Source organism: Chenopodium quinoa, unplaced genomic scaffold, assembly GCF_001683475.1.
Source record: "Chenopodium quinoa cultivar QQ74 unplaced genomic scaffold, ASM168347v1, whole genome shotgun sequence".
In the NCBI taxonomy this organism is placed as follows: Eukaryota; Viridiplantae; Streptophyta; class Magnoliopsida; order Caryophyllales; family Amaranthaceae; genus Chenopodium; species Chenopodium quinoa.
Window position 1 is genome coordinate 4,125,284 of NW_018742390.1, and position 72,089 is coordinate 4,197,372.

Here is a 72,089-nt window from a genome sequence, read left to right on the forward strand (position 1 = left end):
CATACCTAGTGTTGTATGACACAACACAATTAACAGTTAATTGTGCACCAAGCAACCAGTAATCCAAAACCTCTCTCTCTCTCTGTACCACACGCCCATCCCCTCCCTTCGTGGTGGTTCGTGATTTGTTTGTTGCTCGTTCTACTCCATAGAAGGTCAATTAAAGTGTTCGATTTCAACTAACTAGCATTAGTGGAGGACTTAATATGTGCCTGTGGACCAAGTAGAGGAATCACACTTGAGGTTCTTTATCTCCCTTGTTCTTGTTCGATCGCACGTGGAATCACGCTTCAAAGGTATTAATTCTAATTCTTTATGCGTTATGCATGATCATGGGATTAGGTGTTATATGAATATGATTCATGTTTTCCGCATTTGTACCTATAAACTCCTATAATAAAAACCCTCGGTCATAGGTTAAACAAAATTGGCAAACACATGTGGGTTAGCAACAAATAAACCACGTAGCATTTAGTCATGATGATGTAAAAAGAGTTCACAACCCAAGGTCAAGATCTATATTCAACTATTGGTCAGGATTTGGATGTCAAAAGGGTACCATGGTTAAGAGTTTGGACGCGTTAGTAAGGCAGCCTCTCTTGAGGGTGTATGCCAATGGGCGACTCCGCGAGTACGTGATGAAATCAAACTCGACTACATTGTTTAGGTGGATTTAATAACTCGGATGAACCCTTATTGCCATGAGCGTTTTTGGGTTGATAGAGCTTAAATCCCCCGGGGCTAAGACGTATGTAGAACACACACGTTTTTTTAGAAAAACCGAAGGAAGTTGAATGTGAGAAGAGAAAATAAGCCATTGGACGGATTTAAGGACTGTCGTGACACGGCAGAGTGTACCGTGTCACAGTTCTGCACACCGCGTGACGGTGTAATGCACCGTGACACGGCAGAATCTACCATGGCGCGGCAGTCAGAAAATCTAACTAGTGCCCTATTTTCCTTCATTCACAATCAAGTTATTCAATTTTCCCTACGGGACAGACCTAAATGCGACGTTAAAACGTCTATGCTTATGTAAAAATGCCAAATTAATCACAGGAATATTTTTCAAGAATCTTTCAAGTCTCATCAACTCATCTTAATTAAATACCGATCCCTTAAATCGATAAATAACCAAGAATCCTCCCCAGTGGAGTCACCAAATTGTAGGCGTCGTTCTAAGTGCGCCTACATTAAAGCATGTTGTGAAAATTCTTGGCACTCTTAGGAAGTGGGAATTAACATAATACGATTAGGGACAAATAAAATAGGGAGCCGCCAACAAGTTTTTAAGGAACTTCTAAACCGTTCATGGATCATAAAAGGCAACCACGATTAAGGGACAACGATTGACCCGTGAAGGTTACACCCCATTCATGATCCATGAGATTACTAACTTCATATGGTTCGGAACCACAAAAGGAGGATCGGGGATGATGGTACGAAGTGAGTCATGGAGTCACATTCGCCCATATTGGCCTTTACTCGATTCTTATTGTGAAAAGTAATTCCTGCGATCTCAAAGGCATGCAAACAAAATATTCAATTTTCTCCAAACTATTATTAAGCTAAATTTGTTGAATATTAATGCAACACATAATTCTAAAATATCTTGATCACTGGATTTAATAACAAGATTAAAAAGGAACCTAAACCGGTCGTCAAATTATCTTATTAGGCGTGATTTTCAATTACATATCCCTTTAACATGCAATATGGGGATCATAATAACAATAGAATAAACATTAATATTAGAAGCAATTTAATAATAAATCCAACAATATAAAATCGTTAGAAAAATAATAGAAATAAAAGGGACATAATTCTTACTTTAATTCTGTTTTCTTGCAACTATAAAATAATAAACGAGTTAGTAACTTCAAGGAAAATTAATAAAAAAATAATTAAATTAAATTAAATAGAGTTGATTTGGGGCCAAACCCTCAAACACTTCTACCTTTCACGCCTTGTGTAGACACCCATTTGTGTCTCCCCAAAACCAAACCCATTAATGAGTAACTTTCACGTCGAATCATAATCGAATGAAGTGAAAGTGTAGAAAGTCTAGTGTTGCGGATAGTTTTAATTTCTTTTCTCTTCTCTCTATTTTTGAAAACTTATTTTAAGAAAACAGCCAATCCAGTTTCGTTGGATCATGATATGGGTCCAATAGTAGTGTAGTTGGATGGGGCTTGACAAGATCTTTCCAACGATATATTATAAGCCCAATTCCGATGAATATTGAGGAATTTATGGCCAATTTACTAAATTGGGCCCTGTTTGAGCCTTATATGCGGCCTAATGATCTAGGGGAGGGCCTAATATAGATTTATCATTCCTAATGCAATTAGGAATGGTTTTAGTCTTCTAGATTCTTCTAGAAGGTTCTTTTCATTCCTAATTCAATTAGCATTGATAAATTGACTTTTGTTGACTTTTCAGAGTTTTAATTAAAATCAAAGAGCATTTTTAAAGGAAAAATACGATTTTATCCTCCTGTACGGCAATTTTATCGGATTTTAAGAAAACGCGTGAATTTCCAGATCAGCGCCAAACGCCAGCTGTAGCGCCTGGCGCTACGCTTGGCGCTAGCATTGGCGCCTGGTGCTAATAGCCAGCGTTGGCGCAAATTCAATTTTATGTGCGCCAGACTCTGTTTTGATATTTTATGTTTTTGGTTGATTTTCTCTATAAATAACGTGCTGAAAATTCCGTTTTCGATAACCAGTTTTCATCAACAACCAATTCTCATCAATTCTTATTCTCTCTTTCACCAACTCTCATCAAGATTCTCTTGATTACTCTCTCTCTTTTCTAAACTAGCTTTTCAAATATAAAAATTTCGCATTCATTAGATCTAGACACACCTAGCCATATTCGAAGTTGCCTTCGCCCTAGACGTGAAAGGTTTAATTTCTGAGGGTTTGGTCCCAAATCTCTCTTTCCATTGTTTAATTTAATTGTTTTAATTATTATTTTCCTTGAAGTTACTAACGCGTGTATTTTGTTATTAGAAAGAGGTACGAGGCATCAAAGTACGGTTTTTATTGATGTTATGATATAGAAATCATGCTTAAGTTGTTATAATGATTCCTAGTATCATGTCTAGGGTAACTTTAATATTAATTATGATTAAAAGTATGATGCATTTTATGTTCTTCCTAATATTTATGGTTGTTAGTATCATGTTAGGATTAAAGCTTTGATTCTTTAATGTTTAGTGACATGCTAGGGCTTGTTATTAATCTTGTTAGTATCATGCCTAGAATCTTGCTATTAATATTATGCTTAAACATGATTATGATTATTTTAAATATTATTATTATGATTATTATAATTATGATTATGATTATAATTATTATTATTGTTAAGATTTATGATTATGATTATGTTTCTTGATGATATTTATTTTTATTGCTTGATCACACCTTTTATGAATGTTTAAAGGGAATTGGTACTTGTAATCACGCTTAATAAGATAATTAATAATCTCGTTTAGGGTTAATTTGATTATAATTCAAGTGATCGCCAATAATAGATTTATTTGTGCATTAATATTCAACCAACATAGATAAACAGGTTTAGGGTTAAACCTATTGATTGCATGTTAGTCAGAAAGCGCACATGAATACGATCAAAATAAAGTAGAGGCCTATTATTAGGGCAGGTTCAATCTCTTTTAGGTTGGATTTGTACCTTCATCCCCGAACTACCCTATTTGGTTCAAGACCTTATGGAGTTGACGATCTCTTGGATCGTTAAGGGGTGTAACCTTCACCTCGTGAACGGTTTACAAGTTCCTAAAAAAACTTGTTGGCGACTCTTTTTCTCTATCTTCTTTCCCTTTGGACGCCACCGTACTTTAGTGTATGACCACAGTGGGGTTCAAGCTAGGGGGATTAACGCTTGAAATATTCCCTACACCTTGGTTTAAGGACAGAACCTCGAGTAAAGTACGGACTCCTTGGAGTGCTTGAAGAGGGAATTTTGAAAGAAGAAGGGTAGGCTAGTGTTTAGGCTAGAGCATAGAAGAGAGAAAAAGAGAGTTAATTGATGCCCCGTACATCAAAAATGAGGGGGTATTTATAGGGAAAATGAGTAGAGGGAACACACGAAACCCTAAAAAGAGAAAAACCCTAAAAAATAATCCCGCGACACGATGTCAGACGGGGGAAAATCCCGTGACACGGGGGGTATATAGTGTGACGCGGGAAATAATTAGGTTACAGGAGATAAAATGCGTGAAGGGTTTAAGGGGAAAGGACACGGAGTTGTCCCGTATCACATCACTAGCACCATGTCACGGGAATGCACACCGTGGCGCGGCATTAAGCCCCGTGACGCGGTGCTAGTTTCCGTGACGCGGGAAACTCTGCGTCCATTTTTCCGTGTAAATACATTTTTGCCCTAATTTTGTTCAGCCTTTTTAAGTGCCGATTGATAATTTCGGGCCATTTCTGTTTTATTATTTATTAATTGAGACAAAATAATAAATAAAATAAAATAAATGAAATAAAAAGGTTTGGGACAAAATAATAAATAAAATAAAAAAGGTTTGGGCCAAAATTAAAATAAACTATGCTTTGACCAAACATCAAGACTGATCCATGGACAATTTAAAAACTGAATTTAATTAAATACGATTTTTTTAAGCGTTCTCGAGACTAAATACTGAACACGACCAATAATGGCGGTGAAAGATTGCTCATCATCGGGTTTGGTTTCGGGGAGACATTTTTAGGTGTCTACACCTTCTCAAATGTTATTCCCTCCTTTTTCTTCAAAACCCATTTACAAGTAACAATCTTTCTCCCTAGAGGCCTTTGAACAAGATCCCAAGTCTTATTCTTGTGAAGTGACTTAATTTCGTCTCCCATTGCAGCAAGCCAATGGGTAGACTTTGTACATGTAAATGCTTCATTATGGGTACATGGCTCGTAGACATCCACTTCTTCGGAAACCAGTAGTGCATAAGCCACCATGTCTTCAAAACCAAACCTATTTGGAGGTTTCCTAAAATTTTCCCTTTCAGAGAGATCCAAAGCTAGACCAAACTTGTTCAAAATTGGTGTTGAAGAACTTGGTGCTTTAGAATTATCGTGTTGAACATCTTCTTCCTTTTCCTCATCACTCTTATCATGAGTGACTTGCTGCTCCACTTGTTTGTCAACATTACCACTATCTGATCCAATTCTAGATTTTACAATAGGGCTAAACATAGAATTTTCATCAAAGACAACATTTCTACTAAGTATAACCCTATTCTTCGATGGGGACCATATTCTATATCCTTTAACCACATCTCCATACCCTACGAATACTCCCCTTTTTGCTCGTGATTCCAACTTACCCTCATTTACATGATAATAAACATTACAACCAAAAGCTTTCAAAATTGAGTAAACTACACGCTTACCAAACCTCACCTCATACGATGTTTTGAGGTTAATTCTAGTACGCGGTCCACGATTGATCAGATAACATGCCGTACTGATTGCTTCTCCCAAGAATCTTCTAGTCAATCCAACATTAGAGAGCATGCACCGAGCCCTCTCCAAAAGTGTCTGATTCATTCGTTCTGCTACACCGTTTTGCTGTGGTGTATCCCTCACTGTATGATGCCTAGAAATCCCTTTGTTTTTGCAAAACTCATCAAAATCAGACCAACAAAATTCCAAACCATTATCAGTTCGTATCTTCTTAATCTTCTTCCCACTTTATTTTCCACAAACGTCTTCCACTATTTGAAATTTTTGAAATTTTCATTAAGATCACCCAAGTCTTTCTTGAAAATTCATCAATGAACGGCACAAAATATCTGTGACCTCCCAACGATTCTACACCTGAAGGGCCCCAACAATCCGAGTGAATATAATCACTAGTGGCCATCGAAATATTTCCCCCATCTACTTTATCGTAGGTAGTAAACCACTCTCTACGTGGACATATATGGTATGATGCTCCAGAATCTATAACCAACATATCAATATCATGTGTGTTCACCTGCAACTAGAGCCATGTCATCCTTAGAATTTGAATTCTCCTATGCTACAGCAGCAGAGCCAGACTTTTCTTGCGTTTTAGCTCTCCTAGGACATTCCCTTTTCTAATACCCCTATTCTTTACAGTAATTACAAACATCAGTTGGTTTAAGACCTTCCTTGAAACTTTCGGGTTTCTTATTTTTCCTTTTCCCGACATTTCCATGCCCCTTACCTCCACTGGCCATTAATCTAGAGGCTTGATTGTGTGTACCTATATTGCCAGATGCCTTATGGCGTAATTACCTAGTATGAAAAGCAAATCTAACTTCTTCTAGGTCACAATATCTCTACCATTAATGAAAGATTGCACAAAATTTTCATATGAAAGTGGTAAAGAGACTAACATGTAATAAAACTGCATCCTCGTCATCAACCTTATTATCATATTACACAATTCTAGAAAAATTGTATTCAATTAATCTAGGTGATCTATGAGAGATGTACCTTCATTCATTCGCAGACAGAACAGACGTTGGTTCAAAAGCAACTTGTTAGTTAAATACTTTGTCATGTACAAACTCTCCAATTTCAACCACAGACCCGATGCGGTTTCCTCCTCCGCGACCTCGGTGATGATATCGTCTGCAAGACACAACATTATTGTTGATTGTGTCTTCTCCTCCAGAATGGTCATCTCGGCGGTTTCCAGACCCACTGACTTCTTTGTCAATGGTGCCCACATCCCTTGTTGCTTCAGCAACGCCCGCATCTTGATCTGCCATAGGATAAAACTATTTCTCCAGACATCTCCCTCACATGCACTCCAGACATCTCCCTCACTAAGATTGAACTTGGCTCTAATACCACTTGTTATGACGGATGTGAGGGAGAAACAAAATAAGAATGTATTAACAAGAACAAACAGATTTACGTGGTTCACCAATTATCAAATCGGCTACCTCCACGGACAGACAAGAGAAAAACCTTTTATTGATATTGAGGAATTTTTCAGATTATATATTACTAAGTGATATTGAATATCCCCATGAATATATCCCATGATTATCCCCATGAGTATCACCATATGAAATACTACTCATGAAATTGAATGAAATGAATATGACTAATCCTAAGGGGTATTTATAGACCTCCTAACCTTGGAGCCCAAGGTAAACAGTACCGAGCTTGATGCCCAAGTATTACCAAGATTGGTGCCTAAATAAAACACTTGGTGCCCAAGGTAGACATATTCATATGACATATAGTCTTATTCAAGGCACAATTTAACAGAACCAATATTCAAACTCATGCACCACAATCTCAAACAATGATGATCAATTGCTTCACAAAAACCAAGAATGGAAATAAGAATGAAACAAAAGGCTCAAAAGCTAAAGATACTTTTAAATTAAATATGGCTTAAATGGTTAGCAAGGAGGCAAATGTAAACCCAAAATAAAGAAATAAAATCTATCCTAGGAAAATTAAATATTACCACCCCAAAAAGATACTTTTGTCATTTCTAAATGGTTCGGTCGCGATCTCGGGAGATAAGAGACAAGTTCTAGATAAAGCATGCAGTAGTCAAGGATCCATGTGCCGCTCATACAAAAAATGTAAAAGGCTAGAAATAAATGAAACATCACATGGTTGTAGCAATAACTCACTATTAGTTTCAAATTCACCAAAGGGAGCAACACCATCTTACCACAAACAAGTAGATTATGGCTTCAAGGTCCTAAAAGTTCTAAACACACTACCTTAGCATACTCTATCCAAAAATCAACTAAGCATACTCTTAAACTGTGCAAACCGTTACCTTTTAAGAAGAAAAGCATTCAACTATGAAATTCTTAAAGTATTATGTCCAAAGAAAGAACAAAACAAAGACACATTGTAAATTTGCCTTGATGGAAACAAAAATTTTTTTGGAGTTTTTCAAAATAAAGAACATGGAAATGCATATACAAATGTTCATGACATATATGAATCAAAATCCCACTAAACATGATAGAATACCCTCCCCCAAGCTTGAATGAGACAACATGCTCAAACATAAATCAAATAATCTATGGGAGGGGAAAAGGAATAAATCAATAAAAACAAACCAACACACGTCCAACAAGTCCTCAACCATTGAAGAAAGAGCAAAGGAAAGATATTACCGGATGTTGGTGGGTGTAAATATCCGCAAATGACCCATTAAACCTTTCAAAGACACTTTCCTTTAGATTTGAATCTTGCTTTCCATATGCTAGCAAGTGTGGAGTCATACTTCCTTGAATCTTGATTCAAACTAATGCACCAAAATATATCAAGTCATGTACCGAGCAAAAGGCACACAAATATTTCCATGAGAGAAAATCTATTCTAAAAAGAAAAGAAAATAAAAGCAATAAAACACAGGTTACTTCCTGAGAAAGGCTTGCTTAAGGTCCAAGCTTGACCGCTGTAGTAAATAATATTGCAATTAATGCAAGAGCTTGTCAAATGTACTACTATACATTTTGTAAGATAGATGATAGGAAAATGATAGGAAGAGGATGTGCAACAAGCTTAGTGCACACCTATGAGGAGAGATATGCCAAGAAAAAGAAGAAAAATTAAAAGAAAACTCAATAAAAGAAGAAGAAGAAGAAGAAGAAGAAGAAGAAGAAGAAGAAGAAGAAGAAGAAGAAGAAGAAGAAGAAGAAGAAGAAGAAGAAGAAGAAGAAGAAGAAGAAGAAGAAGAAGAAGAAGAAGAAGAAGAAGAAGAAGAAGAAGAAGAAGAAGAAGAAGAAGAAGAAGAAGAAGAAGAAGAAGAAGAAGAAGAAGAAGAAGAAGAAGAAGAAGAAGAAGAAGAAGAAGAAGAAGAAGAAGAAGAAGAAGAAGAAGAAGGAGAAGAAGAAGAAGAAGAAGAAGAAGGAGAAGAAGAAGGAGAAGAAGAAGAAGGAGAAGAAGAAGGAGAAGAAGAAGGAGAAGAAGAAGAAGAAGAAGAAGAAGATGTAGACAATAAACTCTCCTCAAAATGTTTTTGGGTGGCAAAATCACCCTTTTCCTCAATAATTGATGAGTGGGGAGTTTGAATATCACAAATAGAAGGAGGGTCCCTAATAGGCTCATTAACAAAGGAAGGGAATGATATATGAGTATAGGAATATGGTTAAATTTTCTTGAAAAAGGGATATGAGAAGAGGGAATAGGGGCAATGGTCTCACAAATGAATTCTTTCTCACCACCATGCCTCAAATCACCAATAAGAGCAGGGAAATCAATCATAAATACCTAAAAAAAGGACACTTATAATTTCCATCTCCCTCAAACATCCAACTTCTAAGAGGAACTACATAATCTCCTCTATAACAACAATGAACAACTCCCTCAACATCCTTAAAGCCCAAAGTCTCAAAATCAGACATGAATGGATGCAAGTTCATTTCAAATTCATTTATCTCCCACGAAGCATCCTCAATGAACTCATTCAAAAGGCTATGGGCTTTCATTTGACTCTCAAAGAACTTATTGGACATAACCTCAAATGAGAGTCCAAATACACATGGATAGAAGAATCACAATCATGCACTTGAGACTCATCACAATCAACGGAAAAGGAGTTTAGATTCACAAAATCATCCTCATCATCATCACTCTCAACTTCCTTTTCTTCATTCCTATGCTCACTAATAGGATCCTCACACACTCTTGGTTGCTCAAAATCATCATCATCCTCAACACACATATTAAAATAAGAACTTTCACATACAAGCATTAAAGATGACAATTGGCTTTCTAGCTCCTCTTTCTTTCTCCTTCTTTCCTCAAAACGCTCCTCATTCTTTTTCATTATCTCTAATTGACTTCTTATAGATTTAAGAATCAACTCCTTACTAGGCCCAAGATCATTATCAAGCTCAATGCGCCTAATTTGAGATCAAAATTATCAACAAAAGATTCAAAAGGTGTACAAGATTGAGGTTCAATAAGAAAAGAAGGATCACAACCAAGATTGGAAGAATCGACATTAAAATCATGAGAATATACATCACATTGGGGAGTGGGGGCACAATCAAACACATGAGATTTTTTAATAAGAGAACGAAATACATCACAAGAAGGCATGGTAAATAAAGGAGAAAATTTAAACACACCATTAGCATCAACTTGAGCATGCACCCCATCATCATGAACAAAAGAGGAAATTGAGTTGAAATCATTTGTCCTAGGTTCAATCATGGGAACATATTACAATTTATGGGAATTCACGCTAATATTAGAAGAATCAAGACATTACACATTAATATTAGAAACATGATTACTCCTATTACAAATATCCCAAGCAAACCAAACATAAAAATCTCAAGCATCATCAATTAACAATGCTCTAAATTTGCCATTATGCATGCATTCAACTTCATCCCTAGTTTGCATATTCAAACCAAAATAACAATCTCACAAGCCACCCAAAGATTACAACAACAATATTTAAGAAATCCCTCAAGTCTATTGAATTATTCACAAAAAGGCTCATTGTTATATTGAGGAAATGAGAGACATGCCATTTATTTCTTCAAACAAGAAAAATATATACAAAGACCTAGACTCAAGCAATAAAAGACACTCAAACATAGACACCGTTCCCCGACAACGGCGCCATTTTGCGGGAGGAAAAACTAGGTCGTTGAGTTCTAAAACTCCCTCAATCAAACCAAATTTATAACCAAACCCAACTCTAAGTTTAGGGGTAAGTCCGGTTTGAACCCAAGAGAGTGAGGTATAAGCTATGGTCTCTAGTTACGCTATCCCGAAATCTTAAGTTAATGGTTTGGTCTAAATAATCAAATTAACACAATCAAAGCTAACAATAAGAATCGGTATCAAAGTACTAGGGATTTGAGATCCACATGCATTAACCATAAACATGCTAATTTGTCGGGAAATTAATCAATCAAACAATGCGAGGGAAAACGGTATTTGCAATCAAAATCACTTGAAGAGCTATTTCCTAGGGTCAAGCTAGTGGTCTCTACAATGAAAATCAAAGGAAAATCGCAAAACAAGATTAATCGATAATAATAGCTTTCAAATCAATGTGTCGTATCAATGAAAACTACTATACAATCTAGCTTGATAATCAAGGTTAGCTACTCATCATCAAATCAATCACATGCACAAATTCCATCAACAAATTTAATCACAATATCCAATCAATCAAAACCCTCAAATTAGCAATAGTTATCATTCAACATGCTTCACCACATCCCAAGCAAAGGAACTACTCACTACACATTGTAAAATTGAAAAGTATAACTAAACTAATCATCATTTACATCATCAATATTGAAATCCAAATATCAAAAATCAATCAAATAATCTATATAAATTCAACAATGTATCAAAAATCAAACACTAAAATTGCATTAAAGAGAAAGGAATTCTTACAAAACATTGATCAATATCAAAAGGAATGAAGATCAAAAGGAATGAATCATCAATTACCAAGTTTCTCTCTCTAAAATCTAATAACAATGTTTCCAAAAATTTTGAGCTTCTCTCTCTAAAACTAGTCTAATTCTCATACAATTCCAATCATATTCTTAATGTTCTCTCTCTAAAAGGAAGAAAAATCTATATATAGTAAAACAAACAAAGGAGATGTTAGTTAGACATCCAAAAAGAACACCAATAGGTACGCCCTCTCCTTAATATGTGTGGCCGCAAAGAAATGGGTACGGAACGGGGAGGTAGAATTGCGCGGCCACACCTCACACATGCGTGGCTGCTCCCCTACTCTACGCGCCCGTGCCTGGGAGCAGGGGAGCTCCTCTCGTGCGAATGTCAATGCTTCTGTGCGCTCCACTTGATGAATGTTGGGGGTGGCAATTTCCAAAGGCCTCCATGATGGGTTCAACACCATTTTTAATGCCCACGCAACTTGAGAGCACAACCTAGAAGACTTGGACTTTGCATCCCTTATCATTTTGAGCTTCAAAGGGAGAGACAGACTTGCATCTTGAGCCTTACAAATCTCGAGAAAAAACCATTGAGCTCGTTGAACATCACCAATCTCCTAGAATCAAAGAAAAGAAAACAAATAAAGGAGAAAAGGAAAATAAACTGAGAAACTCAAGAAAAACGAGAAAACAGCTAAGGAAAACACAAACTAGAGAAATAACAGGTAAAACTAAAGAAAAAGAGATAAAAGAGCTATAAAAGCGATTAAAATTCATCCTAAAAGAGGCTAAATGAGTGTCACTCATCAGGAAACTTGATTACTTGAGAATCCTAAATAAGAAAGGTAAATTTGTTGTTAGTGTCAATTCCTAAGCCATCGACTTTGACACTTTGACATACACTTTAGAAGAAGTTAGTGATAAAAACTATGATCAAGAAGAAAGATGTACTATTTAATTAGGGAATGAGGCGAGGAGAGAAAAAGACAAAAGGAAAGGCAAAATTAAGGATTTACACTATATTAGCTTCTAATACCAATCATTGCAGTAAAGACAAAAAAAGTGTATAAGAAACTATGGGATGAATAGTTTAGGAGTAGTTACTATTAATTAGTATAAAAAGTTAATGAGTTCTAATAAATATACTAGTACTTTTTAGAGTTCTATGGTATTTTTGTTATGTTTTCAAGTATTTTTATTGTTATTTATTTATTTAATTTTATTTTTAGTTAAATAAGAAACTAGCTAGTAAAACAAGTAAAAGAAGACCAACAAGCATTAGCCAACTCAGGTGCCCTTGAAACTTGCTCATGTCCTACCTTGTATATAACACAAAACCTAAAGAGATTGCCCTTGTTAATAATTTCCCTAATCTTCCAAAACATCTTTTAGGGAATTTTTTTCTCACCCTATTGTGGGTCATGTTTTTAAGCATGGCGGCGCTCCAAGGAAAAGAAGCTAGAGAAAAAGAGTCTCCAACAATATTAGGAATTTGTAAACTGTTCACAGTTGTGAAGGTTACACCCCATTCATAGTCACAGAGATTGCTAACTCCATAGGGGTGTTCGGATCCATGACTGATGTTCGCGGAATTTAACCTTAAGGCCTTGCCTGGATTGAGAGGAGCTGTTAGGGGGAAATAATTAGGAGGGAAATTATTAGGATGAACTAATTTAAGGAAATAACAACTAAGAGGAACTAATTGAAGCAAGTTTGGTAAAAGATAACTTATTACAGGGTATAAGTAAGTATTCTTACGTTTACTATTGCTATGCTTCCATTCTAACAATCAATTTTATTTATTTATTTATTTACTTTTTATTTAACAAATCAAACTTGTCAAATATCATATACATCAAGCATGAAATAAATTCCCAAAATAATGAAGCAATTCACTTACAACATGAAAAAAATCTTTAAATCATGAAATTGTTTCTAAAATAAAATAAAATAAATTCATGAAGTAATGTTTTACCCCTTTCCATCTCTCATAACAAACGTCTTGCATTTTTTTCACCATTTTTATTCATCAACAACTAAACAATAACTAAACAACTTAATTTTTTAAAAATGAATCGCAATAATCGTATAATGCAGCATATACTACCATGATTTACTAGCAATTGAATAATATAGGTACAACAAAGTTCTGAAAAACAATTATAAAAAAAAATAAAAAAAAAACTGCAAAACAAAAATCTAAAAACTAAATAAATTAAGCACTAAAATTTGCTATGAGTTGATAAACATTAATTATTACCCAGTCTACTAATAGAATCAGCAAATATTGCATGCACACTTCATGAATGGATGAATTCCATAGATCTGCAATTATAAGAGGAGAGAGGATAAAATATGGGTAAGTTTACCCCGGGAATCATTACTCTATGGGGGGGGGGAGTGTAATACATTACCCTCTATTTGTGGGGGAAAAAATCGGGCCTAATTTTTAAGCCCAATCCAGGCATACGAATTTAGCCCATAAAATCTACCCTTTGAATTAATCCATCCCATTACACTCAATCCAGGTGGGCCCTTAAATGTTAAACCTGCCCTAAATAGGCATCTATTTAATTCTTATGATATTCATACACGCTTTTCGATCAACATGCATACATCAAATTAATCTTAAACTTGTTTAATCTACGTTGGTTGATTATTAATGCACAATCAAATCTAATATTGGTGAGCACTTTAAATAAAATCAATAAGCCTAAATTCGATTATTATTTTTTTATTACGCGTGATTTCAAGTGCAAATTCCCTTTTAAACCTGTCAAAAGGTGCGTGATCAAGAAATAGCAATAAATCATCGATAACCAAGGAGCATATGATCAATATAACAATCATCATCAACACATCGTTAGTAGTAAGATTCTAGGCATGATACTAAACAAAATAATAACAAATCCTAGCATGTCACTAATAACAAAATCAAAGCGTTATCCTAAACATGATACTAGAAATCGAAACATCATGCGAAACATGATTTCTATTCAAAATCAAAAGAATAAATAACCGACTTACTTTGATGTCTCGACCTTCTTGCTATTAAAATAATACACTCGTTAGTAAATTTCAAGAAAGCGAAATCAATAAAGTAAATAGTAAACTAAATTATTAATTAAGAATTGAAATATAGATTTGGGACCAAACCTTCAGAAATATCAACCTTTCACGTTGAGGTCGAAGACAATATCGAGTTTGGCTTGGAGTATTCGAATTTCGCAAAGGAACTATGGTGAATGATTTGGGATGTATCAAATATGTAGTTAGGTCAAGGATAAGAACGTGAGTGTATGATGATGATTGTAGAGAGGGGACTATTGATGATCATCAATGATGATTGTTGATGATAATTGTTGATAGTTGTTGATGATTTGAAAACGAGGAAAACGACCTCTATTTATAGAGAAACAAGAGAGTCAAAACGATCAGAAAAAGATCAAAAGTTCTGGACGAAATCGAACTTCTCCATCACGGGGCGACGGGATTGTCAGGACGTGTTGGCCGTTGTTGCGGCACGACAGGCTGACGTGTCGCGTTGGTCTTGTCGTCATGCGATGATTTCTGAAGAAAACAAAGTTTTACAGAGTTTGATTTCTAATGGAATTATGTTTCCAAAAGATGTCCGAACATCTTTGGATTTAAACGGGATAAGGATTGTCACATTAGAAGTTTTATTCGACCTCTTTGATATGTTCTCTATCTTTTCGCAAAGGATAGATTAGAACCTTCTAGAGGATTCTACAAATTCCTAACTTATTTAGGATTAGGAATATGATCATATAGGACGTAAATAATGTATTTTGACTACATATAATCATTGAATCGTACTAGAGATGCACCTAGGCTCAGTTTAGGCTCGATTTAGTATTTTGGTCATAACTTATTCGTTTTGAGTCTTTTATTTGGGCTTATAATATATCGTTGGAAAACTCTTTTCAAGCCCATTCAACTAAACAAAATTTGACTAGGAACATGGAACAAAATAATCAGGTTTGGATAGGTACCATACGGGAAAGGTTTGAATGGGAATCACCAAAGAAGATATTGGAGATGGAGTTACTAAAGGAAAGGGAAGAAGATTTCTTGTTCTGGGATTACCACCCTTCGGGTGAGTATACAGTTAAGTCTAGATATGCTTTATTATTGGATACTTGCTCTACAGATCAGAGACTATTGAGGGAGCAACACTGCCAACAATGGTTATGGTGACAACTGACAAACCACCATTTACCAATGACTTGCCCTGTGTAACTGCTGCCCATCTTACCACAACACCAAAATAGAGGAAAAAATAACATTGGAATTCTTTTAAGTCGATTATACCAGCATAATTCAATTATTCAGTAATTGTATTGCAAATATATTTTTCCACTTATATGACATTACAGAATTCGAGATATATTGTTCCACTTATATAATATTACAAATTCTGAGTTATGTGTTTCCATTTGTATCACATTACAGAATCTGAGGAAAAAAAAAATTTGCATTATCTCTTGGCCGAGTAAAGCTGCAACAAATGGTTTTACTTCCCGAAACAACACAGGAAAGGAGGTATTGGGACTTTACAGTTTAGACTAGGTATTCTCTTTTTCCAAGTGCTATTTAGACAAAAGGTTAAGATAGCACTATAGCAGCAATCACCTGAATCGATGCACCAAATTATCTGCACAAGTGGATATCCATTTCAGAAATAGTACCTGGCTTGATTAGAAAAAGTAAGCACCTCAACTGCCTGGTCTCTAGTACTTGACTTGCCATGTCATTTTTCTCCAACTATTGGCTGTTTTGTCAAGCAGCTGTCTTCAAAATCAAAGCAAGTAGAGTGAACTTGTGAGTTACTGAGGAATAGAGGTCTGGTGTTATGGCAAACCAATATTTGCTCTCAAATTATGTAGAAATAGATTAGTATCAGCCCCAACTTCTTAGCATTTAACAAACCTATGGCTTAAGCTGAAAGCTAACATGTTGACCAGACTATGACTGAGGAATGGAGGCCTGGTGTTATGGCAAACCAAAAAGACAATAGTAGCAGCAAACCAGCCAGATAGCAGCATCTTCCTGGATATTTATACCTTGATTTAAAACACATGACCTAAGGAACAGGTGCCAGCAGAAGGAATCTAAACACAACACCAACCAATGCTGAAGTGTCAGATACTCAGATAACATGCACATAACAGCCATAAGGGTACCTTTCATCACATAACATGTAATGTATCTGGTTATCTACGACGTCCAGTCACAAACCGTGGAATATCAGCAAAATCTGAAATTATGTTCACGTCACAGAAGCTATTTCGTGTTGCATTTTTCAGGTAGTCTGTGAGTATCCTGCATTGCTTTTCACCATTTGTCTGTTTCATACAATTGAAGGTAAAGCATTAGGCACAACCAACTCAGTGCATTATTGAATACTGAAATAAAATCTTAGTGATTTCTTGCTTAAGCTGGAAATTGCTCCTCAGCAAAAACTCCAAAAGATTTCACAGTTCTCTTAATATATGCAACTTACAAAGTGGACAAGGATTTCACAGTTCTCTTGATATAAAAAAGGCTTCTGAAAAGTGGATAAGGATTTTCATGTAAAGAAAATTTTGTTTGAAGCTACCTGATAAGAATAACTGTATTTCAGGCCATAAGCCCATGATGGTACATCTTTATTCAGTGGTCATGCTATAAGCCCATGACAGCTAGGAAACCAAACTAGCTATTGTAAACCAAACTAGCCCATGATGGTACATCTTTATTCAGTGGTACATCTCGCAAGCTGGATGCACAGAATTGACATAAAAATTTAGAAAGGTGGAGCCAAGTACTTCTGCAATATATTGACTGAACTGACAATTAGAGAAATCAATATTAAAGCAACAACTGTTTAGAGAAACACATCAAAACTGTGTTCCTCACCCGTAAACTATACCCAACCATGGGGAGCACAAATACAGTTGAGAGCCAATTCAGGAGAGGAGATTGATGGAGGATTGGAGCCTATTACAGGTGAGGAGTTGCAACTGCCTTGACTTAATAAAAAAATTGGAACCCTTTCATGGTGATAGTAAAAAATTAGAACGGAAGAAATTGTGAAGTGAGTATCACTAGTTTCCGAGAGATAAGTCGAGATTTAGTTGAAAAAAAAGGGTACTTCGTCCCTATATTAATGGAGATAAGACAAGTAGAGGAACTGAAAAACATAAAGAGTGGACCCAGATAGTGCAATGAACCCTCACCCTCCACCCGTGACATTGGTGTATCACAGAAGACACACACAGAGGCAACAACCTACCAACAGCAAAAGCACAACAGAAGCAGAGCAGGGGAGGGGAGAGAACCGTTGAGGAGCAGCAGAGGAGACAAGCAGCTTTAGGCCTTTTGTTGTATTAGACTAAAATAGTAAAATGCCAAACAAAGAGTACTTGCTTTAATTAAGGCTTGATTGCCATTTTTATGTGTGTGGTAGTAATATAAATAGTAGAAGCATAGCAAGTAAAGGGTATCCAGAAAATTGTAATAGTTAACTTGGAGAGTAATGGCCTAAAGCCATTGGCGTTCGCAAGCTTTTAGCTTAAGTACTAATACAATCAGCCTTTTGTCCTTTTATTTGTGTGCGAACCCCGAGTCCGTTGCATTTGGTATCAGAGCCGACATGCCGCCGACGCCGTTGACTGTGACGCCGGAGCGGGTGGCGGTGCTTGATGAAAGGGTGGAAGAAATCGTTGAGAAACTCGGGGATGGCGAAAATTCCTTGCAGCAAGCGTTGTTGAAGAAACAGGAGGAGTCCATTGATAAGGTGAGACAATCAATGGAGGGTAAAATGGATCGCTTCCGGCAAGACATCACCCAGCAACTCACCGAAGAAATCGTTGAGAAACTTTGGGATGGCGAAAATTCCTTGCAGCAAGCGTTGTTGAAGAAACAGGAGGAGTCCATTGATAAGGTGAGACAATCAATGGAGGGTAAAATGGATCGCTTCCGGCAAGACATCACCCAGCAACTCACCATGACGACGAGCCGACATGACAAAGCCTTAGACGAGATTCGTAGCGCTCTCAAGGCGTTGGGGAAGCAACCCACCCAACCCTTCGCGGGAAACGAAGAAGTGGAGCAGCCCGTGAACCGCAGTGGTTTCCACGACTCACCACCCCTGAACCGTGGCTTCAACGAGCCACCCATTGGAGCAGGGGGTTTCAACGGCCTTCGACTGGGGAGTTGGGATCCAGGAGCAGGCGGTCAGTACCGCCACCACGAAGGGAACCAGGACAGCCGGGGAAATTGGAAATTTCGAAAACTCGATATGCCGATCTTCAATGGGTCCGATCCGGACGGATGGATACTGCGAAGCGAGCAATATTTTCAGTTCTACCATCTCACGGAGGTGGAAAAGATACAGGCCGCGGTGGTGGCTATGGACGGAGATGCCCTGAGGTGGTACCAATGGGAAAGCCGACGCCGACCACTTGGTGGCTGGGACGATTTGAAGGGGCGCGTGTTGATTCAATTCAGGCCAGTGAACGCCGGAGCGCTGCACGAGCAATGGTTGGCGGTGCATCAAACCACCACCGTCGTCGAATACAGGAGAGTGTTCATCGAGAAGGCCTCACCATTAATGGATGTGCCTGAAAGCTTAATGAAAGGCCAGTTTATAAATGGGCTGAAGGAAGATATAAGGGTGGAGATCCGATTACTTAACCCGTTAACCCTCGAAGACGCAATGGATCTAGCGATCCGGGTTGAAGAAAGAAACCGGGTCAACAGCTCCAGGAAGGCGGGTAGGGCTTTTACCAAACCCAGACCGTATTCGTTTTTTAACCGAAGCCCTGCTTCAGGGGGAGCTGGCGAGTCCAACCAAACACAACAAATGTACAAACCCATAATCCAGCCCAAATTCCCTCCAACCCAATCCGTACCCACACTCAAAACAGCCCAACCCACCTAATCCAAACTCCACAATCGTCAGTAGCCTCAACAAGCAGCGCAGCCCGATCCTTTCAGACCCGAAACACCTCCACCACCACAACCAGGTTTAATGGTGACGTGCGACGACTGACAGAGAGAGAAATCGCCGATAAGAAGGCGCGGGGGTTGTGTTTCCGGTGCGACGGGCGGTGGACCGGCCCCACCCATGTCTGCTCAGCTAAGGGGTTAAGCGTCTTGTTGGTTGAGGATGAAGACTCCGACGAGGCAGGGGAGCTGGTGACGTTGGAAGCGCCGAAGGAGGAGGAGGAGGAAATTCCGACCTCGGTTTCCATGAATTCGATTGTGGGTCTCACCAATCCGAAGACTATGAAGTTGACAGGGACGATCAAGGGAACTCTGGTGGTCGTCATGATTGACCCCGGAGCTACACATAACTTCATCTCCGCGGGAACGGTGGAGAAATTGGAGATTCCGGTCACCGAAACCAATTCTTTTGGCGTGTCGTTAGGGAATGGCGCAGCGGTTAAAGGACGGGGGACTTGCTATGGGGTTCGAGTAAAGCTTAAGGATGGTTTCGAAGTGGTGGAGGACTTCCTACCCCTTCAATTGGGAAACTCTGACTTGATCATGGGAGTACAGTGGCTAGAAAAGTTAGGAGAGGTTGTGACCAATTGGAAACTCCAACGAATGAGTTTTAAGGTCGGCGGAAAAGAGGTGGTCATCCATGGGGACCCAAGTCTAGCGCGCACGGGAATTACTTTAAAAGCAATGATGAGGACATTGAAGAAGGAAAATGGGGGATTGCTAGTGGAGATGAACAACACAGAGGAAGTAGGAAGGGGTCAGTGTGATGAGCAAGCGCCAGAATTTTTGAGAACAGTGTTGAATGAGTATCAAGGGGTTTTTGCTGAGCCCAATGGGCTGCCCCCAAGCGGTGGACATGGGCACTAAATCATTCTCAAGGAAGGAAGTGATCCCGTAAGTGTTCGACCGTATCGATATCCTCAATTTCAAAAGAATGAAATTGAAAAGCTCATAGGTGAAATGCTGGCGGTGGGAATCATTAGGCCTTCAGCTAGTCCCTTCTCGAGTCCCGTACTTTTGGTCAAAAAGAAAGACGGGTCATGGAGATTTTGTGTAGATTACCGGGCTTTGAACAAAGAAACCGTGCCCGATAAATACCCGATACCGGTGATCGATGAGTTACTCGATGAATTACATGGAGCTCGAATTTTTTCGAAGTTGGATCTCAAGGACGGCTATCATCAAATCCTTGTGAGACCAAAAGACACCCATAAGACCGCTTTTCGCACTCATGAGGGGCACTACGAGTTCCTCGTCATGCCATTCGGCCTTACCAACGCACCGGCCACTTTTCAATCCTTGATGAACGATGTTTTCCGGCCTTTTCTACGTAAGTTTGTACTAGTCTTTTTTTATGATATATTAGTTTATAGTAGTAATGACCAAGATCATGCGATGCATTTACAATTAGTGCTTGCTACTCTTAAGAAACACGTCTTATTTGCTAACTATAAAAAATGTGTGTTTGGCAAAAAGGTGGCTTATTTGGGCCACATTATATCAAGTGAGGGGGTAGCAGTTGACCAAGAGAAGGTGGGCTCAATGGTTAAGTGGCCCATTCCTAAATCCTTGAGGGATTTAAGAGGTTTCTTGGGACTCACAGGGTACTACAGAAAGTTCATTAGACAATATGCTCATCTTGCACGGCCACTCACGGATTAGCTCAGAAAGGACAGTTTTGGGTGGTCGGAGGAGGCGAGTGTATCATTCCGGGCTCTCAAGGAAGCTATGGTCACGGCCCCAGTTCTCACGATGCCGGATTTCTCTAAAACATTCATCGTGGAGTCCGACGCGTCGGGGTATGGCCTGGGAGCAGTGTTAATGCAAGAAGGGAAACTCGTGGCGTTCTTTAGCAAGGTTTTGGGGCCTAGGGGACAAGGCAAGTCGATCTACGAGAAGGAGCTCATGGCCGTTTGCTTGGCGGTGGAAAAGTGGAAGCATTATTTATTGGGGAGGCATTTTGTGATTAGGAGTGACCAACAAAGCCTCAAGTACATCACTCAACAACGGGAAATCGGCATGGAGTATCAAAAATGGGTTCGAAAATTAATTGGGTTCGATTTCGAATTACAATACAAACCCGAGGTGGCCAATAGGGTGGCGGACGCCTTGTCGCGGCGGGGTAAGGATGAGGAAGATGAGGAATTAGGAGCTTTGATCACCACGCAAGGGGTTGACTGGGATGTGTTAAGGGCTAAGATCGCAGGGGATAAGGAAATACAAGGGCTGAACACAGAGGTAGAAAAAGGAAGCGGAGCCCGAGGTTATACCGTAGAGAATGACCGACTTCTGTACAAGGGCCGTGTGGTGCTGCCGCGGAATTCTAGCCTAAAGCAAGCTCTGTTTCAGATTTATCACGACTCTCCCGAAGGTGGTCACACGGGTGAAACCAAGACTTATTTAAAAATTGGGGCCGATTGGTTTTGGGCCGGATTGAGGAAGGAAGTAGCTGCCTATGTGAGGTGCTGTGCAATCTGCCAGAGAAACAAGCATTCATAGCAAACGCCGGCGGGGTTGCTCCAACCCTTACCGATTCCGGAGAGGATTTGGGAGGATATAAGCATGGATTTCATTGAGGGCTTGCCCAAGTCAAAGGGAATTGATACTATCCTAGTGGTAGTGGACAGGCTATCGAAGTATGCTCATTTTATCGGGCTCAAACACCCATTTACAGCATACAAGGTGGCGGAAATTTTTGTAAAGGAAATAGTGAGACTACACGGAGTTCCCGCAAGCATTGTTTCAGACCGGGATCGGATTTTCCTTAGTATATTTTGGCGAAAGTTGTTTCGTATGCAGGGTACTAAGCTGAAGAAGAGCACTTCATACCATCCCCAAACGGATGGGCAGTCCGAGGTGGTGAACAAGAGATTGGAAACCTATCTTCATTGTTTCGCGGGTGATCAACCTAAATCGTGGGCTTCATGGTTGCCTTGGGCCGAATATTCTTACAACACTACTCCCCAATCTTCAACACAATTTACTCCTTTCATGGCGGTTTATGGCAGAACCCCTCCTAAATTGCTCAAGGCAGGAGCAGTAGGGACCGTGGATGAGTTATTGCGGGAAAGGGATGTTGTGCGACAGCGGAAGCAAAGGTCGTAAACAAACAAGAAAACAATAAAGAAATTCAATGCAAACAATAAGAACAACACCAAGAATTTACGTGGTTCACTATCGATGTGATAGCTACGTCCACGGGCACCGAGATCGAATGATTTCACTATAAACTGCAAAGATTACAAAGATGATTCTTGTATTTCTCAAGAACGGCTCTCACTCTGTCTCTCTTTTTTTTTAACCCTAATACTGATATTAGGGAGGTTTTATATTAATCCCTAAAATAAAAGATACTTGGGCAAAAAGATAACATAAAAGATAACTTTAAATCGTAAAATCCGCGTCTCCGCATTTTTCCTTCTCCGCCCGGTCAGACCGGGCAAGGTCTGCCCGATCGGGCGCGAGAAGAAAACTCCATACGAATGCTTCAACGTATCCAACCCCCACCGCCCGGTCAGACCGGGCAAGGTCTGCCCGATCGGGCGAAGGCTCGCCCGGTCGGGCGAAGGCTCGCCCGGTCGGGCGCGAGAGCAGCTTCTTCAACGAATTTGCCAGGCACCTCTTCTTCTTCCGCCCGGTCAGACCGGGCAATGTCCGCCCGATCGGGCGGACAAAGCTACGAAGTACGAGTCACCTAATATACTTATCAACAATCTCCACCTTGACGAGAACTCGTAGTCAGCAAACGACCCCATCAAGACATAGTGAAAAAACATCTCAAGCCAAACCCGATGCAGGACTCATGCATAAGCCATACATCCCGATAAGTCTTCAACCAAGACCCATCACATACTCGTCTCCAAGTATAACAACTCATAATGCTCCACCTGCATCACAAGCCCCGGGCAAGCTCCACCTTAATGCCAACACACCTACACCAGGAGCTCCCCAACTTCGCCCCTCAGGGCCTACTACATCACGTAGTAATCAATATTTAGCAAGTCTAAGCAATGTTTAAACTTGCTAAACGGAACAGGCTTAGTGAAGAAATCAGCCGGGTTGTCAGCAGTCCCAATCTTCTTCACCTTAATCCTCTTGTCAGTACGCAAGAAATGATACCTGACATCAATGTGCTTCGTCCGATCATGGTGTACTTGATCTTTAGCTAAGCAAATCGCACTTAGACTATCACAATACACTGTAGCAAAATCCTGTGCAATACCCAGTTCACCTACTAGGCCTTTGAGCCAAATAGACTCCTTAGCTGCAGAAGTTAAAGCCATATACTCAGCTTCAGTAGTTGACAACGTAACTGATGACTGCAATGTAGACTTCCAACTAACCACAGAACCACCCAAAGTGAACACATAACCAGTCACAGACCTCCTGGTATCCACATCAGCTGCATAATCAGAATCACTGTACCCAGTGACCAAGCATTCCTTACCATTCCCGTACACAAGACCAATATCAGCTGTCCCTCTCAGGTAGCGAAAAATCCTTTTCACCCCTTGCCAGTGTTCCCTCCCAGGTCGAGCCATAAACCTGCTTACAACACTAACAGCATGCGCAATATCCGGCCTAGTACAGACCATAGCATACATCAAACAACCAACCGCGTTTGCATATGGAACTCTAGACATATAAGACAACTCCTCCTCTGATTGAGGTGACATAGACAAAGACAACTTACAACTAACAGTAGTTGGCGTACTTATAGGCTTCGATTTTTCCATCCCAAAACGAGACAAAATCTTTTCAATGTAGCTTTTCTGAGTCAAGAAAAGCTTACCTCTAGCCCGATCCCTGTAGATCTCCATACCCAAAATCTTCCTAGCTGCACCCAAGTCTTTCATGTCAAACTCCGAGTTAAGCATCTCCTTTAATCTAGCAATATCAGATTTATTCTTTGTGGCAACCAACATGTCATCAACATATAACAAAAGATAAATCATGGAACCATTATCCAGCTTACTATGATACACACAGCAATCATATGAATTCCTGTCAAAACCTTGTGAAACCATAAAAGAATCAAACCTTTTGTACCACTGTCGGGGGGATTGCTTAAGTCCATACAATGACTTTAGCAATCTGCAGGCATAGTGTTCCTTTCCAGGAGCTTCGAATCCTTCGGGCTGCTTCATCAGAATCTCCTCCTCCAAATCGCCATGAAGGAAGGCCGTTTTAACATCCAACTGCTCCAGCTCAAGATCAAAATGTGCTACAATTGACAATAACACACGGATAGAAGTATGTCGAACCACAGGTGAGAATATCTCAACAAAGTCAACCCCTTCTACCTGACTGAACCCCTTAGCAACTAGCCTAGCCTTAAAACGTATTTGCTCAGTTTCCGACAACCCTTCTTTCTTCTTGTAAATCCATTTACAACCCACAAGCTTCCTCCCTTCCGGTACCTTTACCAGTTCCCACACTCTGTTCTTGTAAAGGGACTGCATCTCTTCACCCATTGCGGCAAGCCATTGCGCAGACTCACTACAACTAATTGCTTGTTTATATGTGGCAGGTTCAAATGACTCTACATCATCAGCTACACTCAATGCATAACCTGTCATCGCATCAACACAGCAATTTCTTCCCTCCATCTCTTCAATCAATCTAACAGGCTTCTTGATAACTCGTTTAGGCATCTCAAGAATGGTGTCAGGTTGACTAGATGACCCCTGATTAGATTGCTCCACCTCATCCCCAGAGTTAGAATGAGTAGGAGTAATCTCAGGTTCAGGAGTACCCGGCACTGGAACATCAGCATCATCATCAATATATTGTACCCGAGGTAAATCAGCAATGGTAGACTGATGTACCTCAAGTACCCCATCTGTCTGTAATAAATTGTCTCCTTCCCTTCTCAAATCTGAAATCTCTGCATTTTTAATTGAATACATGGTGTTTTCATCGAAAGTAACATCCCTACTAAGAATGACCCGACCCTCCGAAGGTGAAAAAATTCTAAACCCCTTCACACCATCCCCGTACCCAACAAAACACCCCTTCTTGGCTCGTGGATCCAGCTTACCCTCAATAACATGATAATAAGCAACACAACCAAAAATCTTCAAATTCGAAAAATTAGGCAACTTACCACTCCAGATCTCAAACGGAATCTTGGAATCAATTCCAGAATGAGGACCCCTATTAATGACATAACAAGCTGTTAACACAGCTTCACTCCAGTACCTCCTCCCAAGCCCTGCATTGGAGAGCATGCATCGGACTCTCTCTAGCAGTGTCTGATTAACCCGTTCTGCTACACCGTTCTGCTGTGGTGTCTTCCTGACAGTATGATGCCGACCTATACCCTCATCTGCACAGAACTGATTAAACTCGTCTTTGCAAAACTCTAGCCCATTGTCCGTTCGTAGCTTCTTGATCTTCCTTCCTTGTCGATTTTCCACCAAAGCTTTCCATTGCTTGAAAACTTTGAAGGCCTCATCCTTTGACTTAAGCAACCTAAGCCATGTGTATCGGGACTTGTCATCAACAAATGACACAAAATAGTGGTAACCTCCCATACCTTCAACTCTAGATGGACCCCAGCAATCTGAATGGATGTAATCGAGCACTGCATCAGTAATGTGAGCACCCTTGCTGAACTTTGACCTGTGTTTCTTACCAAACACACAATGCTCACAAAATTCAAGGTTGGCAACCTTGACCCCGGATAGAAGACCCCTCTTGGACAATAGCTGCATCCCCTTCTCCCCCATATGACCAAGCCTCATGTGCCAAATCTTAGTCATCTCCTGGTGAGATACAGATGCGCAAACCGCAGAACTAGGCAGTGTAACACCCTCAAAAACATAGAGGGTGTTCCTTTTGATACCCTTAAGTACCAACTCAGAACCTCTGAAAATACACAACTCCCCATCTGAAAACACACCATTGTACCCCAATTCATCCAGGGTACCCAATGAAATCAGATTCTTTCCTAAAGCAGGAACATGCCGTACATTAGTCAAAGTTAACCTCCGCCCATCAACAGTCCTCAACCTCATGGAACCAATACCTGTGACCTTACATGGAGCATTGTTACCGACTATAACCATACCCCCATTGCGAGGTTCATATGTATCAAACCAATCTCGACGTGGACACATATGGAACGAACACCCCGAATCTAGAACCCAGTTATCAGATAAATCATCAGACCTAGCAGAACTGACTAATGCTAAATCTTCCTCTGAATTATAGCTCTCATTCGGTTTCTCTTCAACTACAGCAGCCTGGGACTTGTTTTTCCTCACCGGACAATTATTCCTAAAGTGACCCGGTTCTTTACAGTAATAACATGTTTTAGTAGTAGTTTTACTAGATCCATCCTTGCCGTTTCCAGCACCCGACCCAGCATTGTTCCCCTTGTTAAACCCCTTATTCTTTTTAGACTTTCCGGACTTAACAAATAACCCACTACCATTATCCCCATTATCACTCGTAGCTTTCATTCTGAGTTCCCTAGTATGAAGTGCTGCCTTCACTTCTTCTAAGGTTATAGAATCCTTACCAACAACAAAAGACTCTACAAAATTCTCAAAGCTAGACGGTAGAGATACAAGTAAAATCAACGCAGCATCCTCATCATCAATTTTAACATCTAAATTACGTAAATCAAGCAAAATAGAGTTAAGTTTTTCTAGATGTTCCCGTAAGGAAGTACCTGACTGCATCCGGAGGCTAAACAACCGCTGTTTCAGTAATAATTTGTTGGTCAACGACTTAGTCATATACAATGACTCCAGCTTCAGCCACAATCCAGCCGCCGTTTCCTGATCAGCAACCTCCGTGATGATTTGATCATCAAGACTAAGTAATATGGTAGAGTGTGCCTTCTCTTCCATAACTTCTAACTGCGAGTCAGTCGGTCCGTCTCCTGACTCCGAAGTAGTACTCTTTGGAGCCAACGGACGCCATATCTGCTGTTGTTTTAACAGAGCCTTCATCTTAATTTGCCATAGCCCGAAACTATTTTTCCCGGTAAACTTCTCAATTCTTATTGTTGAATCTCCTGCCATTGTTATCTTCAAGAAACTCTCCAAGGATTGAACCTGAGCTCTTGATACCAATTGTTGTGCGACAGCGGAAGCAAAGGTCGTAAACAAACAAGAAAACAATAAAGAAATTCAATGCAAACAATAAGAACAACACCAAGAATTTACGTGGTTCACTATCGATGTGATAGCTACGTCCACGGGCACCGAGATCGAATGATTTCACTATAAACTGCAAAGATTACAAAGATGATTCTTGTATTTCTCAAGAACGGCTCTCACTCTGTCTCTCTTTTTTTTTAACCCTAATACTGATATTAGGGAGGTTTTATATTAATCCCTAAAATAAAAGATACTTGGGCAAAAAGATAACATAAAAGATAACTTTAAATCGTAAAATCCGCGTCTCCGCATTTTTCCTTCTCCGCCCGGTCAGACCGGGCAAGGTCTGCCCGATCGGGCGCGAGAAGAAAACTCCATACGAATGCTTCAACGTATCCAACCCCCACCGCCCGGTCAGACCGGGCAAGGTCTGCCCGATCGGGCGAAGGCTCGCCCGGTCGGGCGAAGGCTCGCCCGGTCGGGCGCGAGAGCAGCTTCTTCAACGAATTTGCCAGGCACCTCTTCTTCTTCCGCCCGGTCAGACCGGGCAATGTCCGCCCGATCGGGCGGACAAAGCTACGAAGTACGAGTCACCTAATATACTTATCAACAAGGGACTTGATGCTCGATGAACTAAAGAATAATGTGTTACAGGCACAGCACATCATGAAAAGGAATGCGGATTTGAAGCGAAGGGATGAAGAATTTCAAGTCGGGGATTTTGTGTTCCTAAAGTTGCAACCCTATCGCCAGAAATCATTGGCCAGGACACTGTTCGAAAAGCTGGCAGCGCGTTTTTATGGGCCCTATGAGGTGGTGCAACGCCTGGCAGAGTGGCCTATAAACTTAACTTACCTCATCATTGTCGCATCCACCCGGTTTTCCACGTTTCTCAACTGAAACGCGCCATTGGGGATGTTCCCAATTCTCCCACCATACCCCAACAGATCACACCGGAGTTAGAGCTTGTAGTGGAGGCGGCAGAAAAAGGGGGGCAGTGGTGGGCTGGAAGTGTTGATCAAATGGCTAGGGGTTCCGAGTTTTGAATCTACTTGGGAGGATGCCGAGACAATCAAGGAGCGATTTCCTGCCTTCCACCTTGAGGACAAGGTGGCGCTTTTGGGGGGCGGTATTGCAATGAACCCTCACCCTCCACCCGTGACATTGGTGTATCACAGAAGACACACACAGAGGCAACAACCTACCAACAGCAAAAGCACAACAGAAGCACAGCAGGGGAGGGGAGAGAACCGTTGAGGAGCAGCAGAGGAGACAAGCAGCTTTAGGCCTTTTGTTGTATTAGACTAAAATAGTAAAATGCCAAACAAATAGTACTTGCTTTAATTAAGGCTTGATTGCCATTTTTATGTGTGTGGTAGTAATATAAATAGTAGAGCATAGCAAGTAAAGGGTATCCAGAAAATTGTAATAGTTAACTTGGAGAGTAATGGCCAAAAGCCATTGGCGTTTGCAAGCTTTTAGCTTAAGTACTAATACAATCAGCCTTTTGTCCTTTTATTTGTGTGCGAACCACGAGTCCGTTGCAGATAGGCTCCACATAACTTCGCTTGCGAAGGAAAATAGTATTGAGTAGTGGTAATAAAAAAAAAGAAAAGGTTTTTTATAAGGTAGTTCTTCGCAAAGATAAGTAATTATGTAAATTAAGTGTTGAGCGAATGAGAATGAGGGGACTCAAATAGAGCACCTTAAGGAGAAGGGAGTAGAAGAGGAGGTTGGATTTTCTAGGGAGGGGAAGGATCAGGAAGTCCAGCCTAGGAAGAATGACCAACAAGGAGAGATTACCTCGATACTTAATTCTGAAGGGGAAGGCATTACTGAGAAGGAGACTGAAGTAGTGGGGGCAGGAGGAGAAAAGAATGTGAGTGGGACAGAAGTACAGAATTTTGACTCACAAAATTTTGTGTTTGGGGCTCATAAAAAACAGGGGACTAATAAGACGTGGAAGAGGAAAGAGCGAGTGTTATCAGGAGAGGGGATGGAGGTGGATGATGATAATGTAAGTGGGGAGTTCAAAGGCAAGAAAAGAAGTGTTGCTGATTTTGTGTTGGGAAAAGGGACAGAGTTAGAGGATGAAAGAAAGAGAAGCAAGACAAGTCTTAGAGCTCTTGGGGCCCAAATTTCATCGACGGAGGTTGGTGGAGACCAACCCCGTCAAGCATTATGAGTCTTTTGTGTTGGAACTGTCAGGGATTGGGCAACACCGAGACAGTTCGTAGACTCCGGAAGTGGAGTAACCTTATTGCCCCTGATCTAGTTTTTGTCTCGAAAACTATGATCGGTAAGGAAGCGGCGGAAAATATAAAAGACAGAGTTAATTTCTCGAATGCTTTTGGAGTGGCAAGCCGAGGTAAATCTGGTGGGTTGTGTGTGTTTTGGAATCATGAAATCATTGACTTCTCTCTTGTCTCGTACTCTCAAAACCATATTTGTGGTGATGTAAGGAAGGGGATGTGGTGTGGAGGTTTGTGGGAATGTACGGTTGGCCTGAGGCAGCTAATAAGCATCGTACTTGGAAGCTTATTGAACATTTATGTGGTGAGGCTACGGGTCCGATTATTTTTGGTGGAGATTTTAATGAGCTACTGTCACATGAAGAAATTGAAGGAGGCTCTGACCGAGAAAGGGGCGAAATAGCCAAATTTAGAGGAACTCTTGATGTCTGTGAGTTGAGGGATTTAGGCTTTGAAGGAAGATGGTGGACGTGGGAGCGTGGGAACACAATTCAAACCCGAGTTCGAGAAAGGCTAGACAGATTTTTAGCCTCCCCTAGTTGGATGCAACTTTACCCTCAAGCAAGTGTGGAGCACCTGTTGAAATACACCTCCGACCACTCTCCTATTGTGGTCCGTTTGCAACCTGGTGAGAGGAAGAAGAATAAAAATCGAAAGATTTTCAAGTTCGAAACAGCTTGGATGTTAGACGGGTCCTGTGAAGAGGTGATTAAGAACTCTTGGGTAAAAGCAGACTCTTTTGATATGGTGGGCAAGTTGAGTGCGTTAGGGAGGGACTTGATGAAGTAGAGTAAAAAGAAGTTCGACGATCTCGGGCAACAAATTGAGAAGACGGAGAGCAGCTTAAGGGAGGTCCAGCAACAACCTATAACTCTGTCTACTTGCGAGCAATGTTCAGAGTTGGAGCGCACCCTTGACGATCTTCATTCAAAGCATGAAGCATATTGGTATTTGCGATCTCGGGTTCTGGAAGTGAGGGACGGAGATCGTAACACATCTTACTTCCATCATAAGGCTTTGCAAAGAAAGAAGAAAAACAGAATTAAAGGGCTATATGATGAGGGTGGGGTGTGGCGTGAAGAGGAGAAGGAGATTGAAAATATAGTTTCGAACTACTACTCAAACCTCTTCACTACTGCTGAACCTGACGAGACTAATATTCAAGAAGTACTGCAAAATGTGAAGTCTGTGATTTCGGATGAGAATAATATGGAGTTAGCTCGCCCCTACACCAAAGATAAAATCTTCTCGGCTCTCCAACACATGCACCCATGCAAAGCTCCGGGCGGCCCGGATGGTATGCATGCTATCTTTTACCAGAAATTTTGGCATATAGTAGGTGATGATGTTTTTTCTTTTGTTAGTAGTATTTTACATGGCATGATTTCCTCGAGCCCTGTAAACAATACTAATATTGCCCTGATCCCAAAAGTTAACTCTCCCTCAATTATGTCTGAGTTTCGGCCTATTAGCTTATGTAATGTTTTGTATAAGTTAGTATCAAAGGCTATTGTGTTACGCTTGAAGCATATTCTTCCGGAGGTTGTTTCTGAAAGTCAGAGTGCATTTGTGCCGGGAAGGTTAATAACAGATAACGCCCTCATTGCACTGGAAATCTTCCATACTATGAAACAGAGGAGTCGGAGTAGGAGAGGTACTATTGCGCTAAAACTTGATATGAGCAAGACATATGATCGGGTGGAGTGGGGTTTTTTGCGGAAACTTCTCCTTACTATGGGTTTTGATGGTAGATGGGTGAATTTGGTTATGGACTGTGTGACGACTGTTTCTTACTCTTTTATTATTAATGGAAGAGTTTGTGGTTCGGTGAGCCCTACCCGGGGGCTGCGTCGGGGGGATCCTCTTTCTCCCTATCTGTTGGTATTTTCTCACATGCTTACTAATAAGGTAATTGAGAAGGAGATACATGGTGCTCGTGCTAGCAAAAGTGGGCCTGTTATTTCTCATCTTTTGTTTGTAGATGATAGCCTTTTATTTGCTAGAGCCAACCGACGAGAATGCGAAGTTATAGTTGATATTCTCAACAAATATGAAGTAGCATCAGGGCAAAAAATTAATTATGAAAAATCGAAGGTTTCTTTTAGCAAAGGTGTCAGTATCGAGCAAAAGGGGGTTCTAATGGGGGTTTTGAACATGAGACAAGTGGACAGGCATGAGAAGTATTTAGGGATTCCAACGGTTGCCGGAAGATCGAAAAAAGCCATTTTTACAGCTCTAACGGACATAATCTGGAAGAAGTTTCAGGGTTGGAAGGAAAAGTTGCTTTCAAGAGCCGGGAAAGAAGTACTCCTTAAGTCAGTAATACAAGCCAACCCGACTTATCTTATGGGAGTATATAAATTTCCCAAATCTGTGATTCACAGCATCCGATCAGTGATGGCTCGATTTTTTTGGGGGCAAAAAGGAGCCCAACGAAAGGTGAATTGGAAGTCGTGGGATTCTCTTTGTACTCCGAAATGCTTGGGTGGTATGGGGTTCAAGGACCTTGAGATTTTCAACGACGCACTCTTAGGAAAGCAAGCTTGGAGACTAGTTCACAACGAAGACTCGCTCTTGAGCAAAGTCATGAAGGCTAAGTACTACCCAAAAACATCGTTTCTTGAATCATACTTGGGGTTTGGAGGGAGCTATTCTTGGAGAAGTGTATGGAGTAGCAAAGCGCTGGTGAAGGAGGGAGTCATTTGGCGTGTTGGCAATGGTGCCAAGGTCAACATCTGGAGTGATCCATGGGTAGCAGACGAAGAGGGACGGTTTATTACCAGTCCTAGAGTAGATGGCTTTTCTCAGGTTTGTGAATTAATTGACTTGCAGAGAATGGAATGGAGGGAGGATGTGTTAGCAACTTTATTTAATGAACGTGACCAGAATTGTATTTTGTCTATCCCGTTGAGCTTGAGAGCGCCGGATATGCTTACTTGGGCATTTTCTAAAGACGGATTATACTCCACGAAAACGGCATATATGCTTGGAAAGGGGTGTAATTTCGATAATTTTCACCAAGCTTGGGTGGAAATTTGGAACATGGAAGCTTCCCCGAAGGTAAGGCACTTCTTCTGGTGTAATGGCAGTTTACCAACAAAGTCACTGCTCAAGCAAAGACATCTTATTGATGTAGCTGACTGTCCGTGGTGTGGGCACGAAGATGAGACAAGAAATCATGCGATCTTCGATTGCGTTCGAGTCCAAGAACTGTGGGAAGAGAGCGGCTGTAATCCCTTGTTGATGGACAGAAGTGGAAGCTTATGTGATATGCTAGTAAGGTGGAAGGGAATGAATGCACGACTTGTTCAAAGAGCAGTATACTTGGCATGGATTATATGGTCAGAGAGGAACAGGAAGATTTTTGATGGCCTAGTTACACCGAACAGCATCCTTCTTGAGAGAATGAAAAGATTGGTTGATGAGTATGGTATGTATAGCAAGAAGATCTATGGGACAGCAAAACCAAAGGCCAGAAGCAGCTCGAACAAATGGGTTGCACCAGCAGCAGGTCTTGTGAAGCTAAATTGTGATGCGAGTCTGGTGGAGGAGGGGTGGGTAGGCATGGGAGTTGTGGCTCGGGATAGCAAGGGGGAAGTTTTGCTGACTGCTGTCCGAAAGGTGCGTGCTAGATGGCCTCCTGAAGTAGCTGAAGCAAAGGCTCTAGTCATGGCTGTCAAGCTTGCCAAGTCATATGGGTTTGCTGATGTTGTGATTGAATCTGATTGCCAAGTCCTTATCAACAGGTTATCAAAGGCAGCCATCTACTTTTCAGATCTTGATGGTGTGATCGAAGATATATTGTCTCTGAGTGGTGTTTTTAATTCGTTCTCTTGGTCTCATGTAAAACGTGATGGAAACTTTGTTGCTCATCACTTAGCTAGGCTTGTGCCCTTTGGGGTAGAACAAGTTTGGGTCAATCATTGCCCCGCTGAGATTGCCCCCTATGTACTCTCGGACTTAATGTCCCTTGATTAATAAATATGCTCAATGCGTTTTCCTCAAAAAAAAAAAAGTGTTGAGCGAATGGGTGATTCAAACTAATTTCATGACAATAATTAGACACAGCCTTAAATAGATTTAACATTCAAAATCAGTTGCCTATAAGATTAATATAACCGACCCTAACCGTATAATGTAATAAATGGAGATATGGCAATGAATTTGTATTTAACTTCGCAAGAATAATTTTATAATGTCTCTTGTAAATGCCAAGTATATGGGATTTTTTTTCATCATCAATTCTAGATATAATGAAGGTGTAGTTGTTTACCTAGTAAATTTAGGGGGTTACTAAATGCCACAATAGAATTACTTAAGGCGCGGTATTAAATGACTCATCTACCCTTATAAATTCCATGTTTTACATCATTCAATTTTTCTCACCAACCATACTCCTTCCACCACCATCACCCTAAACACCATCACCACAACCACCCTAAGGTCGCCGAAATCACCATCACGATAAACACCACCACCACCCTAAGGTCGCCTGAATCATCCAATTTTCTCACTATCTATCACACCAAATCAACCACTTATCATACCAAATCAATCGGAAAAGGAAGAGACTAACAACAATGGAATCACGGCGTGGGAAGGGGGTTCGTTTGCCGGGAAACGTGGGGAAAACGCCGGCCAATTCGTCGGTAATTTTATTCACATTGTCGCGTGATATATGCGACTCCACCACAGCATAGTCGCAAATAGCATGCGATTACACCGTGGTGGAGTCGCATATAGCGTGCGACTACGCCACGGTTGAGTTGCATATAGCACTCGACTATACCATGGTGTAGTCGCATGCTATATGCGACTATACCACGGTGTAGTCGCATATAGCATGCGAACACCATGGTATAGTCGCATATAACATGCGACCGGGTACAACGAAAATTGAAAAAAAAAAAGTCCGACATAAACCTGACTCGACGGCGTTGACGGTTTGTCGTCCCCACCAAGTGCCTTCGATATGAACGTCGACCGTCGTCGACTTATTTTTATATGTCGTGGGTGATGGACCATTCAAGGTGGTGTCGTGGTGTATGATGGTCAAGGTGGAGTCGTGGTGGACTAGTCAAGGTGGAGTTGTGGTGGACCGTAAAGGTGGAGTTGTGGTGGACCGTAAAGGTGGAGTCGTGGTGGTGGACCAATTAAAGCTGAGTTGTGGTATGGGTGGTGGAGCTAATGGTGAAGGTGGAGCTAAGACAAAGTTAGTAGTTAAAAAAGGTTGGATTGTTATGTAATTTTCAAAATTATAAGGGGCATGAAAGTCTTTTAATACTAGCTTGAGTAATTTCATTGTGGCAAATAGCAATTCACTAAATTTACCCTCAAATTTAATACTATTCACTCCATTTATCACCTAACATCAAACCAGCCATGAGTGTCGATAATGAATGGGAAACAAATTAGGGTTGTCAAACGGGTCGTGTTGGGTTCGTGTCGATATTAAACAGGTTGAAAAACCCTTGACCCAAACCTAACCCATTTATTAAACGGGTTGAAAACCCTTGACCTAAACCTATCTCGTTTATTAAACGGGTTACCCGTGTAACCTTTTACCCACGTATTGTAATAAACTAATTAATATTCAATTCAAAAATAAAAAAAGTCTTACATCATTAATTCATTAAAGATACAACAATAGTTTAAAGCTAGTGTTTTAGAAAAAGATACCACAAGGGTTTAAAGCTTTTTGCTAAATTAACTGCCAAAAAATTACCAAAATGTATAAATGGAGTTAAGGTAATTTACAAAATAATAAGTTTTGAATTAAAAATTCAGTTTTTTTTTACTACTTAATTAATAGATTAAGCATGTAGGGTTTGGATTGACGAGTTATCGTTCAACCCATGTATATAATCGGGTTATACGTGTAGGTTTTGGGTTGAAATTTTCAACCCAAACCTAGCCCGTTTAATTTCGTGTCATGTTCATGTCGACCCAATTATGTAAAAGGGTCGAGAATTCTTGACCCAAACCTGCTAATTTCGTGTCGGGTTCATGTTGGGTTATTGTGACGCGTCAGTTTTTTACAGCCTTAAAACAAATATCTTCAATGTTGTACAATTTTTCTTAAGAATTTTGAATTAAGGCAGAATAGCAATAACCAAAAGAGAGGCTAGTAAGTATGACGTATAAAATAGCCTAAATTGCATTCACGCCTAAACAAAAGCAGGATTATAGTGGTAAAGAGAGAAGCACCTCAACAACGAAGAAACCACCAGGCTTCAGCATTATAGACATTCTCGTGGAAAGATGAAAAAGATCATCCATGCCTTTCTCACCACCATCCAATGCAAGAATAGGTTCATGCCTGCCAACTTCAGCTTGTAGCCCACTAATATCTTCACTTGGTATATAAGGTGGATTACTAACAACACCAGCAAGTTGTCCTTCAAATTCCTTAAGAGGCTCAAACCAAGATCCTTGTTCTACCTTTATAAGATCCTAATGCACAACTCAATCAAAAATTTAATCAAATTAACAACATGATTGAACAAGATGACATACTATACCCATAATCATATATAACAATGGTTTACATTAATAAATAAAATTCTACCAAACATCAAAACCAACAAAATCATAGCAAACATGTGAACATCTACTAATCGATTCGATCATAAACAATGAACTATTCATCCAATGCTGTAAAATATAACAAGAAATTAAGCTCCAATACTAACCTGTAAACCATACCTCTCCACATTATAACTTGCAACAGCCACTGCAACCGGACTCAAATCAGTAGCAATCACCTTTCCATTCTTACCCAAAACCCTCGAAATTGCAATCGCAAGAGCACCAGAACCAGTCCCCAAATCAGCCCAAACCCCATCCTTCAAATCCTCAAATTCACCCCCCATAACTTTCTCAACCAAGTGAACAATCTTCCCCGTCTCCGGCCTCGGAATCAATACCCCTTCTTCAACACTCAACACTAAATCCCTCCAATGCTCACACCCAACAATATACTGAAAAGGCCTTCTCTCCTCAATCCTCCCCCTCCAAAGCTTGTACATGTCATCCAAACTTGCCCTCAAACCCACCGATTTTGACCATAATCTGCCAATTTGAGAAACACCCAGTTGGGAAACAATTAAAGGGTCCTCAATGGCATCATCAAGGAACCAATTGAGCTCTCTAACCAACAAAGTAGAATCTGGGCCATTGTCAATTTCAGCAAAGGTGGACCCAATTGAAAAAGCAAGGGTTTTAGCCCAAGTAATGAAGTTATGGAGGTCAAGTAGAGTTGTAGAGTAGATGGGTGGTCTTAGAAAGAGAGGAATTTGGGGTTTGTGAGAAATGGAAACGGGTGAGGTAGAAATTGGAGTGACAGAAGAAGAAGATGATGCAACCAAATTGAAGCGATGAAATGAGGTGTAGTTAGGTTTACGGTAGGTTCGTAAGATGGATGAAACCAAAGGGAAGGTTGAAGATAATGGTGTAAGGTAGGTGTAACTTCCTTTCAATGCTAACATTATTGTTCAGTTTTGGCTTCCCGCTGCATTGCAGTTCAGAAAATCAGGAACCTGAATACGGAGTACTCCGCAGCTTCTGACTAGGAGTGTCAGTCTATAAGTTCAGAAATATAACCAACAGCTGCAAGAAAAATAGCAGCTAAATCATGATATTATATAACATTAGTGCATAAAATATCCTACAGGATGATCAATTAATAAACTGATCACAAAATTATCCAAGCTAAAAAATAAAATTAAAATATCCTTAGAGGTAAGGTTCATCAAACTTGTACAACACTATATGCAGTCAGATATGAATGTCTGTAAGGGAAGAATGACAATCCATTGTGCAAAGAGCTAGTGTCACAACCGCAAGAGAATACATATGCAAGACACAAACAGAGTACTCAACATTCAACACACGTTGAATAATGCAGATCGACTTCTTATAATTTTAAAAACATAAGCAACTAGGGTAGTTAGTTTGCCAACTCAATCACACAAGCATAACTAAGAGATATCAACAGAATGAGCAGAAAACCCACAATCTAAATAACTAATGCTCAACCAAATATTGTACAAGAGAGGTTTTAATCGCTATCAAAGATACTAAAAAAATACTTCCTCCGCTTTTTTTTAGTTGACACGTTTCTTTAGTCACGTTTACTAATGCACAAATTAAATCGTTAATATCTTTAACTACCGCTAAACAAAAATTATAAAAAGTTGATATTTTAAAAATATACATTGTAATGAATCTAACAAAATTCCAGCTGACTGTATTTTTCCTTACATATAAATCACAAAATATGGTCAAAGGAAGGTGTATGAATAGTGCAAAAGTTAAAACGTGTCACCTAATAAAAAACGGAGGTAGTACAAATTATCGTTGTATAATATAATAACGATAGATGCAAGTGGCAAGTTCACCAAGAGTAATTTCAGCTGATCAAATTGCGTAAGTCGGCTTATCGGACAAATAAACTTTAAAAAGAAGGGGCTTCTTTTTTTTCACATAAAGCACAACTATATGTAGGAGTGATCATTTTTTGCACTCTATAGTATCGACTATCGAGGTAATAGTGTCAAGAAATAAAGCAGATTGCAGTAGTGATAACTTAAAGACACGCAAAATAAAAATTTGTATTTGACAACATATCTAATAAAAAAGACATGATTAATTATTTGTTTTTTTATTTTATTTTTGTTACAACAATTTGTATATTTACATATCAACTAAAATGATCCCAGTTTTGATAATACACATTACATAATCAAAATAACAATTACTTATCCAAGCAAATTACCCTATTAATGATACTTATATATCCACTATTAATTAAACAAGAAATATACCAATTTTCCACCTTAAAAGCAAATCATAATCTAATAATAATAATAATAATAATAATAATAATAATAATAATAATAAGTGTACTCCAGATCTCTGTTAGTTTTCTCTCTCTAAAGAGAGCTTCTCTCTCTAGGAATCTAGAGCTCCTTCAACCTTCACCACCGAAATCAATTCCACCTTCCCCAATTTCAGCAATTAAAGTAAGCTTTTTCAATCAAGTTCAGGGGTTTCGTAGGCCCAAGTTCTACAGTAGTTTTTAATTTTCTTTCTCTGTTCGGTACTCTAGTTTTACGGTTTCGATTTCCCTAATTTCATCTTTCCCCTTTTTAATTAAAATGATGGAATTCCAATTTCCCGACACCTCAAGTCAGAATTCATCTGATTCTAAATCCCAAAACTCCGGATTCCACCTTCATCTAGTCCTCGGACGATTCGTTGACTATCGTCAGTTTTCAGAGCATCGAATCCAAGACTGGGTATCAAACCAGTGGATTAAATTTGGGGAAATAAAGGTCCAGAAGTTCAAAAAAGTTTTCTTGTTTCTCTGTGCAGATGCCCGTGACAGAGACGCTATTTTAGAGCAGGGCTCCATGGCATACCAAGCTGCTCTTCTGGTCTTCAAGCCTTGGACCCCAGGTGACTCAATAAGTGACATACGTATTGACGAGGCTGCTATATGGGTACATCTTGACGAGGTACCTCTGAACTTGGTGCAATAGAGTTGGTCATAAGAAGAATGCTTGTTTTTTGCCTCCTTATATGCCTGCATCTTTTATGGCTGAACAGAATGGGGTGTGTAAGTCAGATGTTGATCTCGACCATAATCTGTCCAATTCGAACATAGGCCTGAGAAAAACTGAAAAATTCAGGACAACTAGAGTGAATCTACAAAGTTCTCTTAAACCCATCATCCCACCCCAACCTCGGAGACGCCAACTAAATAAAAGGCCCCTTATGTTTGCTAGTCCACACCCCTCGCTGGCAAAAAAGCAAAAATTGCACTCTGATTCAACACATATTAAACTTGCCCCTAAATATCCTAGCCACACACCAACCCAATCTACTTTTTCCAGTGCTAATATACCTAATGGGAAGAAAAAGATTCAAATAATACCCAATTCCCTTTATAAGTCTACCTTTCACCCCTCACCCTTCAGAAATTTTCCTCCAGTGGCTCGATCTCCTTTGTTCTTTGGGATAAAATATTCCAACTTTGTTAATGGGCCCTTCTCCTCACAAAAATCATATCCCCTCAAACAACCAAAACCTCCTCCCAAACAGTCAGCGACTAATTCTCCATCTCTGGAGCGCGGGTCAGCGAAACAGAGGCGTCCGATAAAAAAGTTTCAGTCATCACGTTTGAATGGAAAAGGCCGTGGAAATTTCAGTATTTGGGATAGGAACAAATGTCCTGCAAAAAAAAGGAGCTCTACAATTGAACCACCAGCATTTACTCTTCTAGTTTTTCGGGCTTCTCATCAGCAGGGTTGCTTCCCTTGTCTTCTTCCTTGCAAGAAACGCAAGGGTTCTCTAGCTTTAGATTCTCAGAATTCTTCTTTTGTGGGTTGGTGGCCTCCCCTAAAGCGCCAGCCGGTTATCCATGAAGATTATGGCATGGAATTGTAGGGGGTTAGGACAAGCGAACTCCCCTAAAATTCCTTATGTGTGCTCTTTAGTCCGCACTTTTGGTGTAGATATCGGGTTTCTTATGGAAACTATGCTTCTTTTTCCTAGTGTAGTACAGAAATTAGCCTCCCTACCTATTTTGGGCAGTTGTGGTATGGATGCTATAGGTTTTCGTGGCGGGTTGGTTGTCTTTTGGTTTGCTCGTTTAGAGCCTGTTTATATTTCCTCAAACGTTGTACTCTGTAAATTGCTTTTGGGGAATGATACAAAATATGTAGGGTTTGTGTATGGTTCGCCGCACGTAGTAGATCTCTGAGATTCTTGATTCTCTCCCTAGTGTGCTGTTGATAGGGAATTTCAATCAAGTCGAATTTGTTTCTGATAAAATTGGGGGTAGGGATTTAATCCCTGGTAGACTGGATTTTATTAATTGGCGTTTAGAGATGGATTTGGTTGGTATTCCTTTTACTGGACCACGTTTTACTTGAACTAACAATAGAATGGATTCAGATCCTATTTTTGAGCGTTTGGATAAAGCTTATGCTTCTCGTTCTTGGATCAAAACCCATCCTCATGCCAAGGTTGTCCATCAACCTATACTCCTCTCGGACCATGCAGCCATTATTTTATCGGATTCCGAATCAAGCAGTATTGGTGCTAAGCCTTATAAAGTGGAAAACTGGTGTTTAAAGGCACGGGACATTTTTACGTTTGTTTAGGCAATAATGGCACAATTTTTTGCTGGTTCTCCCATGTTTACCTTATCTCGACGTCTTTCAGTGATCAGGGACTTTTTGAAGAACTTTTTGAAGAACTGGTGTGTTTCCCATCGTAAAGCTTGGGGCATTAATTGGAAAAGTCTAGCTATGGCTGTCGATCGGGTTGCATCGAATTTAAATTCTCCTGTTTCTAGATGCCTTTTTCTTACTACCAGAGAAGAAAAAGTTGCGGAAGCTCAAGCAGCCTTTCTCTACTGGCGTCAGCGAGCAAAGGTTAAATGGGATGCAATTGGAGATTCTCATTCACGCTTGTTCTCTTCGGTGCAGTCTCGACATCGTCGAAATGTGATTCACAGTCTCCAAAATAATGAGGGTATCTGGGTTACTGATCCTGTAGGGATTCGGTCTTTAATTCTTTCCTTTTACAAGGATCTTTACTCTGGTGGTTCTTCTTCGGTTGCTCTCGACTCTCCTTGGTGGCATGATTTTGATCTCCCTTACCTTTCTTTAGAACAACAACAATTATTACTTCCATTTTCTCACTTGGAGGTCTAGAAGGCAATATTTAGTATTGATGATAACAAATCTCCTGGTCCTGACGGGTTTTCCTCTGCTTTTTTCAAGACTCATTGGTCGGAGGTTGGTCACTTTGTTGTTTTGGCGGTTCAATACTTCTTCGCCCATGGCCATATGCTTAAAGAGTGGAATCGCACTTTTCTGGTATTGCTTCCCAAGATTGAATGCCCGGAAATGGTGTCTCAATTTCGTCCTATAGGGTTGTGTAACGTGCTTTATAAGTGCATTGCCAAATGTCTTACCAATCGCCTTCGATTAATTCTCCCTTCCTTGATTTCTGGGTTTCAGAATGCCTTTGTTCCAGGTAGACTATTATCTGATAATGCATTGATGGCTCATGAGGTTCTTTCGTTCATGAATGCTTCTAAAGCACGTAAGCGTTTTTATGCTGCGTTAATATTGGATATGAACAAGGCTTATGATAGAGTCGGGTGGGACTTTTTGTTTAAGGTGTTACAGACCTTTGGTTTTCCACCATACTGGATTCACATCATTCGCCAGTGTGTGTCAACGGTCTCCTATCAGGTATTAGTCAACGGTGACCCTTCACCGCCTTTTTATCCCCAATGCAGCCTCCGTCAAGGGGATCCTCTATCCTCCTACTTGTTCGTTCTTTGTATGGAAGTTCTCTCTGCTATGCTTCGTAGGGCGGAGGATCAATCTCTTTTTCAAGGTATTCGAATTTCTAGAGGGGCACCGTCCATTTCTCATCTTTTTTTTGCGGACGATTCTCTGTTGTTCTTCCAAGTCTCTCCTGATGCTTGTGATCATGTGCTTAACATTCTGTTTGATTTTTGTAATATGTCGGGCCAAATGATCAACTTGCAGAAGTCGTTTGTCAAGTTCAGCCCGAATACTCCCCCTGATTATCGTGATTATTTAGCTGGCTGCCTTAAGTTACAAAGCAAGGAGTCTTTTGGGTCTTATCTGGGTTTGCCGGTCGATTTAGGACGACGTAAGATTCCCGAGTTTCAATTTATGGTTGATAAAATCTCTCAGCGTCTTGTAGACTTGGGTTCAGCTCACCTTTCCGCTGCGGCCAAGTTGGTTATCATTAATTCGGTCTTGGTGGCTTCTTTTAATCACATTCTGTCTGTTTTTAAAGTGCCAGCTTCGATCTGCCGCACCATTGATAGTATGTTGGCTAGGTTTTGGTGGCGGTCCTCTGAGCCATCGCGAGGAATGGCTTTTCATTCTGCCTCGTTGTTGCATCTTCCTAAGGGTATGGGAGGATTAGGTCTTCGTAGCATCGAGCACTTTAACTCTGCTTTGTTAGCTCGCCATTGTTGGCGCCTTCGACAACATCCCCAACTGCTTGTTTCCAAGCTTTTGTCTGCAAAGTATCCCTCCCTCTTGGCTTTGCCTCCAGCTAGGACTGTTTGTAGATCTTGGGGAAGTAAGGGTTTGGCTTTAGGAATGCAGACGGTAGTCAAGGGTGTAGCTTGGAAAGTTGGCACAGGTTCTAAGGTGCGTATTTTGGAGGATGACTGGCCCTGGGGGGGCATGTTCAGTTTAAGTCTGGTGTTAGTGGGTCGGATATCCCGACTCATGTTTCTTCTATTATTAATCCGCGTTCTTACGCGTGGGAACCTTCATTGGTTCACAGGTTTTTTGATCCACCTTCGGCGTCCCGTATTTTATCAGCGGAACGCCCTTAGCAGCTCATGGATGATTTTGTGTATTGGAAGTTTACGCAGGATGGCAGCTTCTCCACTAAGTCTGCCTACACATTGCTTGTCCGTCTCTTGATGGAAAATATTGTCAGTCAGCCTACTTCGGACGTCTGATGGAAAAAGTTGTGGGGAATGCCTATTCTTCCAAAACTAAAGGTGTTTTGTTGGAAGATTCTCCATAACGCCATGCCTCTTTTAGCTACCTTATATTCGAGAGGTGTTCCGGTCAATCCCATTTGTGTTTTCTATAGGGAAGCTCCTGAATCGACTTCTCATCTTTTTCGGGATTGTTCGTTTGTTCGACACCTTCTTACCTGCAGTTTCCCATCCTGGGATGGCACTTCCTTATCTGGGCGGCCTTTTGAATTATGGTTCTCGGATTTGATTACAGAGTTCAGACTTCTTAAGCAGTGGAGGGGTTTACGCTCTTTCTTATGCCTCTTATGGGCTATTTGGTTGTCGCGGAATCAATTCATCTTTAGGCATGCGCTTTATTCTCCTACCACCATCTTTGCTATAGCAGATGAGTGGGTTTCTCGTGGCGATCAGGCTGGTCTGTTTTCTATTCAGTTGTTTTCTGATCATCAAGGTCGGGTTCACTCTATCGTGCCTCGTTCTATTACTTGTCTTCGAGGTATTTCGACTGACTCTATACAGGTTTGCCTGATTTTGGATGGAGCATGGACTGTTGCGGATTGTTCGGCGGGAGCAGGATGGATTTTCCGTAGAATGGATTCAGATGAGATTTTAGGAGGTGGTTCAAGGGCTTGTCGTGTTGCGTCCGCTCTCCAGGCTGAGCTTCAGGCTTGTTTATGGGGCATTCAGGCATCTATTCACAGAGGGTTTCATAGTCTTTTTATTTACACGGATAGTGCAGTTATGGTTTCACTACTTCATCATGATCGTCCAGTTGATGTTTCTTGTTTATGGCTGCTGAGTGACGTTCGTCGGCTTCTTGAGGGTCTTTCGGTTTGTAGGATATCTAAAGTGCCTCGGGACTGGGTTACACCATCCCATTGGCTAGCCAGACGGGCTTGCGAGCGTAGGATTCTATTTTGGTCCTTTTGATTTATGTGTGTTTGTTGCTTTTAGTTTGTTAGTTACTATTGTCAAAAAAAAAAAAATAATAATAATAATATACATCATAACCCATTTTTTTTTTTTTTTTGAAAAACCCCAAATTTATTTTATTTTAATTTAAAACATAACTTGAAGTTCTGTAAAAGTTGGCCAAACAAATTCAACTATTTTCAAGCTACCCTTTTCACCATTCTCCCAAATCCAATCTCCCAAATTTTCAAGCTATACCCTTTTTGAAAGGAATGGTGTCCTTCGAACAAGTGTATTATTCTGATAGCGAGTTCAGAATTATTAGAAAGCTAATATATTCAATAAGGTCAAGTGATCGGAATGCTTGGGTGGAGGCCGCTTCCGATCAGTAATATTAATATAATTAATATTACAGCTTAATCTTGACTGAACCCTTCGGGTCACACCCAAGCAAAATATACGAACCAACTCGACGAATTAATTCGGAAGAAATTAATTCGTCGCCCGAGTGTTAAACATTTAGACGTCGGAAATTCAAGCTTGGAGCGTCGAAACCGAGCGTCTGAGAATCTCAAATGTCGAGCCAAAATTTAGGATTTGGCGAGACGGGAAAATGCATCAAGTAACAAGTAAAATCCTAGCCACGCAAAAGGCTAGGAATGCATGCCCAATAGGAGCATGCCACGTGGCAGCACACATGGAAAAACGCCATGTGGCAGCACACATGGCTGCCACGTTGGCAGCCGCCAAGTGGCAGCAGCCACGTTGGCAGCCGCCACATTGGCAGCCACTTAGTGGCAGCCACCAAGTGGCAGCGTGCCACGTGGCAGCGCCATGGTGGGCGCGCGCCACGGTGGCGACAAATGTGGCAATGGCCGTGGACCCGGGTTGATGGGTCATGGACACGGGCCAAAATAAAATGGGCCAACCGAACCCAACTTGGGGCTCAAGGTTGGGTGACACATGGTTAGTTCACATTGCATGTGAAATGCCTTGGGGACCAAGTGAGAAAGTGGTCCACACCTAACCATGTGACACTTGTTACTTATTCCTTTGTTTATTTAACTAAGGGTTGAATTCACCAATCTTTCCATGTGGGATCTTTTTGTGAAAAGTCCCACATTGAAAGATGAGTGAAATTCACAAGGCATACTTCCTTATAAATAGTCATGGAATGGCTTGAGAATTCTTTACTTGAAAGGGAGTTAGAAAGAGCATTCCATATTTTTGGGAAAACTCTTAAACTCTAATAACACTCGGGTTTTGGTCGGACCTTGCTAACCCCAAGGTAGCGGACCTTAAAGTTGTGTTCGCCCTTTTTGTGGGTGGATACCGTCAGAGGCGCGGCGCTTGACGTGCTCGTAGCTTTCAAGTAAGAGCCCCGGTTTTTGGGCGAAGCTCGCTTCGAGGGTAAGATTCGTTATCTTTTCTTTGTGATTATTTATTTATGCGTTATGATTTTAATTATTGCGAGTGGTTCCTCGGGTCGGGGTTTGTTTCTGCGGTGAGTCGGACTCACTAAACCCCAACAGCGGTATCGGAGCCCCGCTCGTTTATTTTTATAATCATTTTTTCAAGGTTTATTTTGGCTTAATTTTCTGGTTTAAGTTGCTAATTAGATTAGTAGCTCGGTTTTATTTATTTTAATCCCGTTTTAATGTCGATTTTGGCCTAGAACCCAGATTTTCGCCCAAGACTAGTGAATTTTGGTTGGAAAACGTGTTTTGGAAAGGTTTTTGTCCCCTTAAAGCACACTTATTTTAGCCAAATTCTTACCAGAAATGCCTTTTTCGAGGGGTTTTTCGTTTTTGACGAAAAATTTTAAGTCTTTTCTAACCTTGAAATTAATGGCATAAATTGTTGATTATATGGTTGATTATTTGCATTATTTTCTGCATTTTTATGTCCCCTTAAAGCACACTTATTTGGTAGTATTTGATGCTTAAAGGTTGATTTATTTTCACATAATTGCAAACTAATTGCTTTTTAGTGTGAAAGTTTTATTTTTGAGGCTTCCTAAGTGTTAAAGATTCAATCTTTATTTGTGATAAGTGATTGAAACTTTAAAAACCACTAAATTCCATGTTATGTTGTGTTAAACTTTGATGTTTTAATCATTTTGAGTTGATTGGAAACATAAAGTTTCGATTTTTGTGATAGAAATTTGGTTATCTTCATGTTGGAAGACATAATTTTCAAGGATTCACAAAAATTGATTAAAATCGATTAAGAAACTCAAAATATTCCAACAAAATCCGATTAATTAAACCAAGAAAAATCAATTAATTAAACCCAGAAAAATCAATCAATTAAACCCAACAAAATCCGATTAATTAACCAAGAAAAATCGATTAATTAAACACAAACCTCGTGCATGTCTTAGCGGTGCATGTCTTCGTGGTGTTATTATTGCGGTGGTGGTCTTGGTGATGGTGGAAATGAAAGAGAAGGAGACTAGGAGATTGAAGGAGAAGAGGGAGAAGGAGACGAAGGAGAAGAGGGAGAAGGAGACAAAGGAGAAGAGCAAGAGAAGGAGGAGATCTAGGGGAGAACTGTTCATGGAGAACAGAGACTACGAAAGAGAAAGAGGTAAGGGGAGAGCAGGAGAGAGAAAGAGGAGAGGGGATAGCATAAGAGAGAATGAAAGAGCGGCTGATGAGAGAAATAAGGTAGGGTTTGGGGTTTATAAGGGGGGCGTTTTTTTTTTTAAATTGATTATTGCCACGGGTTCAAAATCGATGGCCTTTACCATTTATGCCAGCGGTTGGTTTGAACCGGTGGCAATGTGAATTAGCCTATCCCGCCCATTTTTTAAGCCACCGGTTTTCGAAAACCGGTGGCCATAGAGCGGTGCCTTTTTGTATTTTTCTACTAGCGAAGGTTGCATATTGTTTGCGTTGGTAAGCAATGTAGTACTGTATCTTATAAATTGTTTTTGAATAATGTTTTAGATTGTTACACGTGAAGGGATTTCTCTTGTTTATGATTAGTTGTTGACATAATCTTTAATGCACATATGTTGTAGATCTTTTATATTGACCATTTGGATCGGGTACCTAAGTCTTGGGGAATGACTCCGAGATTGGTGGCCTGGTCACAGGAAGAAATCAGCGTAGTTGTGAAAGAGGACCAAAAGAAGACGGGGGACTATGGTCTGTCGCTGGTAAGTGTTAAAATCATTGTGGTCTTACTTGACAAGTTGACATCATTGTCTATTGTGTAGTTGTGTTTCATTTGATTAAGTTTGTTTGTTGTGCAGTGCTTGAATATTGCATACGGTGAGGACCATCCGCTGGCACCCCGTGAAGGTCCAGTCCCACGGAAAGTAGCTGCAGCTGCACCTGCAAGTGCTGTTGATGTGGATGGGATCACTGAGCAGGTCTTTCTCTTTATTTGATTTTTTTTATTATTATTTTTATTTTTGCTTTCTTAAGACCTGGAGTTATTGGTGTTGTAATTGATCTTGGCTCTTGATCTGGTTTCCCACTATAGTTTTCTATTAATAGTTTCATTTTACGGTTAAAAAATATTTTCATTCATGGTTGGTTGGATGTCTTTCTTAGTTAATTTTATATGGAATCTCGTTATGTATGCAGGTGGTTTCTAGAGTGGTGGCTGATTTGACTCCAAAGTTCATGGATGCAATTGATGCGAAAATGGGTACGATGCTATATGATATGAATGAAATGTTGAAATAGAGTCTGGCCGCGTCGGCCGCGACTAAGCAACCAGTGAAAGGAGCTGTTAAGAAAACTTTACCGATGAAAAACAACCTGTGGTTGATAAAACAGATGGGAATAAGAATGGGAATAAAAAAACTTAATTTGTGGTTGATTCCGGTGTGGTGGAGGTGGATAAAACATATGGGAAGGAGAATGATTTGTTTGAAAGCAGTGGCGACGGTGCAGCTGGTAATGGTGGGAAAACCACTGAGGTTGATGTTCAGAAGGTTGCAGCTGAGTGTCTGAAGGATGCCTTGGTGGGGGGTGTTGACGATGAGGATGCAGAGCAGGGTGGTGAAGGGGGTAAAAATTCTGAAGCTGATGAAGGGGATGATGTCAATGACAATGAGGGAGACACTCCTCGTTCTGAAGATGATGTAGAATAGGAGGATGTAGAGTCTCCCCAAGCAGAAGGAGAGTTTGTTCTGAAAACGGTCGGGTCAAGGGGGACGACTGTGTTGGTGGCTGCCGGTTATAGTGAGACAGATTCTGAAGGTGAAGAGATGTCTCCGTCCAATGGCAATGAACATTCAGGAACTGTAGACAAGAGGGTTATAAAACCTACTGCTATAGCAGGAACTGCAGACACCCGTAGGCATACGACGCTGGAGGCAAGGATGCTGCTGTACGTGCGGCAATGGAAGGAGTTGAAAGACCCTACTTGGTATGTGTTGCTGATCTCTGTGTAATGAAGTTATAATTTTTTCCATTTATAATCACTTAACTGGTTTGCAAAATATTTATGTTTCTGTATATGTGTGTATTCCAGCACTAGTGTCGTCCTCATATCCTGTGATGAGATGACTGTTGACCAGAGGGACTACTATGGTGTTGTGCATCCCAAAGCGAGGGTCGGGTCAGACTACGTCCGGATGGCTAGTGTGTTGTACACAAAGCATTGGGCTACCAGAGAGTTTGTCAACCGAAGCAAGCGTATCATGCTTGATCCGACCTATTCAGTAAGTGCAATTAGGTTGTTTGGTGGTGATTATAAATTTTTTGTGTATTGGGTTTGTGATAGCTAGATAGCGTATCTGAGTATGATTGTGTGTCTTGTAGAACCGATTGCTGCTGAAGGAGGGACGCGCAGACATACGGGAAATTATTTTTAAGCAATAATTTTTAAAGGATTAAAAAGGTAAATGGGAGACCAAGAACTACAATTAATTAATGAAATGAGAAAACTTAAAGTTCATGTTTCAACTCTTGTATGAAATAATTAAGCAGGTTTTTATCCCAGTACTTGAAGTCCTGGAAAAAAAGACTGAGGATGCACATTGGTGGTGCCTAGCCATTGACTTGAAAGCAAGGAATTTGTGGATCATAGATTCCTTCTACCCCGAGCCTTTCAGCACACATGCTACGGAGGTTGATATTCTGGTATGTATTCCCTTGTTTAATGTTACCATTATGTGTGGCCGTGCTTATAAAATTCATATGATAAGGAGGTTGATATTTTGGTTTTTATTCGAATGCGCAGCTACGTGGGGTTGATGTGCTCTTCAGCCTTAGTAACTCAAAATGGATAACGGGAGAAATAAGTGGTTGGAAAAAATGCACAATTGAGGTGTCAGGACCTTCAGATGCGTGAGTTTAATTTTGTTGTTGGATTTGAATATTTCACTTTTAATATGTCTAGTTTTTATTTGAACTTATGGTTCCCATGGATAATATGTAGGGCTTAATGTGGTGTTTACATGTTGGCCTACATAAAGTTTTGTGCTGGAAGGTTCACAACTATGTTCAGTGTGGTGAGTTTTAAAATGTAGTATTAAAGCAATTTTTCCCTCTGTTTGTTTGTTTGGGAAGTGGCCTCACCATATGCACTCTTTCTATGTAGGGAAAGATTCACAGTGCAAGGGAGAACTTATTTATGGACGACCTGCAATGCGAAACTAATGACTTGGTTGATAACCTAGAGTCAATGATTCCCGCAGTTAGAAAAGACACTAAGGGGGAGATAGGTGGAGTACGGGGATAAAATCATCATTGAGGCATATTCTGGTTGTTTGATGATATGCTTATTTTGAACAGTATTTTAGGTGATCACTGGTTTTTGAACAATATTGATTATGCATTCAACTAACTAACTCATAATTCTAGATAGCCTTGGTTATATTTAGCCTTTGAATCTGTTTATAAATAGACATTGTCAGTGGTACAGTTTGGGGGTCTTGTTTGTACCATTGATGGTATTACTCCAAGTTATTGTAGTTACTTGGTAGTTAGTGGGACATATTTGTATCTATTTTAGACAGTGGTACAATATTTTGACATGTACACACATGAATGTACCACTTATTAGGTACTTCATGATATTTTACCTTTAGTCATCTTTAACCTCTTCATTTCGTTTCTGTTCTGTTACTCACAAATGTCTAGAAAGTGAAATGAGTATTAAATAAGTTAAATTACTACTACATAAGATGATTGTTCCACACATTTGACCTTAGTCTCAGCAAAAGAAATACATGAGAAAACATTGCTTAAAGTAGGACCCAACTTAACATATGTGTTAAGTAAATAGATGAAGAACTAGTACCCAAAGACAGCCTCACCTTCAACCAGGATCACCTCCACATCAAAGGTCCTTCCCGAACTGTTCGTGGTGCGACCCATCAAAAGCCAAGCCTGATGCGAACCAGTGGTTGTTTATGTCAGGCTCCTCATCTGAGCCGCATGGGCCGTTGTTCAGTTGTGGTTGCTGATGGGGTGGGATGTAAGTCCATGTTGGTGGTGGCGGCTTCAAATTAAAAAATATTTTTATTAATAACACTTAAAAACAACGTAATTAGTTTAAAGAAATAAGTTGTACGAACTATGTGAAGCAAATACAAGACATACCTGAAAAACGACATCCAAAACCATTCCCTGTGGCCTTGTTGATGTGTACGAGAACTTAGCAGTAAGTGCCACTGGCCTCCAGAACACCAAAACTCCCCCTGGGTTGTTGTCCGGACCAGCTGCCTCGACTTCATAGTCACCCGGGATATCATCCAACAGCTCGTTCTTTGCGTAGTGGTTGCCTACACGAAATTCCAATATGATTAGTAAAATTGGGTTATAATGCTGATGCAGGGTTGTAAAGTTACGAACAAACGAAGGCCTTGTGCATCCTCTGGCATTCCAACACAAAGTGAACGACGATCCAATCTGTATGGTAGTCTCCTGGCTACGGCTTGAGGCCAGATACTCTCCTGTGTAACTGACATGGTGGTATCTCTTTCTGATAGGAAGAATTTGGTGGACCTTTGGCTTAATCGTGCAACCCGATATATTGAGCGTCATGTGGGTATGTCCGTCGACGACCTTCAGTACATGGAGCGTATCCGTGTATGACCCAACAAATATATTAAGCCACATCATAGGGAAGGCATATATGGGTACCTCGAGTATGTTCAGAACGGGCTCCAAATCAATTGCTTCAGCCAATTCAGAGGGTATCGTGCGCATCGAAGAAGAGGAATAGAAGGCTTGGAGTAGCCAAAATATCAATACAACTGCTCCTTCATTGTAGCAGCCCACTAAATCCTCTACTAGGGGTAAATGGCCGAGAATAGGGCTGCCGTCTCCGAGAAGCATGAATTGAGTTGGGGAGCTCATTCCTTGTAGAAGTCGTGCCCTCAAATTTTGGATAGGGTGGAAAGAACCACTTACTAAGTGGTCAGTTGTCTTGAAATAATTCACGAGATTTAAGTTCACTTCGTTGTATTCCCTCTCAGATTTCTAGAAGTACATTATGGGCAAATGTGGTTGGGGTACGACCTGAACAAATGAAACAGGAAGTGGATGAAAGTTTTCCATTGTTTTGAAGAAAGGTTGGAAGAAGATGGAGAGGAAAGAAGAGAATTAATTACTCTAGCGAATTGGTTGGACCCCTTTGGAGGTAATATTCGACTAGTTCAGTTCTGTGGGAGGGAAAATGTAATTTTCAAAATGGAATGTGCCATTTACCATGTGGTAAACCTACTACAGTAGCATCACTAGGTGCAGGACTAGTCCACAGAGCTGTCTTGTCAAAAGAAGCACTAACTAGAAGAACATGGTATATATATGTACTATTGACCAACTAAATAGGTTTTATTGTACCACCAAATATTACCTACTTAAATAAATTAACCTACGTGTGGGTAAAGGGTGCGCATTAGTTTAGTGGTACATTTTGTAAAGGTCAATGTACCATTTAGTTACCCTTGTAGCAAATTTTTTTAAAGGTTCAAATAAATGGGTAATATGCACCACTAATTATACAAATGGTACTTTGAAAAAGGCATAGGCATGGTTTTTGTTCCAGATGGTACAAATAACGTAATTGAAAATAGATAAAACTAAGAGAAAAAAACAAAAGCCAAAACTAAACAAAGTGTTCAAAATAATTACCTCCATCACAGTTAATCACATATGATATAATTACAGTACACCTTCCAAACTGTGAATGAGTTTTAAAAACAGAAGCCAAAACTAAATTAAGTGTTCATAAGCAGCATGATTAAACAAAGTCTTCATCTTCAAACATATTAAACCAGACAACATCTAACTAAGCCAATTACATAAAAAGAGTAAACCATTGAAATCAGATATAAAAAAAACATAAATAATTGGCGTAGATTAGTTAACCCGTCAGTTGAGTTTTTCAATGGTTGAAGCCGAGTGTCCGTATGCACCGAAGTTCGTGTGGGAAACCTTTGGAGACCACCTATCACGGACATGGTACGGCGCATATGGAGCAACATCCTTGGGGCTTTCGGGACTCCTTTTCCTTACCTGCCTATGCCTCCGCCTGGGCCTTTCTGGTGCCACGACCTGCACCGGCGGTTGGACTGCTGCTCCATCTTGCCCATTTGGTCCACCAGCATCTGTGGTTCCTCTTCCCAGTACCAGCTGCTTCCCATCCTGCACCAGACACCCTCTTCATAGCTGCCGACTTCGCTCCCTTGGTGGGTCTCCTCCTAGCCCCCAACCTTAGTGGACTTTTGTTCACGCTTGTGCTCTATGCAACATTGGTTTGTGCCCTTTCCTTGTTAATGTTAGCAATGGCTGCTGAAACATCATTCTACTAAACCTTCAAGCTCTTGCATATGAATTCATGGTGGTTTAATTGCTCTGTTAACATATCCTCCTTCATTTTAAGGAACTCAAGCTCTGAGTATTTGGGTTGATCTATTTGTGATTGTTCCATTGGCTGCTTTCCTTTGTTTTGTTTTACCATTTTTGGAAAAAATAAAGACGTTAATATTATGGAAAGGTTGATTTCCGAGAACTATAGGATAGAGTGAGAGAAAGGGATTCTCGGAGGAAGATATTTTCTAAGACAGGTTAATGAAATGGAGAGGAATGGAAGTTGAATAAATAGTGGGAGGACTCAGTTATAAGATCATGGGGTGACGATTAAACGCAACCCGTCAACTCCAAATGTTTCGCGCCAATCTATGTCACAATTAGGAACCTACCATTTAATGTCCCCAATTCCAAGATGGCACATACATTCGTGAATAATGTACCATTTATCATTTAAATGAATTTTATAGATGAAAATGGTGTTATAGTTTATGGGGATAATTAAAAGGAAAACTGAGGTTCCTAATCGTAAGCAATGGTACATTTGTCAATATCTAATATACCACTTGGACTTATGTATGATTTATTTGATAAAGTAAATTACAAATAACAAATTCATAACATAACAGAATAATATTAATCGTTGAAAACAGAACAATGTTATTCGTTGCTTAATGAACTAAAAACAGAGTACAATAACTTGGTACATTAATTTGTAAACAATAACAGTAGATAGAGTACTTCATTCTTCTTACATAACTTGGTACACCATTTCCATTTGCATTAGCATACTACCCAAATTACTTGAATTACGATATGAAATACAATAACACTGCAATTATTAAAATTGTAAGACCGATCTTAACGATGTTTATGTTCTGGTGCTCCAACACCTCCACCCTACGAACTACGCCCCCGATGTTGTTCGGTTGTCCGTCCTTGACAAGGTCGGAATCAAAAGCCCATTCCCAGTAACCGCAGTGCCGACATTTATAATACGGCCTTTTCTGATTCATTTCGGACATCGAAATGCGGAATTCGACGAGGGTAGTATCTTCCCCGGAGCAGTTGCAGATTTTTGCAGAGATCCATGAGATGTCAGCAGATGCACAGGGTCGATGAATTACACGACTCCCCGAAGAGGCTGATGACATTATTGACATAGTTTGTGGAGTACCACTTTGCAAGCTTCTGAAGTGAGATGGTGTTATGAAAAGGGAATGGTCGGAGCTAGAAATTAAGGGTCAAGTGTGACAGGGATTTACCATGGTAGAAGGAAGAAGTATATATATAGGGGTAAATGATCAATACCACAAAGAGCGGGAAAGTTGTTCTTTCGCGCCTGATTTTTACCGGGACCCTAAATTTATCAAGCTCAATTTTGACTGTTACCATTCATTACAGCACATATAGTGGGACATTTATCCCTTTCATATGTACCATTAAGTGGACATTTCCGTATTATGGTACATTAAGTCTGAACTTTTATACCATAAACACCATATCGTCCAAATGGTACAATATTGACCAGTAAATGTACCACTGCTTAAGTGGTTATGGTTAGGGTCATTGAGATTAGGGTGAATATAACATGTTTATGGTATTATTAAGAGACCTTATAGTCCCTAAACATGTTTTTAGGAATATGGTAGAATAGTGAAGCACTATAAATTGGATTCCGATAAGCGATAAACATAGAGTGAGTACTAACTAAATAACTACCTAAACAAGGGTTGATGGAAGTGTATGTTGTGTTACAAAGTAACTCAATACAAGGATAAGATAGTGAATCCGATTCGTATGTGTTTCGGTTTAAGGTAGACGTAACTCCACCCTCAACCAAACCACCAATGACTTGTAAGTTGTAACGCCATAATATCTATTAAATAAACCTCCAAACCATGCAATAATCAAGCTTTTTTGTGTACTTCACAATTTTAAGCACACTAAGTCACTACCCAAAGGGCATGCAATTTCTACCAGTTTCGTTCTTAGTGGTACAAAAAATATATGTTTCACACCTTTAATATAGAAGTGGTACAATATAGCATAATTTTGTACCACTGTAACCTGGATTTTTCGTAGCCCAATCACCATGAGTCATTGAATCGTATGCATTTATTTTTTACCCATCCCAGCTCGTAGGGGGTTCAGCTATCAGCACTAGGGGACAGAGATGTCTTGTCATAACAAACACAAGTACCCAGCTATTGGTATAATATATGAAAGCTTATGTACTAATTTACACAATATGGAGACTAAAGGGATTATAATGTACTACTATAAAATTTTGTATCAAATCTTTTAGCCCTTTTGACTTTACGACTTTAATTACGGCAGTAGGGGAGTTATTTTTTGCAGTTATTATCCAACTAACCACTTCATAATTACACTCTTGCATAAAAATTAACTACTTATTGTGAGGTCAGTGAGTGGAATGCAGTGGTACACTATTGTATGATAAAATATAGTTATATGTACTAGTTTATTATTTATCTAAACTAGTGGCACATTTAGTCTTCCACTGGGAATTATATAAATTGTTTTATTTCACAATGTAATTGGAGGGTAATTTATTGAGGCTATAGCACTATAAGAAACGGTGGCAGAGGAACTAGTTCATACATGCCTAGCTAATTTAGTGCATACAATATTTTCAGAAAAAATAATAAAACACAAATGGGGAGAAATGGGAGCAAGAGAGTGTTTGCTGCAAAGGGATTGAGTGATGACAAGAAAGTGGCTACTCATAAGACCCCAAGGGGACTTATGAAGCGTCTGGAGTACATGAAAAACAATGGCCATCACGATGCAAACGGCGTCATTTGAGACTTTTTTACCTCCCTAAAAAAGGTAAAGAGATTATGTGGTCGCACTAATCGGCGACGATAGCTCGCGGTGGGCTTCAAAATCCCATTATAGGGATTGATTTCCACCCCGTGTACCCATTCCTCACGCCGCTTAAAATAGGAGGTCCCGGAGACTTTTGCAAAGAGGCGTATTGTTTCATGCACTACCTTGTGGATGCTCACAAGATTGCGATTAGTGTTAACCTCAAAGATTTCTATGAAACAATGATAGATTGTGTGCGATATTCGTGGTACTGCAGGCATTGGCTTTGGTTTTGGGAACTCTTTATGAGTTACTATGATTGGGCTGCAACTGTGGAGGACATGCTCAACAACCACTGTAAGGAAGGTGAGAAGTATTGTCTTCTACTACTTAGCCATGATTTCACGTCCGACTATGACAAAGGCGTGGTTCATGTAACTGTAGAATGGATGAATTTCTCTCACAAGGATCCTTATGAAATGATCCATCCAAGCGAGGAGCAATGCATGTATTTCAGGAGCAAGATGTTGGCTGAAAATGTCAATGATGAGATGCAACACTTGGATCTCATCACTAGGGAGCCCTTTGACTATGATGACTACCCACAGTGGTATGTTAATATGTTAAATGCGGCGAAGATATGGTATGATAACAAGGTCAATCCGGTTTCCGGGGAGTTTTGGGACGGACATGCGCCTGATTACAATGACCCATACGTGGATCCGTGGGAAGGATACCATGATTTTGGGTTGGACGACGACTGATTCTTGCTTGTTCTTGCATTTTCTTTCTGATGCTTTCCATGTAGTTTTATTAATGTTATGTACTCTTTTAATTCTAGTGGCACAATAAACTCTCTATAAATGTACCATTTTAAATGTCCTGTTCTGCCATGAACTTGGAACTAAGTACGTTGTTCCATGCTGACTTTGAACTAACAGATAAGCTCCTATTAAATCCACGGTAGGTAGCTTACTTCATCTAATCACCATGCAAGTTAAAAGAAAACAGTAAAAATAGCAACAACAAAAATAATGTAACAAAAGAATTGTGTCTGCAAATGTCAAATACGACGTAAATTTAGTGCAATGTTATTGTCACTAGCAAGCACTCCTGCTTTATCTCAACAAATGGTACATTAATGTGTGTTCAATATGTACCACTGGGGTAATGAATACAGGTTACATGACTCTAATTCGGATTGGACCTTCCTGTACCAGGAGTAAAACCAAGTAGACTAGCTAACACCCCCACCAGAGTTTCTACCCCCTAACAGCAGTAAAGTAACGAACAAAACCATCCAAATCCCTCATTTGTATACCTCCAACCGACCGCATGTATTCATTCGTTGACACCATACACTGGTTTGGGTTTGGGTAGCTTGCTTCTTGGTAGCGTTTTTGGCCGTAGCAGCTTTTTGTTTGCCTTTTTTTTCTGTGCATGATGGGTACTGCGAATTTGTAGTACAGTGGGCTTTCTTCTTCGGTAATGGTGGATCTTTAATCATCCCCGAGGCAGATGCTTCACAACTGCATTGGAAACCACTTACTGGAGTTGAGGCGTTTAGCAGATCGGAACCAACTGTCACTGGCGTGGTTGTGGGATGAGGTAGCTTGTTCTGCGCTACAGAAGAAGGAGTCCCAGCAATACCTTGACCACCTTCTGCAGGAACATCATCTGCATTGGCCTTAGCTGCCTCTTCCTGCTTTTTGGCAACCATTGCCAACACTTCATCCACTCTCAGGGTCCATGAGTTGCAGCATTTCTTCCACAGCCTGAACGGCCTCAATACATGCAGACGCCTTCGAGCAAATTGGTTCACAAGTCCCCATAAGTTTGTGATACTGCCTCACCTCTTTAGTTTTAATTGGATCATGATAAGCTACTTTTACACATGTGTGTTTCCGTTGAACATCCTTTCTCCAACGACGAAGAATGTATTTCTCAGGAACAAATTCCAACACCACTAAGGTCATAGGCCAAAATCATATGTCGACAAATGGTTCCATGACACTCAAAGTGTTTACAGTCACAAGTTGCTTCATATGTGGTTCTATCAAACAAAAGCCTATAGCATCTCCGAACCTTTGTCACAGACTCTTTCTTTGCATTCTTAGGCTTGATCCAAATACGGTCCTCCATTACAAACTCAATCACACTATCTCCAATTTCAATTTGATCTAGACATCGCACATACAACACCTTGGTGCACTCCCGCTGAACTTCTTTGAATTTCGCGTCTGTATAGCACTTCTGGAACACCTCCTCCGTAGGGAAGACCGTCTTTAAATGCCTCACGTAGCGGGTCGTATTGGAGTCAGCAACTCTTTCGGCCTCAGCCCTTATGGTCATAGCATCACAGTAGCGAAGCACAAACTCAGACAAGGTTGTGTTCTTGTCAACATAACCTTTGAAAAAATGATTGAAGCTTTCCGAACGCTGTGTTGTTTTCATCCCCGCCCAGAACAAATGTTTCAAATATGCTGGGATCCACATCTCCCTTTCCTCAAATAGATCTGCATGCATCATTTCCAAAGAGAAAAATCAGTAATGCTAATAATGGAAAATAGCATCTGCCACCTTAGTGGTACAAAATAAATGCCACCTGATTTATTAAAATGCATCTAGCACATACAGTGGTACATAATAAAACAAATGCATGCAACACCATAACACTAAAATTGCTACAACCATGTTGCACGCACAATCACCCATAATGCAAGTGCAGTAACCAAGAAAGCTTAAGGGTAGATAAGCTTTAGCAACCAACAACCATATACCAAAGCAGTAAAAACAAACAAATCACATAAAGCTGATTAACTTACCTTCAAGCCAACTGTTTTCTTGTAGTTCATAATACTCCACTGCATCTATCCAACGATCTACAAATTCTTCTCCATCTAAACTACCGTATATGATATTCTCAAACTCATCCTTCACAGCATCATATTGCTCATGCTTACCCACGTACTTCCAAAACTTTTGAAGGATGTGCCAAATGCACCACCTATGACAAGTGTCACTCATGGTTATATGCACAGCTTTCCTAATAGCCGGATCTTGATCCGTCAGGATCGAGGTAGGAGCTTTCCCTCCCATGCAATGTAGCCATGTCCTCAGCACCCACTCGTAGGTCTCTGCCGTCTCCCGAGAGATCAATGCACAGCCAAACAGTATACTCTGCCCGTGGTGATTCACACCGACAAACAAAGCATAAGGAAGGTGAAATTTGTTCGTTAAGTATGTACTGTCAAAACAGACAACATCTCCAAACTCTTCATACGCAGCTCTACACCTCGCATCTACCCAAACAACATCTTGTAACGCACCATCTTTACCAAACCTACAAAGATGGAAAAAATTTTGATTGTCTGCACTCATTTTGTTGAAGTACTCTATCATTCCATTAGCATCACCCTCAGTTAGCTCAAGTCTTTGTTTCTCAGCAACTACATTCTCCAAGTCTTTCTGGGTAAATGACATTTCATCCACCCCGCTCTTCTCCCTCGCCAAACAACTATACATCTGCGATACCTTTACCCTAGACTTCTTTGCATTACACACTCGGTTCACCAAGTGCCCATTTTTAGACACCAACTCATGCTTCCTGAACATTGTTATATCCTTTGACTTCCCCGGTGTGACTATGTGACCTTTGTGTTTTAAGTGTACCCTACGAACAACCCAATTCCCTCCCTCATCAACACTAGCATACAACTCGACCTTACACCCACACTTTTTCGTCTTCCGTTTCACAACTGTTTCCTCATCATGCAACAACCCTTCCTTAAGTACATCCACTTTACGCTTCCTGGAGGGTCTTCTGCTTACAAAACATTCCATCCCCCAAATCACTCTTCACCTTGCCAAACCCAACAGCAGCCCTCACTATACCAAACCCCTTTTGCCTAGCATAACTCCAAAAATAACTATCAACCTCATCCCAAATACCAAATACCATACCCACACTCGGGGCTGTTACTTCCTCTTCCACACCAAATACTGTGCTAACCAGTACGGGGTTCTTCTTCGGGGTTATGAAAGTAGAACTTCCTGCTCCTGCACCTCCATCTTCACCACCCTTTCTCTCCCTCACTATCAGACCCCCATTCATCTCCATCATCTTCTGATCCCTCTTCAATTTCCTCCTCATCCCCTTCACTAAAACCAAGCTCACTCTGAAATCCCTCCTCATTACCACATACAACATCATCATCATCATCATCATCACCACCAACACCACCCTAAAACAATGACACACATAAAACAATCATATACACAACACCACCACAAGTAACTAAGAACAACCTCTAAATTATACACATCAATTTCAATTTCAAGCATAAACAAAGCTTCAAACAGAACAACCATTTTCCAATTTTTAGTTTCAAATTTTAACAACAAATGTTAATATTAATTTCAAGCAACTCCAAATTTCAACATACACAACACACAAATCAACCATCCCAACACACATATTAACCACGCCCAAATCAATTAATCGAGTTACAATAAAAAATTTAACAATACCAGCATCAATTGCTCCAAAAGTGACTTGCAATACCAACATCAATTGCTCCAAAAATGACTTACATTTAAACAATATGCCACCTAATTTAAGCACTGTCACATTCAATATCAACAACTATGTAATTCGAATTACCCCAAAATAACCCTAACTTTTCAGCTAATTCAATTGAACTGTGTTAATTGTACTAATTCACTCATTAAATTGCTAAGTTAAAAAAAAAACCTCATGCAACGCATCAATATACATAGGGTTTCGAAACTTACATTCTCACTATCAAAACGCAACTCCCTCCTTACGCAACCATGACCTTCTTCTTCCCGCATTGCTTCCGCTAAGTCAACTCCCAATATATCAACTAAATGGTTTCCCATTGTCAAAATGTAGTCCGGATTCAGAAAATAACTTAAATTTGGTTTAGTTAGCTATAAGAATCGTTTGAGATTAGGTGTTCATGGCGGAACACACTATTGAAGCTTTGTAAAGCTGCTGAGTTTTTCTCTTTTGCAAAAAGTAACTCTTTTGGGGAGTGGGGTAAATTTGGTTTCCCGCTTCAAAATTCACCCCCCGTTATTTTTTCTCATACTCCTGTTGCCTTTGAATCCCAATTGGCACTTTCAGGCCCCACTCAATAGTGATAAAGTTCCACTTATTATCAACTTTGCCATCCTATATACTTGCAAATCAATAGGGACTATGCGCCTATAGTTATTCTTAATAAGGCTTAGCGCATAGCTGCTATATGCCAAGAAGCATATAGGATGGCAGTATGTTAATATGTTGAAATTGGAAACGGAGACAATTATGTTGCACGGAAACGGATACAGAGACAAAAACGGGAACGGGTACGGGTACGGGGACAGGATACGGCAAAATCAAAATTTCAAAAAACGGGTACGGCATATATACGACAAAATTTTTTTAGCTAAATATAGATAAATCCTTAAAATATTTCAAAAACAAAAATAATTAATCCATACAACACAAATTAAAAGTAAAACAAAACCAAACACGAAGTCACCAGCTTAGAACCTACAATCTACAGTCCTACTGCCTGCTACAGGGGCAAATTTAAAACTTAAAAAAGGGAAGAAAAAAAACTGATTAACAAAATGAATCACATAGCCAATAAAAGAAAAAAATTAAACTAAAAACAAAAAAAAGGACTTTACAGCTCAAGAATCGAAGATAGGGAAAGTGAGAAGTTGAGAACTGAGAAGTAAAAAAAAAAACTCATGAACAGTAGAAGTACAAGTAGAAGGTAGAACTTCCAGCTAAATGGGAAGCTTCACCGGTCTCCAATATCGGAGTGGGTCGCAGGTGATCTCCGGTCACCGATGTCGGCTGATCTGCTTCCTTCTACTCTCCTTCAATATTGGGGTTCAGTTTATTCGTTCATCAGGTAAGTTTAAAGGGTTTTTTTTAATGGGATGGGCTTGATTTGCTTTGGGGACGTCAAAATCTTGACCAAACATCCCTGAAACGTCCCCAAAACTACCATCAGCCGTATCCAAAAAGCCACGCCGTACCCAAAACTAAGGGGACGCCTTGGGGACGTATCCGAGCCATACCCGTACCCGATACGTCCCCGGTACGGGAAACGGCCAAAGACTGCCGTACCCGTGCATGGGCCAAATGAGTCCAGGTGGTACAACGGGCTCTTAAGTGTATAATGAGGAGTGCAAAATGTAACGGGAAAACGAATATTCATTAAACCCACTTTCCCTGTTGAACCCAAAAAAATAAAAAAAATAAAATAAAAATATTTCTGAGGAGTTGAAGAATGGATGAGTTTAAGGAGGAGGGAGGTGAAACGCATAGCATTGTTTAAGGTGAATTTATTGAAATTGGGAACAATAATTTATAATGCAAAAATCGATTAACAGAAATATTGGGGGTGGATTTGGCAGACGCACTGCGGGAAGATGGACTTGTATGTGCGAGGGAGCTGAGGTTCGATAATAGTGACAATGTAAGTTACAATTGTATGTTAATTTGATGTTGTTGTAGCTCAATTTGTGTAATTATTAAACTGGTTAGGTTTTCGGTGAATTGTTCATAATGGGTAAGAGCATCAGCACTCTTTGTATAATTTTTTCATAAATATTAATTCAAAAGTTGCAAATTTTTACTACCTTGGTGGCATAAAACTATACCATCAAATGGTATATATCATCACATGGTAAACTTTTGTTTCGTTCCACATGAAACATGAACCAACCAGGTCACGCCATGTGGCCTGGTTGTCATACATCTTTTATTTATTTTTTTCCAATTGCATTTTAAGAAAAAGTTATAAAGTCAAAAATTATGAAAAAATTACCATTGTTCATAATTTTTCAAGACATACACATAGACACCCTTATTGATATAGTTTTATATATTTTTGAAATTCACTTTTTTTTTATACCTAAATTGCTTATTTTTATTTAATTAACGTTATAAATAGTAACTAGTTTTGTGTCCCGGCGATGCCCAGGTAGTTTTTGGACTTTTAAGATAAAATTATACGATTATAATTCAATTTGATTGAAAATAGAATTCTAAATTAATTTTTTTTTGCTAGAAAGTCAATCTATATTTATCCAACGTGGTACGATACTTGGCAAAAAAATTAAAACGCTAAATAATGTTGTCTTGTGGCCTAATTATAAATGGAAAAATCGCTCCCATTAATCAGAACTTTGCCTCGTCCACCGAAATTAATCCGAACTTTGGATTATTATCTATCACTCCCAACTTTAGGGGGTATTAATTTCTATTGCACCCAATTTACCTGAAACCGGTTAATCAGGTTAACATTTGTTAATTAAATTTTTTTGCACACGTGTCAATATGTAATTGGTTGGAAAAAAAAGAAAATAAAAAAAAATGAAAACAAAAAAAAAAATTATTTCCTAAAACTAATCCAGCACTTGCCCCACCTCCACCACCGCACCACCACCACCAGCGCACACTCTCCCCTCACGCAGCCCAGCAGCAAGCCACCACACGCACTCCCTTCACCACCAGCCACCACACGCACTCTCTTCACCCACCACAACCGAAAACCCATCACAACCCCCTCATCAAATCGACCACCACAATAGCCGAAAATGGCCAACCACCACCGCACCATCGCACGACTGTTTCCCCACCATAAAACAACCCCCTTCCCCAAAATCGACCACAAAAATTGGCCATAAATGGCCGAAATCAGTCGATAATGGGCCTGAATGGTTGATTTCAACCCTTTATCGGCCGATTTCGGCCATTGGTGGCTGATTTCGTTGCCGTTTTTGTAGTGTTTCGAATGTTAGGGTTATGGGTTAGGATTTGGGGGATTTTTAGTGGTTTGCAAGGTGATCTAAGAGGAAAGGGGAGGTGGTTTGCAAGGTTGTTGCTGGTGGTCGTGGTTGCAACGGGAAGTTGGTGGAGTTGCAGGGAAAGGGAAGCAGGGAGGGTGGTGAAGTACGTGTGTGAAGTGCGCAAGGGGAAGGGGAAGCGGGGAGGTGGGCTGGGAGGCGGCGATACGGAGGTGGGGGAAGGGAGGTAGTGCTGCCGCCGGCTGATTGCGGGTGGCCGTGAGGGTAGGGATGTGGGGAGGAAGCAGAGAGGGCAGGGGGAGAAGGGAGGAGAGAGAAGGTGTTTGTTTTTATTTAATTTATTTTTTTTAACTTTATTTATTTATTTTAATTTTAATTTTAATTTTTATTTTTTAAGTGAATCATATGCTGACACGTGTCTAGGTAACCTACTACATCAGGTTGGGTGACTTGTTGGGTGCAATAGAAATTAATACCCCCTAAAGTTGGGAGTGATAGATAATAAACGGAAGTTGGGATTAATTTCGGCGGATGAGGCAAAGTTCAGATTAATGGGAGCAATTTTCCATTATAAATTTATTATTTGGTATTTTATCGAAGAAATAACTCTAAACTAATAATTTTATTCTAAAATTCTATCATATTTGATTGAAAATAGAATTCTTACCTAATTTTATTTATCTTATGAAATCTATCCAAGGTGGCGCGACACTTGACGGTTTTTTTTTATCATATGAAGTCTATTTAAATCTATCCAAGGTGGCGCGACACTTGGCGAAAAATTGGAATGCCAAGTGTCGCTATTTCGTGACCTGGCTAAAAGTTTAGCTTTATATATTAGTTATATGATTAGTTATTTTCAAAATAAAACAAAATATAATTATAATTTAATTAAGTGTATAATTCATACATATAGGAGAGAGAAAGTGTGTTGGTAAACTTTTTTTATACCATGGGTGGGGTGATTTTTGGAGAAAGTATATTGTATTGTGATATAGATGATGTGGATGAGTGAGAAAGTGGTAGAGAGAGAGGGGTGGTATAAATTTTTATACCATGAGTGATGATGGTCTAATAATATTAGGGGAGAAGGGAATGGTAGAGTTGTTTGCGTTTTTGCCGTTTGTTTGGTGTTAAATGTGCAATCTGAATATGAAAAATTAATTTGCCTTTGGATAATTGTTGTTTTAGTTTGAACTAGATTAAAACCCATGTGATGCATGGTTTACATATAACCTATTTTTAATTTGTAAATTTTAAAAATAAATCACTATTGTACATAAATATAATAAGAATTACGTACATTTTGTAATTTTAAATTTTTTTATTTTCATCAAAATTATGATATAGTGATCAACATTGTCTAATTCATAGTTCAATGTAGGAGGTCATATATTAGTGTGCTATTCAAAATTGTTTAAATTTTCAATGATAAAAATTGATAGGTTTTAGTTGTAATGTATAGTAGAAGCTTTTAATATTTAAATGTCAAAAATGTAAAATATGATAGCAAAAAAAAAAAGAAAAAAAAATGATATCATCATTGCATTAGGCCGGAAATTTTTTATTAAGAGAGCGACACGTGTGCAATGATGACGTCAACAACTTCTGTTTTAGTAATAGTTAATAGATAGATTATGATGGTTATTATGAGAAATGAAATTAATCTGGGTTTAGGTAATTGTGGTTTAGGATGAATATGGGTTTGCGTTTATTAAGCATAATAAGAATTATGATGGTAGTGTGTGGTTTTTTATGGTTATGATTAAATTCATTTGTTGCATAATTTGGTGTACTTTGTTATGCTTCCTAATATATTAGGCATTGTTATGGAAGCTGATTTCTTTCCCCTGCAATTTGGTTTATAATTGTTTATGTGTTTGGGTTTTTTATGAATTATGTGAATATTTTTGGTGTAGAGTGGGGGTGTTGGAGATGAATATGATGATGGAAATGGGGAAGAGGAGCATTTTAATATATGTGGGGATGTAGATGGTGATGGAGAGTGGTGATAATTATGGGGAAGGTGAAACTAAAGATGAGGGAGTAGATGAGGGATCAGAATATAAGGGAGTAGAGGAGGGTGAAAATCTAATGGAGAGGATGATGGATGGAGAGGTTGCACTAGATGATGCAGGGGAAGGGGGTTCATCTTATATTACCCCTATGAAGACAAGGGGTATGGTGAACATTGTCTTTGGTGAAGAAGAGGAAGTACCACCCCCTACTGTGCGTATGGTATTTGGCAGCTGGGAAGAAGTAGGTAGCTATTTCGTGAGGTATGGGAGACAGAAGGGCTTTGGCATTATTAGCGCAGCTTCTGGATGGGTTAAGGTAAAGAAGGCAGTAGGGGAAGGAAGGTGTTGTTTTGGGTGTTTTTGTCCCTCGGGAGAGTTACGGCTCGAAGATTGGTCCGACTCGAGTTGTACCTGTAAAAACAACGGAGACTCCTGGTGGTAGGAGCTCCGCCTCCAAAGATCAAGTTAGAACTTGAATAAGAGGAAAATGTGCGGAAATTTAGATAAGATCTTCTCAGATTCCGAGATCAGGTGTTCTTTGATGAGAGAGAAAATGGGTGTAATAAATGATTGAATGTGTCCCTAAAATGGGGAAATATCTCCCTATTTATAGGGTCACTTTGGAAAAGTGCCCCTCCCTAGGTCACTCTGACCTAGGTTTTGTGGGTTGCGCCGCAATTACGGCTTTCTTGGGAATTGGGCCTTGAAGGCTGCAATTGTTTTGATGTATCTGAGGCTGCCACGTGTCAACTGCACTACACCAAAAACTAGATTAGAGATCGCAAAATATAGAACGGTTACCAAAGATAGGTGTTCTCCAGAAGAATATAGAACGTATTTATATAAAAGGCATTCTGTATGTAAATACATATGAAACGGTTAGCATAGTTAACCGTTCTCTATTTTTTTACTCTGAAATATCTTTAAAAAATAATTAATTATTATAGATGATATAGAACGGTCATCTTAACAACCGTTTTGTATTGTATTAATTAATTGTTTTTTTAATTATTAGGAGGAAAAAATATACATAGTAATAATTTGCCCAAATTAATTAAAGGCGGCTAAAATGAATTGAATAGCGCGCTCTCCTCTTATCACTTTCACTTTCACATTCTTTTATCACTTTCACTCTAACTAGGGGTGTACAAAAATTGGCCCGGACCTGAAACCGGACCTGAACCGACCTGAACCAGACCGGACCTGACCCGGACCTGTTGATTCAGGTCCGGTCCCGGTTCTTAAAAATCCAGGTTCCCGGTCCCGGTCCGGACCCGGTCCAAACCCGGGGTTTTCAGGTCCGGACTTGAAACCCGGGAAAATCGTAATTAAAAAAAAAAAAAAGAAGAAAACCAAACTCTGAAAAATTGAAACTGAGTTTTCGTGGACTTATTTGTATTTTCGGTGGACTCATTTGTATTTTTGGTGTTTGAGAATCGGGACTTTATAGACTTTATGTAGTTTTGTAATTGATAATTTTGGTTTGTATGTAATTATTAAATTATGCAACAGGTCTAAAAATCACAAAATAGGTCCATATGCAGGTCCAACAGGTTTTGTATTAAAAAAAAAAAACGAAAAAGACACAAAACAGGTCCATTCAGGTCCAAACCCGGACCGGACCTGATTTTTCAGGTCTGGCCCGAAACCGGACCTGTTAATTCAGGTCCGGTCCCCGGTCCTCATAATTACCCAATTCAGGTCCCCGTTCCAAACAGGTCCGGTCCAGGTCCGGTCCGGTTTTGGACCGGTGTACACCCCTAACTCTAACTATACCTTAAAAAAAAAATTTGAACTGCTTGTTTATTGCTTTCGTGAAACCTCCACCACTATCCTTTTGTCGCTGACTGTTCGCCGCACCGCTCCACTGCCGCACCACCGATCGCCGCACAACTTGTAAGCATTGCACCACTCCTCTGAGGTAGGTTCGAATCTTGTTATAGAGTAATTGAATTTTGATTATTTGTCAATTGAACTGCATGCATCATTCGAAATATAAAGGAAACATAATTAAATTAATAGTTTTCATCTATTAAATTAATTTGCAATTTGAATTTTAGGTGATTGAAAAAAAAAACTTCAAAGTTCTAGTTTTAAGGTTAAATTCAATCGATTGTTTGTATGCAAATATTTCAGTTGAATTGTGGTAAGTTCAATCAAATTACCCTTAATTTTGTCGAATTACATTTATTTCAATAGTAATAAAAATAATTTTAGCCAAATTAATCTTACCTAAGTTCAATTTAGAACCCTAATCAGATAAAGAAGGGGTAGGGGAAATTGATTACCACTGGACTATTGAATTGTGCTCTATTAATTTCAAATACCCTCAACCTTCCTTGAAAATTATGAAAATTTACATACTCATCTTCCCTTGTACTAATAATCTAATTTACTAGGATTGTTTTATGTAGAGTTTATAAATAAACGGCAAATGCAGTAAATATCTACTTTTCTTGGGCCTAAAGCTTCAATATGACAGTTTTCAGCTCAAGACACGACAATACAATTACTCAATATTCAGTTGTAGACAAATTTTACATTTATTTCCACAATTCCTACTTCGTTGTGTTACTGGATGCATTGCAGAATACAGTCCAGGACAGAGGTACTGTCAGTAGAATGTAAGTTGAACATATTCAATTTAGACCCAAATAAGAAAAGGCTCCATCATCATACAAGACAAATAATAAATTAGAGATCTAATGAAAGACCAAGGTGTCAAGATTGCATGAAAAGTCCAGAATAACAGCTATTAATCTAGTGATTATGTTATCATGTACAAGAAAAATAGCATATGTTCATCATTAAATCAACCAACATCTTATACTTTAGTAATTATAGAGCTTAAATAAATTGTTATTTACATGTAAAAGTGAGTTTATTAGGTTGTTTTTATTTACATTGTTGTAGGCATTAACTATTGTAGTGTATGTTAAAATTATATCCATAATTCTATAGCAGTTATCTTTGTGACTTGTGTGAGTTTATTTTTATTTTTAACTTTCTAGTTTGTAGAAATGGACCGAACTTGGATAACCACAAAAAAATTAGGGGATCCAGAATATGAAGTTGGAGTTATGGAATTTATTAAATTCGCTTTGGAAAATAATAGTGAAGGGCGTGATAAATTGCCATGTCCTTGTTACATCTGCCATAATCTTATGTATCACAAAGCTGATGTGATACTTAATCATTTGAGTAAAAGGCAATTTGATAGAACATATTTTTGCTGGCATCGTCATGGTGAGAAAAGGGAAGAATTTTCAAGCAAGGATGCTCAAGGCCATAATACCGATGAGGGTAACAAATTAGAGGACATGACGAGTCAATTCGTACACAGAGTAGATGATGATCTCAATGCGATGGAAGAAATGTTGAGTGATTCTGAGAAGCCTTTATATGAAGGGTGTAAGTACACAAAGCTATCAGCTTCACTTAAGATATACAGTTTGAAGGTGGGTCATAGTTGGACAGATAAGAGTTTTACAGCATTACTTAAGTTCTTGATAGATGTCCTTCCATCTGATAATGTTTTGCCAAAGAATACATACAGGGAAAAAAAAACATTATGCACAATGGGTTTGCGTTATGAAAAAATTCATGCGTGTCCTAACGATTGCATACTTTATCGAAATGAAAATGAATTAGCAAAGATTTGCCCAGAGTGTAATCTCTCAAGGTACAAGAAAAAGGAAGGAGTGCCAGCTAAGGTTTTGCGGTATTTTCCAATTATTTCTAGGTTTAAACGGATGTATTCAGACCCAGTAGATGCAGAGAAGTTGACATGGCATAAATTTGGTCGGAAAAAGGATGGGTTACTTAGACACCCGGATGACTCACCGCAATGGAGATTTATTGATGGACAATTCCCTGAATTTGGTAGTGAAGAACAAAACCTACGCCTTGGGTTGTCTACTGATGGTATGAATCCATATAGTTCCCTTAGTAGCATCCATAGTACATGGTCGGTCATGCTAGTGGCTTATAACTTACCTCCTTCATTATGCATGAAAAGAAAGTACATTATGTTTTCAAAGCTTATTCAACCAGGAAATGACATCGATGTGTATTTGGCAACTCTCATAGACGACTTAAAGTTGTTGTGGGAAGAAGGTGTAGAAGTGTTTGATGCTAATCGGAATGAAATGTTCAATTTAAGAGCAATGTTATTTTGCACCATACAAGATTATCCAGCATATGGTAATCTTTCTGGCTATTCTTTAAAAGGGGAAGGTGGTTGTCCTATATGTGAAGATGGTTGGAAAGGTAAATGGTTATCGGCATCTAGAAAGACTGTCTACTATGATCATCGTCCATTTCTTCCTTTGGATCATAAGTATCGTCGAATGAAGAAAGCTTTTAATGGGGAACAAAATTTTGAAATTCGCCCAAAAGTCTTTACTAGCCAAGAAGTATTTGAAAAGGTGAAAGACATTCAACTTACTTTTGGCATGTTAAAAAAAAAAAATAAATAAAGATTCCATTCCTAAGAAAGGGTACAAGAATGTATTTGATAGTTTGATTGGCACACTATTGAATATCTCTGGGAAGACAAAAGACGGTGTCAATGCTCGACTTGACTTGAAGGAAATGAATATGAGAAATGAGCTCCATGCCGTTGAGACTGGAAAACGGGACTATTTTCCACCTGCTGCTTATACACTGTCTCAGAAGGAGAAAGTTGAGCTTTGTGCATCCTTAGCCGGAGTTAAAGTGCCTGAGGGTTATTCTTCAAGCATTTCCTCTCTTGTTTCAATGGAGAATTTGAAACTCGTGGGTTTGAAGTCTCATGACTGCCATGTTCTTATGCAAGATCTCTTACCTATTGCTATTCGTTCAATTTTGCCAAAAAATGTACGATATGCCATTATCAGGTTATGTCTTTTCTTTAAGGTAATCTACAGTAAAGTCATCAATCCAAAAGATTTGGATTCCTTATAAACTGAAATTGCTGTAATTTTGTGTCAATTCGAGATGTACTTTCCCCTGGCTTTTTTTGATGTAATGAGCCCGTTCATTTGGTAAGGGAGATTAGATTTTGTGGTCCCGTGCACAATAGAGCTCAATGGGCCATTGAAAGACAAATGAAATCTTATAAGGGTTATGTTAAGAATGCGTATAGACCAGAGGCTTGTATCGCTGATAGAATGCTTTATGAGTTAGCTATGGAATACTGCCTTGAAAGTTTAGGAGATATGAGGACAATATGGATTTCTACTTCTCGACACAGTGACACACTTGAGGGTAAGGGAACCATAGGTCGTAGATAATTTTACTTGTCTCCTGAAAAGTGGCACATGGCCCACACATATATTATTTCCAATGAAGATGAAATTGCACCGTATATTAATAGACATATGACTTTTTTGAAGATGCATAATCGAAAGGCTACCTCCAAAGCTTTGGCTACTGAACAAAGTAAAACATTTCATCTTTGGCTCAAGGATCAAGTAATGAAAGAGATCAAAAATTCCCCACAAACTATTTCTGACCGACTTAGGAGTTTAGCTAATGGTCCTGATTTCTCTGCCTCATTTTTCTCTGGTTATGCCATTAATGGCTACACTTTTTATACTAGGGACCAAGATGATAAAAGCACTATGCAAAACAGCGGGGTATGTGTTGAAGCGGAAGCGATGCATTTGTCTAGTGTTAAAGATAATCGACTTGTTTATAGCAAAATGCAATACTATGGGGTAATTGAAGAGATATGTGAGTTGCATTATATGGGTTTTTCGATACCTATTTTTGGTTGCAAATGGGCTGACAATAATAACAATGTTGTATGCAATGGTTTAGGGCATACTATTATGAATCTCAACATGATAGGTCATACAAAAGACCCATACATTTTGGCTAGTCAAGCTAAACAAGTGTTTTATGTTACTGACCCGTGTGATAAAAGAAAATCAGTTGTTGTCACATCAAAATCTCGATATGTCATTGATGACAATGATGACAATATTTCTTATGAGGAGAGGTCTACCCCAAGTGAGGTACAAAATATGGATGATAGTCTTGATGATACAACAACATATATACGTAGTGATCATGAAGAAGGGATTTGGCATGACAATGAAAATAGTAATGCTAATAATCGACCTAAAAAGCGGCGTCGTACAGGTTATTATGCTACTAAAAATTCTGATTCTTGTGGTTCTTGTATTGAAATTTATAATTTGTTCTTGATATTAATAATAGACAAATGCTTTATTTTATTTGATTTTAATGACACTTCTTAGAGATGATTTCTAATATATTTGTATGTTTGCAGGTTGATGTCGAAAAAGAGAAAGCAAGCAAGTGCTAATGAGGCCTCTAAAACTGGCGAGGCTGAAGAATCCGTTGAGTGTGAGAATTGAAGGGGTCG

At 39.6% G+C, this 72,089-nt stretch overlaps 5 protein-coding genes and 1 long non-coding RNA gene across 10 annotated transcripts in view; 4 read left to right on the top strand and 2 right to left on the bottom strand.

Annotated features, from left to right (window-relative positions):
- Positions 1 to 15,750: 15,750 nt before the first annotated feature.
- On the bottom strand, positions 15,751 to 37,769 carry LOC110700120 (release factor glutamine methyltransferase-like). Its single transcript, XM_021877612.1, has 3 exons — positions 36,479 to 37,769; positions 35,994 to 36,239; positions 15,751 to 16,779 (listed from the first exon to the last, which is right to left on the bottom strand). Exons 1-3 carry the CDS (start codon positions 37,271 to 37,273, stop codon positions 16,648 to 16,650), a joined length of 1,173 nt encoding a protein of 390 aa, XP_021733304.1. The 5' UTR covers positions 37,274 to 37,769; the 3' UTR covers positions 15,751 to 16,647.
- A 5,620-nt stretch (positions 37,770 to 43,389) lies between these two features.
- Positions 43,390 to 44,271, top strand: LOC110700902. Its single transcript, XM_021878484.1, has one exon. The coding sequence runs from the start codon at positions 43,390 to 43,392 to the stop codon at positions 44,269 to 44,271; it is 882 nt and encodes a 293-aa protein (XP_021734176.1).
- Positions 44,272 to 46,432: 2,161 nt separating this feature from the next.
- On the top strand, positions 46,433 to 48,928 carry LOC110699428. The gene is made up of 4 exons (XM_021876944.1): positions 46,433 to 47,416; positions 47,513 to 47,632; positions 47,850 to 48,639; positions 48,745 to 48,928. The coding sequence occupies exons 1-3, from the start codon at positions 47,324 to 47,326 to the stop codon at positions 47,949 to 47,951; spliced, it is 315 nt and encodes a 104-aa protein (XP_021732636.1). The 5' UTR covers positions 46,433 to 47,323; the 3' UTR covers positions 47,952 to 48,639; positions 48,745 to 48,928.
- A 128-nt stretch (positions 48,929 to 49,056) lies between these two features.
- On the top strand, positions 49,057 to 50,306 carry LOC110699438. The gene is made up of 4 exons (XR_002506894.1): positions 49,057 to 49,355; positions 49,456 to 49,562; positions 49,654 to 49,726; positions 49,816 to 50,306. It is a non-coding gene; the product is annotated as an uncharacterized LOC110699438 (long non-coding RNA).
- Positions 50,307 to 57,595: 7,289 nt separating this feature from the next.
- LOC110700914 (protein FAR-RED IMPAIRED RESPONSE 1-like) lies at positions 57,596 to 59,708 on the bottom strand. Its single transcript, XM_021878485.1, has 3 exons — positions 58,691 to 59,708; positions 57,893 to 58,381; positions 57,596 to 57,831 (listed from the first exon to the last, which is right to left on the bottom strand). The coding sequence occupies exons 1-3, from the start codon at positions 59,706 to 59,708 to the stop codon at positions 57,596 to 57,598; spliced, it is 1,743 nt and encodes a 580-aa protein (XP_021734177.1).
- A 7,728-nt stretch (positions 59,709 to 67,436) lies between these two features.
- Positions 67,437 to 72,089, top strand: part of LOC110700129 — a 16,757-nt gene continuing 12,104 nt past the window's right edge. For all 5 annotated transcript variants that reach the window (XR_002507137.1, XR_002507138.1, XR_002507141.1 and 2 more), the window contains exons 1-2: positions 67,437 to 67,637; positions 71,994 to 72,089. The exon at positions 71,994 to 72,089 is cut by the window's right edge and continues 208 nt beyond it. The gene's annotated coding sequence lies outside the window, so the exon portion shown is untranslated. The remainder of the gene's footprint in view (positions 67,638 to 71,993) is intronic.

Excerpts from the sequence above, each read along its gene's own strand:
- LOC110700120 (XM_021877612.1), bottom strand. The coding sequence starts at position 37,273 with ATGTTAGCATTGAAAGGAAGTTACACCTACCTTACACCATTATCTTCA. Across the intron at positions 36,240-36,478 it reads TGGAGAGGTATGGTTTACAG|GATCTTATAAAGGTAGAACA; the intron begins GTTAGTATTGGA and ends GTTGTGCATTAG. Across the intron at positions 16,780-35,993 it reads GTGGTTTCTTCGTTGTTGAG|ACAAATGGTGAAAAGCAATG; the intron begins GTGCTTCTCTCT and ends TGTATGAAACAG.
- LOC110700902 (XM_021878484.1), top strand. The coding sequence starts at position 43,390 with ATGCCTCTTTTAGCTACCTTATATTCGAGAGGTGTTCCGGTCAATCCC.
- LOC110699428 (XM_021876944.1), top strand. The coding sequence starts at position 47,324 with ATGACTCCGAGATTGGTGGCCTGGTCACAGGAAGAAATCAGCGTAGTT. Across the intron at positions 47,417-47,512 it reads GGGACTATGGTCTGTCGCTG|TGCTTGAATATTGCATACGG; the intron begins GTAAGTGTTAAA and ends TTTGTTGTGCAG. Across the intron at positions 47,633-47,849 it reads TGGATGGGATCACTGAGCAG|GTGGTTTCTAGAGTGGTGGC; the intron begins GTCTTTCTCTTT and ends TTATGTATGCAG.
- LOC110700914 (XM_021878485.1), bottom strand. The coding sequence starts at position 59,708 with ATGGAATGTTTTGTAAGCAGAAGACCCTCCAGGAAGCGTAAAGTGGAT. Across the intron at positions 58,382-58,690 it reads AGAAAACAGTTGGCTTGAAG|ATCTATTTGAGGAAAGGGAG; the intron begins GTAAGTTAATCA and ends TGATGCATGCAG. Across the intron at positions 57,832-57,892 it reads ATATGAAGCAACTTGTGACT|TGGTGTTGGAATTTGTTCCT; the intron begins GTAAACACTTTG and ends CTATGACCTTAG.